The sequence below is a fragment of the Sceloporus occidentalis genome, unplaced genomic scaffold (assembly GCF_023333645.1).
Source record: "Sceloporus occidentalis isolate IW3139 unplaced genomic scaffold, rSceOcc1.0.p SCAF_40, whole genome shotgun sequence".
Taxonomy (NCBI): Eukaryota; Metazoa; Chordata; class Lepidosauria; order Squamata; family Phrynosomatidae; genus Sceloporus; species Sceloporus occidentalis.
Genome location: NW_028317020.1, coordinates 948,112 through 1,015,000, shown reverse-complemented (window position 1 = coordinate 1,015,000; position 66,889 = coordinate 948,112). Strand labels below are relative to the sequence as shown.

The window sequence follows — 66,889 nt, the reverse complement described above, 5'->3', positions numbered from 1 at the left end:
CATAATGTCTGAAGACAAAGCATTGCAGGGAAGATGCAATGGGAAGCGGCTCAAAAGAAGACAATATCATAGCATGCAGGCAGTGTAGTGAGAAACTTGCGTGCTTATCGAGGAATAACACAGCTGCAAATCTGTGTGGTGACACGTATAGGTGCTGCAGGGTTAGAACAGTTGTGTCGGATGGCTGTGTGGCTAATTACAGGAATGGCACCTCTAGGTTTTGGGGTAGCAATGGCAGTATAGGCAGGTGGTGCACAGCGTACAGGTAGATGCAGAGATGGGGCGAGTAAGCTGTAATGATTGTCGGAAAGTAGGAATAGCATAGTAACATTACGAACATTATGACGCAATCCTGGTACAGCAGGATGATGTTGTAGCCATAGCAGTATTAAGTTATGTGCAATAATAGACAGGAGAGTTAGCGTAGGGTATTGTTAAAAAATTAAACAACAGGATTTTGGGTCTGCAACAATTTTTGAAGTGTGGCTGAAGCAACATGGAAGCTTTGGATTACATGTGTTGTGAGGCGAGGAGAAAAGGTTTTCAGTTTTGAATTTTGAGCATAGTGTATTAAACAACATGGTTATATGAAGAATAGCACATCTGTCAGAGCAGCCATCAGAAATGTTTGGGTCTGGCGACAATTTAGGCCTATGCCTCCCCATCACTTTATAAAAAAAAAAAAAAAAAAAAAGCACACCCAAAGCAGCCTGAATGTTTTGTTTTTTTTAAAAAAACAAAAAAAACAACAACAAAAACGTTCGCCTCTTACAAGCTGGCTGCTGCCTAAAAATAGAAAAGAAATAAAAATGCTACTGATACATTTACCCATGGAGACCAGGACCATGTTCAGGAAGTAAAGCTCTCCTAACCCAATATCAATTAAAATCCCCTACCTTGAATAACAAAACAGAGCTGTTGTGAGCCCCCAGATGAAGGCAAGCGCTCATGTGCGTTTATGTTGACATGTATTACCGAGTGCTGGAGCTGGCGACTGCCAGCAGGCCTATATATCATTATTCAAGGTAGCGGTGGAGGGAGTGGATATACCAGTATGGGACCATGTAACAAAGCAGCAATAGCGGTAACAAGAGCTAGAATAACACAGTTAATTAATGCAGTAGTTATGGGGGGTGTATCTAAGTACAGGTATTTACATGCAAGGTGCTCTTGGTATAGCAAACTACAAAACAGTGTCCATATGCAACTATGTCTTGGTGCAAGGAAAGCACTGAGATCACACAGCTGTTTCTGGGTCAGGAAGTGGCTAGGTTCCCTTTGTCACAGGTGGACTATGCAAAAATGGTAGAATATACTGCATCCCAGGAGGACATCACCTTTTGCCTGATTGCAGATGAGTTTGGAAAGAGTAAAGGGTCTCTTGAATGAGTCTTGCTCCAACCACCTCCCCAACCCAAGGGAGGGCTGCACACTGACAGGAGGCCAAAACCATTTAACATCTCATCAAGCAGCATGGCGGTCCGGCTGTCACCGTAGCAACGCAGAGGCTCAATTTCACAAATGTCACATTGCGTTAACATCTTCACACTGCCCCCAGCCCAGGGATTAACCCTTAGCAGCTACTTGTATGAGTAACCCATGTAGTTAGTCTGTGTTTTCCGATACCCAGAACTTCTCACACTGAAAAAAATTTCTCCTCTTAAAGGAAGTGCTCCATAGGACTGGGATCCCCCTCTCACCACGATATATTTCTTCAACACTGTATGTAGCTATCTCACTTGCAGCTCTCTGACCAGACAGAAACTAGATATTTTCTAAACACAACATTTTGTACCATATCTTTGTTTACAACCTATGACGTCTCCTTATCCAGTAAAATAATAAATGCTTTTGGAAGGTTACAATTACATTTTACACATCTGTCCAAAATTCATGAGCTCCCTCTTCTACAGTTAGGTTTTGTTATTTTTTCAATGTCCCTCACTTTCTCTGAACACCCACGCAAACATCGTCTTCACCTGCCATTCTGTTTCTCCCAAGCATCTTTCTCATCTTCTTGCAGTAAATATCCTAATTTTATTTGTTTCTTCCCTTTTCACCCCCATCCCCTAGTTCTACAGTCTGACCTCACTTTAATTTCCCCAAATTCCATGTTTTATTATTTTCTTATTTTTACTCACTGTTCTACTTTCAAAAAGTTTCACCCCATCAAACTTATTAAAAGATCTCCATCTCCACAGCCTTCCTCTTCCACCTCTTTTAACCAAGGTGCTCTCAATAAGATAGTTATCTCTCCTTCACTGATAACGTAAACTTTATGATTCTCAAACATTTTTTGTCACGACAGTGGTAGGAGTAGGACTCTGTAGCTGAGATACAAAACAACGGGAACAATTGGAACAGGCAAAACGATGAAGCAAGCCATGTCTGGAACCGGGAACATCAAAGCTGAACAACAAGCTGGAGCTGAGTCACAAACAAGCCAGGTCAGAATCAGTACTTGAAGTCAACTGGAGTCAAATCACACAAAAAAAAAGGAACGAGGTAGCTGGATAAGCTGGGTCAGAAATAAAACCAAGCGTGTCTAAGCCAAATCAGGAATCACAAATTCCGAGTCAAATACATCAAACTGATTCAAAACTAAATTCTTAGGAGCAACACAGAAGATACACCAACCAAGGGCAGTCCCAGGCTGCCAACTAAAAGGTATACACACATTACATCCATTTTCATCCGAGGTCAAGAACAATGGAGGAAGCGGTTCATCATGGGACAAGAATACTATATGAGCAAAATCCAAACATGGTTTTACTTTCTCATCAACCTAACAGCATTATCTTTTCTTCCTTCATCTACTTTTTTACCCACATATTCTTCAACCAAGGATTTTTTTTTTCTTTTCCCTTGATATAATTTTTCTGTCTACACCACAAAATCTCCCCCCCTCCACCAGTACCTAACATCCCCACCTGCTGTTCAACATACCACCACTTCTATCATCTCTTTGATATGATGTTATCCTCTCATATTATCTCCTCTGATTTGAGAATATTTTTACTCCTGTATTCTGCTTTCTCACTCCCCCTATACACACCTATCTTGCTCAAGCTTCACTTCTACCAGCCAAGAGCTTGAATCTCCCAAGTTCCTCTGACAGAGCTCTCCTTCTCATTAATCCATCCTTGTAAAAAAGTCATCTGTGTTTTGCTCACTTCCAGTACTTCCCTTGTTCCATTCCATTTCAACACTAGTTGTTCATCTCACTTTTAAAAGACAATGTAAAGTCCATCATTTTTTATGACTCTGGCACATTCAACCCGTTGGTCAGTATGATTTTAGCTTACCAACATTTGCAGATACCTTTTCCTACACCCCGCAGATCCTGCCTTCTCTTTTGTGATGGTAGTGTCTTCCTCTCACCAACCATTTAGTGCTACTAAGCTTGCTTATTCTTTTCCTTGTCTTTTATGTTACACTAGCCATTTTATTCCCACCACAGGCCCTTTATAGTAACAGAAACAGGGACCATAAATATGGACAACAGGACTTTTAATTAAACAATCAGAGGTTCAACAGCTCTCTTGGGGGGGGAGGTATACTCCTTGGTTTAAATATGATTAATAGTCTTGTCTCACTGCGCATCAGGATGCTCTTGTACCTCCAGAGATTGCTGGACCGGAATGGCCTGGGAATGCAATGACTCGCCTTGGTTTAAAAGTCAGTCAACATTTATTGCCTTTTCTGACAGCATACGTCAAGCTTCCTTTGGTTCTGTGCTGTTAATAATTTTTATATGCAACATTGTGATGTTCTTAACACAATACCCAATGAAATTGTAGATGTAACACTTTGAATACTAGCTGAACAGCCTTGTTGCAATGGATGGGCCTTCAAGCGTTGAGTAGGGAAGCACAAGGTTTGATCCTTAAGTTTGTCCAGTGGTCTCAATTAGGTCTTCAGTTTCAAAAACTCTTCACAAACCACATGGTTACTCCATGAAACCATGCTATATACAATGTGTGAGGTTTGGGAAAACCTGATTGATAAAAAAATAAATAAGGCAAACTTAGTTACGGCTGGAAATAATCTACAAGGATACATGGCTACAGGTTGTTCATAACCTGCTGAGAAATACAGAACATGGATTTATAAATGCAATAGCGGCTAAAAAAAATATATAGCAAAACCACATTAAAGGAGACACAAAGTACATATATTTACACAAATAAGAAACTGATGCTTACAAGAGATTTATACAGCGAGGAAAATGAAAGGGGATTTAGGTAGCAGCAGTAACAAGAGAAAGCAATGGGGGGCATATAACCTTAAAGGGGGTAATAAAAGCATCTATTAGCAGGGTACAGAGAACAAATAAAAGAAATAATCAAGGAGCGGGAAGATATAGGGTTAATGTGAAACAAGAGCATTAATCTAGAAAAGTGTGTTTATCTAGAACAAAGGATGTGTGATTCAAAAGAAAAAGTCTTTAGAAGGGACTTGAGATTCTATGGATAGAGGAGATACAGAAGGAGAATCGTGGTATCCAGAGGAGGGAGGCAGCACATGGAGTCAAGGGGGAGAGGAGCCCATCTGGCCACAGTGTTACACAGAGATTGCTGGTATTAAAGGTTCTCTCGGCTGAGTGGAATCAGGGGACGGCTGGTAATGAGATGACAAAACGCTGGCAGTCTGGGAGGAGCGGCTCGGTCACAGTGCTGCACACTCAGCTGGGTCATTTGTAAGTGTCAATCATACTGTGCCCATGGGGGGAGGAAGGGAGAAATCATCCTACCTCATCTGTCCCAGCCAACAGCCATGCCTGGACCAGAGTTTTCAACTACAGGCGTCATGTACAACCTGTCAGCATGTATGTGCGCACATGGACACAGGGAAAACAAACACAGAAACACAAGTGGGGTACAAACATGGTGCCTCTGTTTACATAACAAAAATGAGTTTGTACAGAAATAATAGCACTCATGTCCATTTGTAGTAATGTCTTTTGAAGAATGTTACTCAAAGAGCTAATTCTATCAACTGGCTAACCCCTTACGGACCAAAGCATTTTGAGCACTTTAGCTATGCGTTTGCTCAAGCATGATCTCCCCTTTCCACATCAATGTTGTTTTCTTTTCTTCAGAACAGTAGGGGCCTTTATTCAAAACCATATTCATACATATAAATAATATTTTGATATTGACTGACATTATTAATGTACAAAACAGGTGGATGAAAACCGAAAGATAATAACCCACATATTTCTTCATTTTGATTAGGATTCGTTCCACAGGCACCTCTGCTAAGCAAACACCCAATTTACACAGCAGTATCTCACACGCATTTGTTTTCACGTTTTGGAGGGCCAAAACACACAACACTGTCGTTATTTGTCCAAAACTGTTTTTGGGTTGCAAATATTGTGAGACTTATTTTTATTAGTTTTTTTTTTTCCCACTTTTAAATATAAATTCTTAAAACTTTTTAAAAAGGAAGCTTTGTTTCTCTCTCTTTCTGCGGTGTACTAATAACTGATCACTGATCACAGTGATCAGGAAGTTGTGTTCTGCAGCTCTGCTTTCCTGACTCTACCTTGTATCAGTGGTAGGGCACATGACCATCAGAGGCCTCAGTGGGATCTGTACAGACTCTGCAGGGTTTCTGTAACATTGTCTGATGTTCCACGCAGTGCTATCTGTGACACCCCAAGAAATAAATGCATGTTACACAGTTATTGTCAGATCAGAGCTGGTAATGCTGGTTCTTGCTGATAGAGGGGAGACCAATGCTTTCAGACAATTCCTCTGGAACAGATTCACCATAGGATAGGTGAGTATAAGATTGGAGGACATTCTATGCTGTGCTCATGGCCACAAAGCACCGTTCTGCATAGAATGTCCTTTGTCATGAAGGGATTAATACCCTGGTGGTACTTATACAAATGATTATGGTGATTTTTTAGTCCATGCTACGTTTAAGAAATGTTCAGTTACTTTAGGGAGCCTTAACTTGCGGGTGCTGAAAGTGGCTGAAAGTTTTTTTAATGGTTAATTGAATGTGGCATGAACTGTATACAGATAAGGGAGTAATACACTAGCAGACAGAGTAGCCCCTCTATGCAGTATGACTCTCGCAAGTCACACCTTTACAAATATAAACTGGTGAGAGGTATAGTACGTCTGGCCTACGCTTTGCCGTCTGTCGATAACCACATAGAGTAGAGGGTACGGAGCAGTATGTCAGTCACTGTTGTCTCAAGCTTATCAGATCTCCTTGTGAGGGAGGATCTCTTACCATGTTATTCGTCTGGGTCATCTGGCTCCAGACTCTCCATAAAATCTTCCATCACCTCTGCCGCTTTCCTCTTCTTCTTGGGAGATCCTGTTGAATGAAGATGGATACATATGAGCACGGCAGGAGATAGATGCAGAACCCCTCTGCCTTACTAGAATTTACATTCACCAATGTTACGTATGAGTTAATTGGGTACAGGCAAAACATTTATTGTTTTTACAGCAATAAAACATTTTTTTAGAATGTATTTTTCTGAGCTAGCACTATATGTATATGCATCTACAGCGAAACAAACCCATCACCGTGTTATCCGGGATAAAGGACTAGTGAAACCAACCTGATCAAGACTACGTGTGTTTTAGATTGAAGGGTGATTTGTTCAGTGAACGCCACACCAATATTCCCCAAATCCCTGGGATTATTTCTCATTGTTGCCCTGCCGCCTTCTCCTGGGAAGTTCCTTCCTTTGAGGATGAAGTGGGAGGCCCCAACTGACTGACATGTTTACAGAATGCAGAAATCTAGTCAATACTAATTAACCTGCTAGGAGACACAGTTGCTGACAGAGTAAGAAAGGGAGGAGGGAGAAAATAGAGCGGGAGGAGAAAAAAGCGCTGTATGAGTAGCAAAGAAAAGAAAATGAGAAAAAAAACAAACAAAAAACAAAGCGAATGGAGTAGCAAGGGCTACAGGAAAAAATGCAAGTAAACAATGAGAATTTGCCCAGGGACAAATAAAATAAGGAAGGGGAGAAGTGAATCACAACAAGAGTGGAATGGAGGGTACTGAAAAAAAATAAGGAGAAAGAAAGGAGATCGAGATTGTAAAAAAAAAAAAAAAAGTGAGGAGCAGTAACATGAAGAAAGGGAGAGGGTGAGATAGAACATTTTGTCTGTACGTCATAGCGGGCCAACCATAACGTTATGGAAAGTCAGTCTAGTTCACCTGCAACTCTTGGTTTAGTGGAAAAAAAAGATTACAAGGATGACATGAGAATAAGACAGGGAAATGTTAGGGAAAGGATAAAGAGTGTGGAATTGGGATCAAGAATGAGGAGGAGAAGACAAAAAAGTATAAAGGAATTAAAGCAAAAAAAAAACTGGGATGATGCAGGTATGTGTATATGAATTACAAAAATACAAAATTGACTCCAAAAGCTAATACTTGGATAATACTCTTATATTTATAACAGAGGTGTAGGCTATTATTAAAAAAAAATTAAGATTGTAAGACAAACGGCAAACAATGAAAAAGAGAAGAACTCCATAAATGTTTTTTATAAACAATAGGAATCAATTTTCCCTTCAAACGGCATGACATTTTAAGAATTCATAATAAAACACACACAAATTCTGTGGGGGGGGGCTTCTTGTGTGCGCTCACCATGATATTGTTCTGCTGTCTTCCTCCTCAGCGTTTCTACGCTTTCCTCTGCTTCTGCCCACTCCAGAACAAGCCTGCGTCCGTACAGATGGGTACTGTGACACAAAGCGCTGAATGCTCTCTGTTGGGACAAAGGATATTAGAGATATCTCATGATAGAGATCCAGCTGAAAACGTTAAAAAAAAAAAAAAAAAGACAACGAAGGCACTATAAAGAAAACAGATCACTCCTTTTTGGATATAATAGTAGTTATGTATCTACCAAGAACTGCTTTGTGTGCTAACTTTCACCTCCAAATACAGTGCAACCTCATCTGCATACTTTTATGTTAATGTATTTAATTACTGTGGAGATTTCTTTGTACGCCACTGAATTCAATGTTAGCATTAAATGGATGGATGTAGTTGTCCCAAGTGTGGCCATCCTATTTTGTACATATGGACAATAGAAATGGTTATTATAATCTTGATCTGGAGAAATCTGAAATTCAACCTTGGAGAATTTTCATATAACTAATAATTTCACTCATTGACCCGCAATGTTTAATCTATATGAGGTTCAGTGTGACCTGTAAATGCTGGGCAATTTTAATCAGCACCAAAAACTATATCAGCAAAAGTGGGTCATTTTACATGGCTGGATGTTCAGCGCCACTTGACATATCTTACTTATTCTAAACCAAGGAGCTTTCAAATGCATTCATGGAATTATTCTCTAGTACATTAGATAGACCCTATCACAGCCTAGCTTTGAAGGAAGAAAACTATGAAAACCTACCACACAGACCCTAATTATGTGATCCCGGCTTCAGCTAGGGTTTTAACAGGTTTGTCACCTTTCCTAGCACTGTCCTGGTATGGGTGAAATTGACTATGGTACAATAAGCACATTTGTGACAGTGAAATAATACATGTCAGTTCCTTTGTATTGTGAGAGAAACATGTTTATCTAAAATATCTATGACCTATTAATGGGATCTTCCCATTTCACTAGATTTGATGCTTTAAGATCAAGGTCCTTAGACTTACAGCATAAGGTCAGAAAGCCCCTAAAAAATACATCTGTACTCTGCAAAGTACAGACCATCCGCATGCAAATTACTCTTTGGTTGGCATGTATTGGCAAGAATGGTAAATTCATGAGTACGTTTCCAAGCAAAGCAGAATTTGGCCAATGCCGTAAGTACAGGAGTAGCTCAGTCTACATCATAAAGAAAAGGTGTAGGTCTATGGTTAAGGAGAGGTGTCATTTGCAAAAGCCACACAGCCATGGATTTGCTGCCCATGACACAATGGATTAAAAAGAGAACAATTATAAGGTTAAACGACTATTAGTATAGATTTATCAAAAAATCCACAATTTGGTGAGAATGCCGTTTTTATTACAGTTTAACTTTCATGGTTGTTGCCATACCAACCTTTCTTGTTTTTGATACATCAGCCATGTTGTATTTTTGTACCGATACTATAAAAAATGCATTTACCTCAAGGAAAATGTATTGAAATGGAAAAAAGGGTCAGCTTTTCCCATCACATGTCTCTCTCTCTTTTTGTACACCATGACTTACAAGCAGAGTTTTCTATTTTACTTGGGCCACGCGGGGTTGACTAAGCTTGCTAGAGGTGGGATAACGGTTAGAGATGAGAGAAGAGGCTGAGAGACAGTCTGAGCCAAATATTACGAGACGTGAGAAAGTAAGAGGCTGTAATTGGAAAATCTAGTGCAACATAAATAGCATCTAAACATCACCCCCCGCGCCTGTTTATTTACACAGATGCATCACTTGTTAATTGAGAAACAGGCAGTGTGAAAACAGCTATTTAAAAAAGGGGGAGGATGCAAACACGATACCCATGTCTAGAAGACAACTAAAGAGGGGAAGGAAAGAAGCACTTGGCTGAAGGTGAAATGCAGCGTATGCACTTACGCGGTGATATTAAAATTGGAAATAACATCGTGAAACAGGGAAAGGGTGAGGTTTGTGAAAGACTAAAGTACAAGGGCACTGGGGAGGGAGATACAAGTATTGGGGGGGGGAAGACACTGGATTGGTATAGGGTACATAAAAGAGGCTAAAGAGAGAATGAGATTCCTTCGACTGTGTGTTTTCAGCATATGGAATTTGTTAAGATGTCCTAACCAGTAATCAAAGCTATCAAAACTCCGGTTTGCAGAAAATATTGGACAACGATGTGAGACGGAAGATGTCCTATGAACATACCATTTTCCGGCACTGAAGCAAAACTATTACTTATCAAAATGTGAAGGAGATACATAGAGATTGATCACATTTGGACACGGTGGTTGTTGGGTCACAGATTTCTGCTCTCACCTTGGCATCTTGTTTGGTTACAAAATCCACAAAGCCAAAACCGCGATGATTGCCAGTGCCAGCCATTTTCCTGGGTAGGCGAACGGTCTTCAGCTCACCAAACGTGCTGTGGACAGTCGAAGAGTCAGTTCGGAAACTCATTTTTACTTCCCTTAGGGCAACTAGATTATATAGACTGGGAAAGGTGCGTGTGGCAATGAAACAGAGTAAAAGCTTTCTGGCACAATATCGACCCCATATTTTAAACTCCCTATCCCCCACCGCATCCGCATGGTTCTTACTGCAGGCTGTAATCCTGTTACACGAAAATAACAGAACAAATGCAATAAATCCTCACTGGAATGTTTTTCTTACTAGAAAAGTCATCTGTCCCCAAGATATTAAATCTTCTGGATCCCGGTGCCCATGTTCCCCTCCTAGTCTCCCCTGGCTTTCCATAACCTCTCCCCACGATACTGTCAAAAAAAGTGTTGAGTGTGTGCAATATGTCTTCACTGCACACCAAGGACACACAGAACAACAAAGAGAGTCAAGCGTGAAATGCTCTCTGTGTTGGCAAACACAGTGACATTAGCAAAGGCACAAGGTCACGCAATACCTTATTGGAAGGGATAAGTTTACACACGGCATAACAAACACATATATTCACACTTAGACATACACAACAGAAGTCACAATAGCCTGGTGTGGGTAACGTTGCACACAGCTTGATGCAACAGCTTGAATTCATCACATGCTACCTTAAAGCAAAAATCTCGCAATACACATCATGCGATGCCATAAACGTAATGAGCTTTATGCCAGTGCAACAGCTCCCCCTGTTGATCACATACAGTTACAGCAATTGACTACAGAAAGACGATACCTTTATTGGCTAGCTGAAGCATAATGGATTGCAAGCTTTTGAGGCTATCTAGGTCTCTTTTTCAGGCATATTTCAGGTGTAACGGGTCCTCTATTTCTACGGCTAACACGGTACAACTTTATAGCAATTCACTATAACAGCAGTATTGAAGTTTACAAGCTGTAACGCTGCTCACCTGAACAGCTCTCGGATCTCACGCACAGAGGCCTGGAAAGGCACATTGCGCACCAGAATCTTAGAACTTTGTTGCTTCTTGGAAATCTGCTTCTTACGCTCTGTAGTCGTCCCAGGTCTGTGGAAGCGGAAGTAAAGCACTTGAAAATGTGTCCTGTCTTCTCTCCAGCATTCATTTTTTTTTTTTTTTAATATTCTATATGCACCTTTGCTCCAATAAAGATTCTCGGATTTAATAAGCAGATCATGTTTTAATCAATATAGTTATGAGAATATATGAATCCTCCCAAGTAAGCTGCATTTTGTTGCTGGTTTGGACCGCAATACTGACCTCTGCTATTCCACAGTTGGAGTAGCAGAGGACTATCCTGTAGAACTCACTGAAAATCCACACCTCAGTGTAACACTACAGAAATCTAATATTCCAGATCTCCCACTGCACTTAATAGTAGACTAGACACTATATTAAATATCATCAATATATATAAGAATAGATGAGACATAAGAGATATAATACAATCTCTCTGTGTATTAATACCTTTAAAAATGTATGTGAATAAGCCAATACAAAAAAAAAAACAAGAATTGGAAAGAGAAAATAAAATAAACAAAATGAGAAATATCTCAAATTAAACATCAATATTAACAATGCACTACTAGTCCAGCATAATTCACATATATTAAATATTAAAATGTTATTTAAATCCATTTAAATGAAGATTCTTCATCCTTTAAAGAAAGAAAAACACAGTGTGTACTGTATAAAAGTGTCACACTAATCCGCACACTAATATTCAAACTCACATAAATACACAAACCTTTTAAATATGTTGTTTCTGTAGGTCTAATTGTTATGTACTAATTGCCATAATGTTTTTCCATTGTACAGAATTTTAAGGGATTTTCATATGAACCAACTCAAAATGACAATTCCAACACTAGGTTCAACAGATTTGTTTATATTCCTTCTGAAGCGTCTCAGAAAGGTAGATCCACACTCACCTAGTTGCTCTTTCAGATAGTTTGACCTCCAGTTGGTGTCCGTCCAAGGTCAGGTGCTAAGTGGAGAAAATAAACGTGAAACACCAGTCCCATGTCAGTAATAGAAATTTGAATTGTTATTTTACTGGATGCAAATATTTCATAATTTCCCTTACTTCTAGGATACGGAAGAAAATATACGGGCATGTCCCAAAAACATTCACTGAGAAGCACCGACAAATACACAACTTGGCCTGTCCTGTCTATACCATACCTTCTTAAAATGTTCACACTATGACCGACTCTTAAATGTTGTTAACAATAAAAACAGAAATATGTTCTCGGTAAAGGACAAACACATTTAGAATGTTTTAGAATATACAGAAAACATAGTACATATTTAACACTGGGGAGAAAACGGAGGAGGAGATATGAGAACTGCATTTCAACTATATTCAAGTATTGGGGCTTCATACAATGAAACAATGGCATTATACTAAAAAGACATACAGTGCTCTTTAAGACACCAAAGTGCTAGGATACGACTTCATATCTGGATGAGCCGTGTCTTAAAGGCATGCAAAGCCATTTAATGTAGTCCAGGGAGGCTGTGCCTCAATAGTGTAAAAAGGTTGGTTGGGGAGATAAAAGATCTCCCTTGAAATCCAGACCATTGTGCAGAGGGGACACTGGGGGGGGGGGTTGATTGCCCAAGAGGTCCCTCTCCGTTTTGTAGCAAGGTGACTGCTGCCCCTTTGAACCTGCCAGCCTAGTCAGCCTAGGCCAGGATACATTACTGTCTCTTATCTTACAGAAGGTGAAAAAGAAGCATTTTGCTTGTAAATGAAACATTATATAATAAATATTTACATGGAATTCATGTTGGATTTCTATAGTGCTTTGTTAGTGAACACATACCTGCAGTTGTCGCAGGGCTTTCTGAGCTTGCTCGGGCTTTCTGTACTCAACGAATCCAAAACCCATAGACAGAAGGGACCCTGAGAAGAGCAGAAAGACACATACCATGATTTAGCATACAGATAATTTGCACAATGTGTAACATACAGTTAGCAAAAAGTCTTTAAGCACAGCCAGAAAATGTGAAGATATCTTACCTGATTTGTCCTTCTTTCTAGATATGCTGCAGCTTTTCACAGTCCCGACTTTGGAGAAGGCCTGTTGGCAGATACCCAAAGTGTTAACGAAAAAATGTTGATAAACAAAGGATTTATTTTTTATTGAAATATGCACAATATATAGTAAGTCACGTTTGTCACGCTACTGACTAAAATATCTCATCATGGAATAGATACTATAGTTACTTTCAGTCTTCATTTTTCCCCAAAGATCTTTAGATCATGATTTCCACTCAAGTGACTACTTAGTTTTTTTAGTTTTAAAGCTGTATTGTTGTTGAAGATAAAACAACCTGATTGCGAACAACGTTTTCTTTATGTTTATTCAACATATTTTCCACTTACAATTCCATTGATACTTTTTTTAAATTGTGACGTTTCATAAGTATAAGTATGCAATTCTTGTTCTATGCAACTGCAATCACATCGTGTCTCCAGGAGTGCTTGGAATTTAAATTAAATACAATGCGTGCTCCGCTGGCACCAAGGTTACTCTCGCTCTACGGCACATTACCTGTCTAAAGCCCTGCAGAATCTAACAAGTCAGCATCACAGACAAAGACATTGTAAAGTCAATGCATCACCGTTTAATTTGTTTTGTGCACTAGAGTAATGTGCAACCCCCACTTCAAATCACCAAATTCTCTACCTGTTGTAGGGCTTCCTCGTTGGTACTGAAGTTCAGGTTTTTGATGAATAACGTACAACCAGGAAGCGTCTCTTCCTCCTCCTCTTCGTCATCCTCCTCTTCATCTTCCTTTGACTTCTGGTTTTCCTGTGGCTGGCTTTCTACGGCCTCTACAAAACAAAATAAAACAAAAATGTGCAATTTTTGGAATTAAGCTAGTTTTTAGAAACTGCAAGTCAACGGATGCTTTGTAGCATTAACAGAGAACTATTCACCGTAGGTTAATAATTTACTAAAGTAAGGCAATTTATTTTTTGGGATCTCCGCAATCCCAAGCATAGAAGGGGACAGAAAGTTTGCGTGTAAGTGCAGAGGCCCTCATGGATAAAAAGCCCTCACCTGTCTCTGTCTTCTCTGGTTCTGCCTCTTCTACCGCTTCAACTCTTTTCTGGGCAGGGGGGCTGCTGAAAACATTCATGGGAGCCCACTCTAGATAAAGCGGCACATGCTGGAACTGGAAATAAGAGCAAGAACTACAGTCTTAGGCATAAAGATGTACACAACCACAAAAAAACACACACGCCTTAAGAGGAGATGAAGAAGACAAGGGACAGTACTACTACTACAAACGATGGGTAAAATGGGAATATTTCAAAACTCTTTAGAGCAACATGTAACCTGCATTGGTTAGCTGCATTAAATTGCTTAAAATTACTAATTAAATACATGTGTAATTGTTTTAGATGTATTTCGTTTTTACACTGCCTGGTGTAGAAGGATCCAGGAAGTTACTTTTTTATTTTTTATTTTCGGTGTTAGATTAATTAGCAACCAGTAGACCGGACAAGAAAGGTGGAAAAATAGCACAACCACAAAAAAAAAAAAAAAAGAATTAGGACGCACGTAATGCAGCTTGTCCAGTGCAGCACATAACCATGGCCATGGCAATGGAAGTGTTTTAAAAGTGCTAGTGTAACCTTAGCAGATCTGTCATTTGCACCTTACCTTTAAAGGTTTCATTATGTAAAAACAACACAGAAACTGTTTTCATTTTCTGTGGTAAACACCTATTAATGCCTGGTTTGGATGCATAATTTCCAGCAAAATGTATAAAAGGCTAAATATTACATAGTTCAATAATTATTTCTGGGAATGGTTTGGGCAATCAAACAACTCTGTCTTCCTACAGGTTTGATCATGATGTAATCTAAGCATTGATAAAATTGTCATCAAACAAGATCTTTTTGCATACCAGATATTGTATGTTTATTATTGTACGGAACTTTGAATTGTCCTATGCAATGAAACTGTAAAACCAAGTCAAAGAGGTCTAAGCTCACCTTGCTGTATGCTAGTTTGGTGAATGCTCGTTTGGCTTCTGTTGGCTCAAGGAACTCCACAATGGCAGTGATCCCACCTTCTGGAAGCAGTACCCGGCCCAGGTCCCCAAACCGTCCAAAAACCTCCTGTAGTTCTGCAACCTGGGTTGAAGCCGGGAGATTCTTAACAAGGATCGCTGTCTTGCTGCGCGTCCCTGCTGCCTGAGGAGGCAAAGAAAGCGTTGTAAGTCAGATGTGACAAATATAGTTTCAAGTCCTTGTTTAGATTTTGCCCTGGGAAAATGCCCTTAGAGCATTCATTGTTCTTTACCTGACTGAAAGAATCCAGACTGACTCCATTTTCAATTAGAAATTTGCGCATGTCCTGAACCAGCTGGGTCTCTCCTAACGCAACTCTGACAGCCATGCTGCCTTTCCCTTCCTATAAAGACAGACACAAGAAGACAATACATGCATGAAAAATTATGGCAACTGGACATTACACATTATACACATTTGGCACCACACAGGACCAGCGTCCTAGTGCCTTCAGAAAGCATTTTTCAGTAGTCATAAACATGGACAGGCATGGGCACTCACATGATCCAACACTTGACTTTTGCTTGTGTTGTACTTTTGGGCGATCACATCAGCTACTGCGCTTGTACCCATGAAGAGGGTATTCCAGTTGTGAGAGCTAAGAGAGTGATTTAGGAGAGAGTGAGTCTTAAAGATTAAGGCTTTCCATTTGAAAAGTTTTTGACTAATCGCCTGTGTGAGGCTATAATGCTCAGAAACCATCAGATTATATGAAGCACAGCTTTTCTGTATGATGATGGCAAATGTACCTCAACTAAAACATTCTGGAACATCTGGTCAGCCTAAAAAAAATATGATCTTAGACGGGAAATATAGCCTCATTTTAATACTTAAATACTTATTACAATATGATTTCAAGAAATGTATAATAATAAAAAAAATAAAAGTATTTTTTTTTATTTAAATGACACTGTACAGCTTATATATGTTCCATGACATGGCTTAGTTAAGATGCACATGGGCCTGAAGATGCTTTATACACTATGCAAACAAATTTACATCATCAATTTCAGGCAACCATAACTAACACTGGAGTAAAATACTTTCTGCAACATCAGCCAATACAATTGTAGGCAAGCATGTTTAACGGTTCATTAATATAGGATATTAATGGTGTAAAAACTAATGTTTTATTTTTCTGTTGCTGTAGGTAAAGGAACTCTGCCAGGCATTAATGCATGGACTCGCACTGCTCGCTGTGCCAATTTGCTGCCGGTACCTTGCACTGTTGGCCTTGTCCTTTAGGGCTTTCTGTTTCTTGTATGCAGAGGGGTCTGCTCCTGCTTCACCTTCATCCTCTTTTTTCGCAGTTGAAGGTAAGACATGCAGCATCCTGCCCTGGGGGGTGATATTAAGCACTGATCAACATGTAAATCCATGTAATTCATTTTTGGTTACCTGCAGCCTCATTCTGTGGACTGTTATATTCTAGAAAAATATATACAGTCAGAATAATGGGTTAAGGAAATACATTTACCGCCTAGCCTGAAACTAAACCCAAAAAACAAATCCACTGCAAATGCACATCCTAGGGCTTATATTTTAATATTTGTGAATTTTTAAATAAGGGATATCATCCAGCTCTGGAAAACTTTTTAATATAAATATAGTATATTATATATTTATTAGCGACTGTTTTTACAATAGCTAATATAGGTTAACTATATATTTACATTACAGGTACCCACATCTCATAATCATCAGTAAACTTATCCCAAAACTATTAATGGAGGTTGTCATTTCTTTACTGGAAGTACAAACAATATTGCTTAATTCAGCAATATCAAAGTATGTAACACTTTCAGCAGCATCTGAGTCAGCCACCAAAATAAGAGAGTACTTCCAAGCTAAAATAATGCAAACAATGTAACATTAGTGACATAATAACAGCAATGCATGCTAAATGTATTAGTGGTACTATTATATGCAGGGGTAATTCAAGCCTCTAAGCGTAGTATCATATTTATCCAGCAGATGGCACTATAGAGTTTAAGTCCTCTATACATTGTAGAGTAATACAGACGGGTAAAACATACATCGGTTCTGTAAATATGATGTGGGTTATTAATTTATGTACGATAGAGGCAAATCAAAAGTGACATGTATAAGGAAATGGACATATAAGTTTGTTGGGTACAATTGTAATGACACATTTATAACCGATACATGTTATTATGCAATATTAAGTTATTTTTTTGCCTGCATCAGCAGTGTATTCTGACCTACCTGGAAGATTTGTCCATCTACCTCAGCGTAAGCCTTTACGGCATGTTCTGTGATAAGGAAAGTGACAAAAGCAAATCCCTTTGGCTTCTTGGTTAAGCGGTCGATGGGGAAATGGATCTCAGAAATAGGTCCTAGCAGGTAAATACAATGGAACAAAAAAAATTAAGTGAGAAAAAAAGCATTTCCCAGCTGTAACAAATTGAATTTAAGGGAAATCTTGGACATTTCCTGCAATATTGCAGACACAAAGGTTTTGTTTCTTGTAATGCTATACATCTTTATAGTATCCACTGTTACAGAGAGCTGTATTAGCATGGCACAGCCGGTTTTTAATGATGTAAAGAGGGCACAGTGGAAGCACCAGACCAATCGTTGTATAATTTCCAAACTGGCTTTTAAAAGAATAAAAAAAAATGATTTATATTCCGTAAAGTGGAACTTTTCAGATTCTTATGACAGGTGCACTTGGAATGCTAACAGACCAAAGCACTATTAAATTACAGCGTATTCCTTGCTAAAAACTACCGTATTTTGAGAACAGCTTCTCCAGGTCATCTTCAGTGCAGCTATATGGAAGGTTTCTGACAAAGAGCCTCCCTGACTCGGACACATCCTCCTGCTCCTCTGCATCCTTTGCTTTCTGCTCCCACGGTCTGTTCTGGACCTTAGCAGGAAGCTGCGGTCTTTCTGGACGTTCATCTCGGAAAACTTCAATGTATCGGCCACCTGAAAACAATTTAAGGTTTGAAGCAAGTGCTCGTTGTTGTAGTAATGTCTTTAAGGGATAGAGAACAAAACTTGAAGAATTATAACACAAAAAACGTAACCTACACTTATAGCATAAGACTTTTCTGAGATAAAAGCTGTATGGAATGAAGTTTCATATATTGTCATGCCAGTATCCACAAGGATTATTTCGACCATATTCAGAGTAAAAGCCAATTTCACAGAGTGAAGCAGGCTGGTGGCATACATTACTTGGATATTCATTCTCTCTGTTGTATATAATAACAGGCGAGACGGTCTTTAAATTAACCTTTAATTTGAGCTACCCGAGGAAGCTTTAATCATACAAATAGCCCTTAACAACTGTGATTGGCTATTTCCATTCTCACTGGCAGGTCCGCTGCCCCCTGCCTTATAACAGGTACAGCCGTGAAAAGGCGAGTCACTAAACTCCCAACCAGCCCATTAACCCTAAGGAGGACCATGCAGAGTTGGCATTGCCTCGGTAGTTCACATCAGCCCAAGGCCACACATCCTTCAAAGGTGGAACGCCATTATATGACATCTCAGCTAGGTGATTAGCAATAAGGACGGCAGCACAGAGAGGGTCGCCCTGGATGAGGCCTAGGGCAGTGTCGAAGGCAAATACACCACTTTGTAGAGATGCCTCCTTGTCCGATTCCCTACTGCATCCCAGCTCACCATCCTTACCCATGTAATCCTTGTTCTTTTTTAGAGCTTTCTGTACCTCCTCTTCACTAGAAAAATCCACAAAGACATATCCTGGAAGAGAGACATTGATAAACCGGAAACTCTCTAATTGTTTTTGTTTAAAACTAACAAAAAGTAAAAAAAAAATAAAGACAAAACAGGTCATATAACATGAATACAATAAAACTTAAAAAAAATAAAAATCCATTATTTTTAAATTACAAACTGTGGCTTTAATTGTAACACTACACACAAACAATATGTTTTCTGCACTCACAATGGACATAAGATCAATGAAAAATATTAATCAAAAAATTGAGTAAAGGGTTTATTTCTGGGTAGCAAACAAACTAAATATGCAATAAATCCAAAATAACTATAAATCAGAAAGATCAATAAGTTCCTCAATGATATATTTTTATCTATAAAAATATATCACCTCATGGAAATTGATCCATGTAACAGAAATAATATTATCAAATCAAATTTCCTGCACTGAAGTTCTCTCTTCACTCGCCCTTACAAAATGCAGCCTGAACAACAATTATAATCTTAACGACGTGGGGAGACATAATCATGATAGATATCATTCCCCAGAGTGCACATAGTAAATTTATATATTTCATGGCGATTGCGCTACTTTTACCATATTGTGCTGAATTCATTCCAAAAATAACTCCTATAACCTTCCCAAGGTTTCAGGACAACAGCATCTCAGTGTTTAGCAATCCTCATTATCAGATTAGTGAGCAAAATCCTATGACAAGATTACAGCCCTGCAGTGCTATGATGAACATACCTAGTGTGAGGATTCAGACAAAGCAGTTCATTGAAATAGTGTTTCTGTGAACATCTTTATTAAACAACGGACTCCTTGTGACCTGGATTTACACACGGGTTTGTCCTCCCCAGCTTAGACGTGAACATACCTGTTTTATTTCCATGAGTATTTCGTACAATGCGAATGGCTGCTGGCTTCAGCGGCGCAAGGAACTCTTTGACGTTTTGCTGGGAAGATAATTTAGTCACTTGAACAGTAAGAAATAGAAACTTATAAAGGAGATAGATCTTAATATTTACGACAGGTTTATTCCCATTCAGAAGCTCTTCTAGTTTAAAGTGCAGGAAGTGACTTTGGTCTTAACAAAAACTACAGAGACAAGATTTTTTGTCGAAAGGGATCGATATGAAGACTTTGTCATTGACTCATACATTATTAGAATATAGAGTACCCCAGACAATTAATGCCAACAGTACAAGTTCCTGTAATCAGGGAAACCCCCATCATGTAAGCAGACAAGGCAGCTAACTAAGGCAGATGCCAGAGATCAGGCCCGGACTGGGACAAAAAATAGGCCCGGGCATTTAAGCCCGAGCAGCCCATATTTATTTATTTATTTATTGTTAAAGCCCACCCTTTATGTACCATCTTTGCATTTACTCATTCACACAAATCATTAACACATTCATTAATGCAGTCTCACAAATCATTCAAGCAATTCATCCACACATGAATTCATTAATTGTCATACGCATTCATACAATTCAGCCACACATTTATTCATTCATTCATTCTCATACGCATTCACACTACCCACTCTCCCCATCTTATCTGCCCCTTCTCACTATGTTACCCCTTTTCACTATGTACCCCCTCTCACTATCTATCCCCTCTCCCCATTTCTCACTATCTAACCCCCCTCTGTCCCTTCTCACTGCACCCCCCTCCCTCACCCTACTTACCTTGTTGCCGGAGCAAGCAGCAACTGCGTCCGGGCCCGTGGCAGGACCGGACTAACTGGGCCTATGCGGCCTCTACGGCCGCATTAACGCAGGGCATAAGGGGCACCTGCCCCTTAAGCCCGCCGCAACTGCGACCGGGTCCGCCACTCTAAGGGGCCGGGAAGCCCCCACCAGGGCCGGCCTTAGGGGTCTGCGGCCGCACAGGGCTTACATTAAAACATCGGGGGGGGGGGGTTAACTTTATTTAACATCCTCCATGTTAAATAAAGTTAACAAAAACTTTATTTAACATGGAGGATGTTAAATAAAGTAAAAAAAAAAAAACCCCAGATGTTTTAATTTAAACCCTGTGCGGCCGCACACCCGTAAGGTCGGCCCTGGTGGGGGCTTCCCGACCCCTTAGAGTGGCGGACCCGGTCGCAGTTGCGGCGGGCTTAAGGGGCAGGTGCCCCTTATGCCCTGCGTTAATGCGGCCGTAGAGGCCGCATAGGCCCACTCAGTTCGGTCCTGACTGGGCCTATTTTAAGGTAGGGGCCTGGAGCTGCAGCTCCATCAGCCCCTAAGTCGATCCAGCCTGGCCCACCGGGCCTGCCAGAGATATAGTTTGCCAAGGAAACCACAAAATGCCAGAAATCCTAGGGCTGACCCTGCCTCTGATTGCCGAGAACGAGATGCCAAAGTTATTTATGTAGCTCTCTGGGCTGAGTAATAACCGCCTTGGGATATTACAAGATTCTTCTTGTTAATCATTTTTTCTACTCAGCAACACTCACTTCTACGACGTTGAATGGTGCTCCTCTCAGTTTGACAGTGTAAGGAGTTGTTGGTTCATTCTCCACAGCCGGCTTCTGAAAAAGCAACATGTACCCAGTTTATATATCTCCAATATATCATCCTATTTTGGTGTTAAAATGCTCCCTAATAACTAGTGACTAAGAGTAGAATTACTGTATGAAATTTTACAATGTGTTTGCTTTGAAAATACATTTTTCTATACAAACCTATGCTAAACCATAGTGATGCATTTAAAATGTACCTCTTTTTTTGCTGGTCTGCTTTTCTCTTTGACCTTTCCAACAGACATCTCCTGTTCTGCAGCTTCCTCTGGTCCTTTTGGTACTGTCTCTTCTTCTTCACCCTCCTCGTCCTCTCCAGATGAAGCCACATTAGATTCCTTCACTACCTTGGACTTAAGGTAGTCCATGTCGGAAATCTCTGACTGCAGAGCAAGCTTTTCCACGGTGTCTTCTTACACCCAACAAACAAAATATATTTGCATTATTATTAAGAGAATATTCAAATGATATTTTGCCTTTTCAGAGCCAGAGGAGCCTGCAACATGGCACATTGAACACATCATTGGATTTAAGATGTCACACTGCTGGTAATCCCTTATCATAAGAAAACACAAAATAATGTTATCCTTTTCACTTAATACAGAAATGACTTCTGTTATATTATGTTGTGCGTGAGAGAAGTTCATTGTGTTCTGAATTGCTGCCTTACCTAGGATTTTTTCTAATAACCGCTTTCAGGTTTAACTGAACTGTAGTAAACTACCTTTACTACACTACGCTAAACCTATGCAGGCAGAATCCAGGGAGACTGTTACAAACTCCTACTTTTTCCAAGCAATCTTCACTGCAGGAATGTTGGAAATTAACTATAACATGTGATAGATATTTTTAGGGCTAAATTCAATTGAGGTTTTATTTCAGGTAAAGATTAAATAATACTGTCAAAGGAAGGCATCACAATATATATATATATATATATATATATATATACACACACACACATATATATATATACACACACACATATATATATATACACATATATATATATATATATATTGTGGCAAGGTAACGCAGTCTGTGTATATCAGTAGCAGGTTGGAACGCTCATTATTCCCGGCATGAGGGGGTTAACTACTGGGAGGTCAGCAGGTGAAACCAATTAACCTGCACTCAGGTGTTTAAAGGGCGGCCGTTAGAGGCATTAGGTGTCTGGAAACAGGCAGAGAGGCAGTCAAGCCAGAGGCCCTCAGACTTTATAAAAAGGTACGGGCCAAAAACACTGTGTTGTGCTGCTATTACTTTTATGGCTGGGACTGGATTAGCTGGCTGGTTAGTTAGTGAGGTAAGAACCTTGTAGTCTCCAAGATGGAGTAGGATTTGTTTTTTGTTTTGGTTTATTTATACTGTAAGTGCAACACTGTGGACCATACAAAGCTGCAATAAAGCACATTTTGCTTTTATTCTGCTGGTGTTTGGAGTTTCATGTTTTGATCAGGCCATCCTGCCACAATATATATATACACACACACACACACACACACACACACACATCGATATAAATAAAAAATCCTCACTTATACATATGAAAGCTCACAAAATGTCTTCATATGAGCAGCTTATGCACAACAGACATTAAGATTATACTTTGTAAAAAAAATTGTGTGTGTTTTTATATATATATATATAAACACACACTGTAAAATGGTAAACACATATTGAATGTATACTTGTGGATTCTGGGGCACTTTCTTCACTTCCATCCTCATCCTCAGTCAGGTCCTGCTCAGACTCAGAGTCGAAGTTCAGGTAATCATCCTTTGACCTGCTTTTCGCAGTATTAATGTTAATGTCCTGGGAATCGTTGGTCCAGGTGGCTGTTTTGTTTCTGCTCTGGTGCACAGATAGAAACTCTTTGAAGCCGCTGTCTTTCTCAAGCTGCCAAGACATAATAATGTATAGGGCACAAGTTGATGGTTAGGGAGCAATATGAAAACCAGGAGCTCAAACAAAGGCTTTTCTGCGTTCATCAATTTGTGCAAAAGATCTTAAGCTATCAAAGTTGTTACTCAGTTTATTAGTATTAACATGCAAGTGTGTACTCACTTGAGTATCTTGTGATACTCCATAGAGTATTAACATTTCACACAAAATACATTAGTTTCAATGATATCTAAAATAAAATATCTTATGTATATGTCCAGTCTATTCTACTGAAAAGAGACATTTAAAGCATAAAAAATACCACATACATGGCTAAACGACTGTAAATTTAACAATCTTTGGTGCAAAAAATGGAAACAGATTAAAGTATAGATGGGTCCCCCAAGAACAATAATGAGGTTAAAATCTGTTATTAGTGAAACAGTAAAAAATCTGTAACAATGGCATCATAATGGAAAGGATAGGAGGCTAGAGCAGAGCACAGGGAATATACAAGAACGCCCCAGAGGTTTTTTTTTTATGTTCCATTGATTAATATTTTTTGGGGGGTTTTGCTGGGGACACCTCAACTTTGTGAGAAAATTCCCAGGTTCAAAAATATTATATTCTATGAACTAATGGTTAAAAAGTGTCACATGTTTCACAAAAAAACCATTCAATCAGTCCTAACATAAAAGAGCAGTTCAAAATTTAGCCAGTATAGTCTCTTCTATAAAACAGAAGTATTGTTTTTTTCCTATAATAAAGAGATAAAATTATAAAAATTCAGTCACTTCTACTTACTTCTTCCAGTTCTGAATTCTTCTTTTTGGGCTGGAGAAATAACCACGTTTTGTTAATTGTAAAGATTATCGTAACATCAGCATAATTTATGAAACAAAATGGGTCTATAATAAGGGATTAACAGAAATAATGGATGAGCATAAAATAAAGATACTACTTTTAAAGATAGTAGTATAGAGGACACCAATATGCAAGGGTTACAAAGGAGCAATAAGGTGTATAAGTACAAAACCAGACAGAAGGTAGACCAACTAAAGATCTGTTCAGTATAGGTTTGCATAAATCTAGATAGAAAAATTAACCAGTGCAGCAGGTGCCCAACATTAAAAGGCTTACAAAAGCTATAACAGAAAAAAAAAAGTATTAGGGAGGTTATGTATTAAAGAACGATTGTTGTATAAAGTGGTATAATGAGAGCACTCAGCAGCAATGTTTTATCAGTTGCTATAGTTATTACTCTAAAAAAAGACACAGAAGTTTACCTTTGCTGCCCATTTACTGTAAATCACTGCCCTGTTAAGACAATGAGGATTCCGACAGATGGACATAGCAAGTAAATGTAATATTAGTAAGGTGTGATAAAATGGTGTAATGCCCCTCAAAAAGGCTTTTGAAAAATAACCAAGGAGTGGGGAGCTAGAGTTGTTATAATGAACTTTGACTTACTGCCTTGGTATCAGTAGATTTGGTATTTTTAGATTCTTGGCCTTTTGTATCTTTCACTTCTTTCTGGGAGTACTTGCTCCAGGCTTTGGGCTTGGCAGGATCACCGAATGATTTACACAATTCCACCTTAGGAGGACAAGACAGAAACAATTAGAAAGGACTGTGGACACTCAACTATGAGTATGGCAGCATAAAAGACTATTCTCACTCACTGTGACTCGGGACGTGTCAATATAGCTCTTTTGGAAATGGCTAAGAGCTGCTGTGGCCTCATCTTCTGATCCAAAGCCAACAAAACCAAATTTCCGGAATTTGCCATCTTTGGTGTATTTCAGGCTACAGTCTGTAAGAGTTCCAAATGCAGAAAAAAGTTCTCGAAATCGATCTTCTTTTATCTAAAAGGAAAGGTAACCATTAGGACACTGTGGGCATACAGAACATATGTGAAATTTTCATCTACCCACCCTCATTTTTAAGTCCAACAACTGTGAGAGCAATTGAATTTGCTCAGCTGGAACACTCTGAACTCAACTCCCTACCATGTAGGAAAACTTGGCAGCGTCATGGGTCATTCAGCTAGTAGGGCGTACCGTCATTAAGGTCTATCCAATGTTAGCTAGCAAAGTACATGCCGCAGATGGTGTATAAGACATAGTATGTGTAGGACATTAGAAACCCTTGGGCCAACCATGTCTCCATTAATAATTTCAGGCACTGCTTCTTTTTTGTTCCTTCTACTAAAAAAACATAACTGTAAAATACATAGCCAATACTCATAATACATTACTTTTCTAATATACATAAAAATTCAAATATTATTGAGTCATGTATCTGGAAAGAATAGATAAAATATAAATAAATTAATTACCGTATTTGCTTGATTATAAGACAAGGTTTTTTTCAGAGCACATAGCCCACGAGGGGTCTTATAATCAAGGTTGTCTTCTAATCAGACCTCAAATAGAGGTCTGACTATGAGACTAAGATCCAAATCCCCCACAGCGCTGCAGGGGACCTGTATCCTCCCGTCTGGTAACCTTAGCTGCTGCCAGCACTTCCACCGGGTCTTCTATCACTGAGCGCCGGTAGAAGTGCAGGGCAGCAGCGGAGGTTGTCTATGCGCAACCCGCATTCCTTCCCCGGATGCCAGAGAGGAGAATTCCCTGCAGCGCTGCCAGCCGGCAAACGTCCGCTCGATGGACGCAGACAACCCCCAGTACTGCTGGCACTACCCCACCAGACACCAGGGAGTCAGAAGCACTGGTAAGTCGGGGGGGGGGGGGGGTATATGGAGGGCATAAGGCTTTTCTGGAGGCAGAGTGCCCCATGAAAAAAGTTTAACTAGTAAATATTAATTCATGTAAACTATTTTTTCATATTTAAAAAAAAGCTATGATTGAGAAAAATGTTTTTTTGTTTTTATTTGCCAACCTTCCACCAGTTATGCACATCTGCCCCCAGGCTTGCCACTCTGCTTCCAGAAATGCTTTTAAACCCCCCTATATGCCACTCTGGCTCTAGAAATGCCTTTTAACCCCTATATGCCACTCTGCCTCCAGAAATGCCTTTTAACCCCCTATATGCCCCTGGCATATAGGTATAAGGCATTTCTGGAGGCAGAGTGGCATATGGGGGTTAAAAGGCATATCATGGGGCAGAGTGGCATATAGGGGGGTATACGGCATTTCTGGGGGCAGAGTGGCAAGCCTGGGGGCAGATGTGCATAACTGGGGGAAGGTTGGCAAATCAAAGCAAATAAAAACAAAAAAACATTTTTCTCAATCATAGCTTTTATTAAATATGAAAAAATAGTTTACATGAATTAATATTTACTAGTTAAACTTTTTTCCTATAGGGTCGTCTTATGTTCAGGTTTTTTTTACGTGGCCTGGAAATATCTATAACAGAATAAATCAGCAGCATTTATGGGTAGATGGAGGCATGGTGCCTGAGCTGCACACTGCTTGTGGCTGCAGGTATGACGTTTTACATGTTTTATTGAGAAAGTTGCTCTTTAGGCCTTATTACCAATGAGTGTGTTTTTATAATGCCCCCTAACATGCATAGAAGCAGAGCAACCACACACAGTTGTTCATAAGGAGGTGAAAATAGGACGTTCGTCTGTAAAAAGCTTTGAGTTTGGATGATGCGTGCAGCCCTATCGCACAAACATTTGCAGTACACAAGGAACATATTACATTTAGCGTGCCAGAAAGGCACGTGATATCTTGTTATTTAACAGTATTTTGTTTAGGATGGATGTATCTATGTACTTCCTCGTTAATAGTTCTGTCATAGAAACATAGATCTCTGCAGCAGATAAGACCCATGTGGCCCATCTAGTGTGCTCATTTCTCCTGGTGTCTTATTCGGTACTTGGTCTTTAGATTCAGCATAGCTTTCTGCTCCATGTATGTTGTATGTTCAATGGGCATAAATCTATCTTGATTTGTCATGTCAAAGCATGTAACAATTAGGCAGTAATTGATGATGCATATGTTCATACATAAACACGTGAAAACAGTCATACTAAGGACTGTTTTTTTTACACAATTATTTAAACTCACATCCTACCAATCATGCACCCCTATTTTTCAGTATACAATAGAAAAATAAAACACACAAGCGTACCAAGCACTCTCAAGACAGATCTTACAAAACTATTGACAATGGGGCATTTTATTTTATTTAATAACAATGTAGACACCACTAAATAAGAGTATCTAAACACATGCGGAGTGGCGAATAACACGTGTTCGGTCGTTTAACTTGAACCGTTGCGGACCATCTAGAAACCCGTTTATAAAACACGGAGTAGGATTATCAGATGCGTTACAGGTGATAAACCCCAACTCTTTTTTTTTTTGGGTGGGGGGAATCAGTTACGAAAAAACTCATGCTTCGAGAAGCAATATTGCAAAGAGCAGGAGGTGTTGGCCACAAGGTCAAAATAGGCGGTACAAACTAATCGATAAGGTAATTACCCCGTTTGGTAGATTCTTGACAATTAAGCGAGACATGATTCCCAGCTTCTTTTATTATTTGTTCCAAATGAAGATTCACGTTTTGCTTGTGGGCGCCGCCATCTTGATTCCAGTCACGTGACGTATACGTAGCGCTAGTGCGCACGCGCCGGTAGCGAAGGGAGGAGATAGGTTTGCAGACGGAGGGTATCTTCCTACGATGACGTACGCCTGTTACGCATGTCCAGTTTCTGGAAGTAACGGGCGGGATGAATGCATAGCGCGGGATGCTTGGTGGGTCTGAGCGTGTTAACGGTGTTCCACAACACCACGAGTCATAATAATGCATATGAAAAGTGACAAGTGTGTTTACAAATTAAATATTGCAAATACCTCGCACAGTTACATGCTGTAATAGGTCATAAAATCACCTAAATGATCTTCGAAAACCTCATTTACCTGACAAAGCCAATAACCCACAAAGAAAAATCTCCTTCTGTTTATTGTTGGGAGCATGTGAATAAGTACGTTTTTTTTAATGTACTTTGCACGTGTAAAGTTTAATTTTTAATCACCAAAAATGACCCTGGCGGAACCGGTTCCCAGAAGATTAAGGTTTTTTTTGTGAGGGAGATGTGAAGAAGCGAGGAAGGAAAAGGGTCGCATATCCCTTCAGGAAGTGCGGACCCTGAGGGCGAAGACCTGGTTGATTTGGTGGCTGCCATGGCGCCATTTCTCACTGTTTGATTTTACAAGGAAACACTGAACCTCAGGGGAAAAAATTAAAAAGTAGGCCACCGGACACGGGCATGTTCTATGTAGTTTGTGTTTTTAGCTATGTATGCACTTTAATACATGATGTAGCCGAGAGGTCTTTTTACATTTGTGTTTTGTCTCTTATGAAAATGTATAAAAGATTCTACGGAATCCCCTATATGCCCATTTTCCCCGTCCTCCAGCAATTTTTGTGCAGGACAAATGCTTGCCTGTGATACTTATCCTATGTATACTTATCTTATGCCCATGCCATTGCTCCACCCATCATGTCTCCTTAAGCTCGTCCCATAAGCACAATTTATGAGAACAAGGGCGGCCCTAGGGTTAGTGGCATCTGGGTGCTTTATTTCTTTAACGCCCCCTGTTACTAACACACTAGCACGCAAACTTGCTTTTAACACCCACTCACTCACTCTACCACCATACACATATTTTTTTTCCCGCCCTTCCTCTCACCCCCGACAGTCCAACACACAACTAACATACAAACTCAGAAAAACATTATACATTGACATCTACTCTACACACACAAGCTAACGTAATTTTTTTTAAGGACAGAGAGCCTTATTTTAATACAATTTTTGTAGTATAAATAATACATTAAAATAATGAATCCTTTTGAAAAAAAAAAATCACTTTAAAAATGCTCTCCAAATCATTTCAGTTGACTGTATCTCATTTGGGCTCTTTAGCAGCCGACCAGCTTAAAATACCCCACAAAACTATGTATTTTTGGAGAGAAGAAAACCCTGGTTATTTCACTAGAAGCTTCTGGGCACTTATCATGCAACCAGTTGGTCACCAATCCCTTGCAAAAGGAGCCACAACATTAATTTTCACAGTGTCTGATTCCCCGCGTGACATCAGAGATCAGATGTTTTTTCACTTTTTTTTTACGTTTTATTATCTGAGGCTCCTGATTGGTCTCTGACATCTTTACCTAATTTGCTTTTCTTTCCACAGCTAACACTGTACTACTCGATAATTGTTTTTCAAATGATTATATACATCACATCACAGCAGGGGTCACTTTTATACTGGTAGAACTAGCATTCCCCTGACCACTATTACTGTTGAATCATGCTCAACACATGCCTTAGAGTTAAATCTATGTAATGAGAAAAAAACACAATCACAAGGGAAGATGCACATATTTAGAGAACTGTATAGAGTGCTCCAAACTTAGGACAAATTGATTTTTTCCTGGTTTCCTAAAGTGAAATTGTAAGCTGTTTTTCAACATTTTTCCATATATGATGCTTTGGGAACTTTACAAGCAATTATGGCCCAGGCAATAAAAAAAAAAATAGAAAATTGCTGGCTTGGATTAAAAAATGTGCAACCGTAACTAGCTAACTGGTGCATATTTTCCTGTGTGCTTAAATGGGCTTTCAATGTTTGGGTTTGCCAGTACTGCATTTTTAACCATCCTTTCTTTTTGGCACCCTGCAGATTTCTGAGGGCAATGTGTACTGGCCTGATAAGGACAAGGTGGGCTGTCTTAAGCTAGTGCCAGCGGCAGCTAACCCCCAGCTTTTCTAGCTGTTCCAAACAGAATACTCATGATACCCAATCATCATTCAGACATTATTTAATTTTATTTATTGAACAATAGATAATGTTGTATTCTGTGTTGGTGCTATTACAATAGTGATTGCAAAGTTACCAAACCAATAACAGAAAAGTGACAGTGTGCAAAATAAACATGGATACAGTATGAGGGTTCTCTTGAATCTTACAGTGTATTAATCTAGTTTAAAGTTATAATAGGGCCGGAAGCAATCAGCCTTTTATCAAAGACTTTAATGCATATCATAGCTGCATTTCAATTTCCATGTGGCATGTTTTGCAAATGCATGGGGATTTTACATTTGATGGTCCTATATATAGCATATTTAGATAAGTGAGTTTTTACGTTACCTCGCTGATTGAACTATACACTAAACTAGGCCACCTCAGACATTATTGCACAGAAACATGCCAAGAATTTCTTTTTAAAATACATACTGAAAACCACAATTTTTCTGCCCACTCTTGCTTTAGCGAATAACCCAAAAGCAATAAGTAGTCTGACAACTATTACAACTTCTGATCAAATTTTCAAAGAATACTACCAATTTTGTTACATTCTGTTACAGTTTCAGCCATATTAGCTATAAGAAAGCTAGCTTATGATATTGTTAGAATATATGTTTACAGGTCTATATTCTTTTTACACCACATGTATGGTAAATAGCAGTACAGTTTGCTAGGTTGCTATGTACCTGAATCACACAGGATTAATATCTGGATAAACCACGTATGCTCACACTTGATTTATATGGAAATTCTGTAGAATAACGGTATTAACAAGCAGTTATTAAAAAATGAATTTAATTGCATTACATCAGTTCAGTTTTTGTACTCAACCTCTAAAGCAAGAATATGGTGTGATTATGTGTGAAGAACTCTTTACTATTGGAGGAGGTACCAAATAAAGAGATTCATATGTCCCTGAGGCTCTTCACACTTGAATGGAAAACGTGGAGGAAAAATTGAAGACATATTGAAGGAAGGAAGATTCTATGTAAATGAGAGGGGGCTGTATACCCAGTTTATTGGAAGGCCCTTGTATTTTGTTTAATATCATGCCTTTTTTGTGTAGATGAGTATTTTGTCTAGTCTCTCTGGTACCTTGTCTTCAGTATTCAACCCATTGGCCTGTCCGGATTATGGTTCTGTTCTACTGCCCCTTGGCTGTTATATCCAGTGTTGCCATCCAGTCTTGACTATGTTTCACTGGGTTATCTCAGTGCTACTTCCTGTCTGGCCCAATGTCCTGCTGTATCCCGTTGCCATCCTTTTTTCTAGACTCTTGCCATGTTACCAGCTGAATTCCTGGTTTCCTGCTGTGTTCCAGCTGTTCACCTTCAGTGTCCTACCCCTGCCTTGTCTTACCGAGCCTGGTGTTCTTGCTTTCACTAGACCTAGGTGCAGTGACATATGTGGGGTATTTCTTTTTAAAATCTTTCATTTGGTCAAATATGTTTTGAAGTTGGATCATGATACATGGTAGCTACAGTATTTCATCATCAGTGAGACAAACCTACAGTCAAGCAGAATAGTCATAAATGTTCATTTACCTAAGACTGGATGGAGTGGGAACAGTTTCCTGTGATTAGTATATACTGTTATTATTTGGAGCAATCCAAGATTCCATAAAGTGACATGATCCAAGTGATTCCAATGCAACAGAGACAGCTTCCACCTGATTCTCAAAGCCTTGCATGCTCAAAGTTACATGCAAGTAACGTATCAATGTATTTGTGCAGGGGGTTCAATGTGTCTATCAAGTGTGAGCAAATAATAATTTAGAAATGTCCTTTATTTTGCAGCGTACAGAACAGCATGTTGAAAGGTAGGCAAGTAATCTCAGTGTTTACTGAAATAACACCCGTAAACGTATATGAGGTAAGAATTGTTTGTTGAGATACTAATGTACCCATGCACTATGCCCTTATTATTTGTTACAAAACAAAACTATTTATACTTTCGTCTGTCTTCGTTTCTCTAAACACAGTTTTGTTGATTAGTTGTCTTCACTGTTGTTGACTCACATTTGATAGCAAATAAGATGCTTTTCAGATCTCAGATCTCAGTTACCGTATTTGCTCGATTATAAGACGACCCTGATTATAAGACGACCCCCCAAAATCTGAATATTAACTTAGGAAAAAAAGAAAAAGCCTGAATATAAGACGACCCTAAAGGAAAAAAGTTTTACCAGTAAATGTTAATTCATGTAAACTATTTTTTTAAATAAAAGCTATGATTGAGAAAAATATTTTTTTTGTTTTTATTTCCTTGTATTTTCCAACATGTCCCCCAGTTACGCACATCTGCCCCCAGGCTTGCCACACCAATATGGCACTGTGGCCCATGATATGCCTTTTAACCCTCTATATGCCACTGTGCCCCATGGTATGCCTTTTGACCCCCTATGTGCCACTCTGCCTCCAGAAATGCCTTATACCCCTATATCCCATTCTGGCATTTAGGGGGTTAAAATGCATATTATGGGGCAGAGTGGCATATAGGGAGGTATAAGGCATTCCAGGAGGCAGTGGCATTAAGGGAGTTAAAAGGCATTGTATAGAGCACTCTATAAGGCATTTCAGGAGGCAGAGTGCTCTATTAAATGCCCCCTTAACGCCACTCTGCTTCCTGAAATGCCTTATAACTCCCTATATGCCACTCTGCCCCATAATATGCCTTTTAACCCCCTAAGTGCCAGAGTGGCATATAGGGGTATAAGGCATTCCAGAAATGCCCTATGTCCCCCATTTAACACACACACGCACACACACTTACCGGTGCTTCCAAATTCCTGCTGTATTGCCGGGGCAGCGGGTTGACGTCTCCTTCCGCTGCAGCCGGAAGGAGGTGGAGTTGGCAGCGGGGGGTTGTCTGCGTCCGTCGCGGATACCTTTCCCGGCTGTCAGAGATCAGAGTTCCGGCACCTGTGCGGGGAACTCTGATTTCTGACAGTCGGGGAAGGTATCCGCGACGGACGCAGACAACCCCCGCTGCTAGCCACACCTCCTTCCGGCTGCAGCGGACGTTGTCTACGCGGATCGCGTAGACGTCAACCCGCTGCCCCGGCAATACAGCAGGAAGCACCGGTAAGTAAGTGTGGGGGGGGGAGACAGGAGGATCCAGGTCCCCTGCAGCGGTGCGGGGGATCTGGATCTTAGTCTCATAATCAGACCTCTATTTGAGGTCTGATTAGAAGACGACCCCGATTAGAAGACGAGGGGTATTTTTCAGAGCATTTGCTCTGAAAAAAACCTCGTCTTATAATCGAGCAAATACGGTACTACTCAAGGTTTAATAAATAGCACCCCACAGACTTCACTTCACAAAAAAATCCAACAATATACACATCCAGTAGCTATCTAGTCCGACAAACTGTATATACACTATCCCTGAGGTTTGCAGATGAGTGGTACACTCTGTCTCCCTGAAATCACTATACATTATAAAGACACAGTCCCTAGGAGCTTCTGCAGCAAGAGGGGCTGAGTTGACCCTAAAGAATGCATAGTTTTTCAACCATGAAATGTTGGTTTCACCTCCTGTTGTAATAAATACACATCCCAGAAAGCTGTAACATTCTATTTTCTGTGAATGGATGAAAACAGTGTAACATATCAGCACATTGCAACAATACATCATATATATTAGGCTTGTACAGGGAACTGTTATTTTTTTATTTTATGGATAAGATTAAGGCAAAGCATATAGTCTTAAAGATACATTTTGACACCCTGTACAGATATGTGTGGATTGATCAGTCCATAATATATGAAACATCAAAGCAGCATTTTTAACCTTAAAATCGATCATATTGTTGTTGATGAAAAAAGTATCTGATGAAAAATTATATATTTATTAAGAAAGCCAAAAATAGCAGCTATCAAGATTCATGTTACTGTTTTTCAATGGAAAATACTTGTTACAGTGGAATGAAGACCAAGATGTACTATAATCGAAAAAGAGTTGCACTTTTATCATGACAATATATATACCGGTATGTATGTATGTATGTATATATATATATATATATATATATATATATATATATATATATATATATCACAGAGAGTGAAACATACAGCTCATACTCATCAGCTCCAACCGAATTAGCCTTCTGAGTTCCACAAGCTTCCATTTTGTCTCCCATGCTACTTGCAATTTACTTGCTACCACTGGGGGACATCATTAGGCGACATTGCTTAAGACACCATTGCTATGTAGCTGACACACAACTCTGCTTCTAATTTGCCCCAGATAATAAAGACCTGACATGTCTCATCAATAGTTGCTTAGCAGGCTTCATAGAGTGGATGAATGCTAGCTTGCTCAAAGTGAACCCGTACAAAACCCGTACTCTTCGTGAGAGGACCAACAAGAATATCTCATCATCACCCAGCTGGCCTGGAACTTGGAGGCTCTGAACTCATAAGTTCCATAGAGGTACAAATTCACAGTGCTGATTGCTTCTGGACTGTCATTTAAAAAGCACAAACGGAGTTTGACTAGAATGGCCGAAATGGTTTTTATCTGCCTTTCAATTGGAATTTATAGTGTTGTATCATAGAGTTATCAGTAAAATATTGGGGAAAGCAGCTGAGAGATATGGATGTTAGAGGACCTCAGACACAGGGAATGGGGTATGAGGAGAAAAAATGCCAAGGGGTTTAAAGGGTACATGGAAAGGAAGAGTTATGAAAATAGGATATTGGTGGAGAAATATGTTTAACCCCTTAACAACCAATGATTTGCTCGCCAGTCACGCAAAAACAGTCACTTTTTTTTTATAGTAAATGAGACGATATGATATCTTGTGTGGCGTTACTAAATGAGAGAGAAGAAAATTACAGCTAAACACTAGCAAAGCAAAAGTGTTAAAACAGCCCTGGTCACTAAGGGTACGAAAAATAAATAAAAACAGCCTTGGTCACTAAGGGTACGAAAAATAAACACAGCCTGGTCCTTAAGGTGTTAAATGGGGAGAGAGCAGATGAAAATGGTGACATGACAAAGGGGGATAGGAACACAAGGAAAATAATTATCCTTTAAAAAAAAAAGGATCATTTGCTCTTGTAATGCCTAACGCAGCTTAAAAGCCTGTGGTGTTTTCAGTGCAAATGTGTTTCCTACAAGCCAAGGAACTCAGGACAGGGAATTAGTCCAAATGCATAAGGGAAATTTTGATGAATCCCCCATACATTTTCAAAGAAATAGCTGTATATAAAAGTCAATATGATAGCTGGAGTGTCCTTATCCTTTTTTGTGTTTTAATATGGCCGGTTCTGTTTTGAATTACATGCCGCATTGTATGTGGGATGCTGGCAGAACTATACGTACTCTGTTTTTCGAACTATCCGACCAGACTGGTTTTAATGTATTAATTTGCAAGCAGAGAGACCCTCTGCGGCTTAAACTCTATTTTGCAAATAGTAATATGGCCCCCACCCCCTTCTATCAACGCTATCATAATTTATGCTGTTTTAAGCTATCTAATTCAGTTTAGACAGACTTATTGTTTATTGACAGGTACAAAAAGGTTAACGTAGAGCAACTGTGGACAGCTTGAACAATGGGGAAGGTGACCTCTCACCTAAGGGCAGAGGAGACCTCAAACCTTCATGTCATTTCCAGGAGCAGGACAAGCGTGGATAGAAGGGCTGGTATTCACAATGACAGTGCCTGTTCGCCTGTACAGAACCTGTCACTGTTGCTGTCCCAGCTGCCAGGAAAGCACATAAAGAGCCTGCAGGGCACAGAGTACCTGCTCTCGTCCGTAAGTCCTCTAAAGTGACGTGTCAAGTGCTGCCACCTTTTAGAGTCATCTGTGACCTTGATATTTTCCCTCTATTGTGGACCACTTAAAATTTTTTTTTATGATATGGAGTCAACTGATCAAACCTAAAGGTTTAATTAAGTTAACTTAAGCTTAGCATGTTCACCTTGATTTTATTATCGTGGATTAGAGATCCATCAGTTCCTTTTGTTCGCTTTGTATCACTTACTGCACATGGGCATTTTGGATTATGACAACATTTAATTAATTACATATTATTTAACTGATCTGTATTTATACTGTATTATCTTTTGGAGATTTTCAACTAAGTTTTTGTTGAATCATTTTGACATTATTTGCTTTGCACATTTAGTGCTCAGTACTTTAATGGATATTCTTTTTGTTTTTTTTCTACTTTCATTATACAATTGATCCAGTAACATGAATTACAAAATGCTTTTTTGGGTAAACTCCTGAAAAGCACAATGCTTAGCATTCAAGCTCATAATTTCTTATTTGATTAAATAAGAAATTAGTTCACCTTACGCAAGTTAATATTAAAAACAAGAGTTAAGGCAAAGATAAGCCAAATTGGCAGAACTATTAGATCCTGAAGTCCTTCCATTCACCCTTATTAAGGCTACCAGAATCAATCAGCTGCCACATAAGGAAGCACTAGCTTAGCAAGATGTGAGAAATAACATAATGGAGAGGAAAAAATCATGCAACTCATGGGGTCGGTAAGTAAAGGTGGCATTTACCAATGGTATTATATATACAGTAGCATATTCTGGTCTAGGCCTAGGGTAGCACGTCCCTGACTTCACTATACAATTTGAGGGACAAACCCCTGTGACACTCTGCTTCAAGAACAGCTGAGCTGCTATAATGGATACTTTAGTTGGTGAGGAAATATCCCATGCTAAATTTGCAGAGCCAACTCAAACCTTCTTGTGGGAGAATCTCACTAGGGTCTGCCTTTGATAATGGATATTGATATCAGAGAGTGGACGTTTTCAGCTCTCCTTCAGACCCTGTTTTTGGTGAATAGATCCCAAAGTCATAATTCCCTATGCATTTATACACACAAAACTCATATTGACTGTAATATGTGACATATTACTGAATAGGCCTTATTTTAAATTCTGCAGTGCAAGAGTTAAATAAAGTTTGGATCTTTTAAAACCGTGAGAAGTAAGAAAAGTCCAATTACCTACATCCTCTCAAGCACAAATTGGACAAAAAAATGGTCACTACCTAAACACTCCTCCCATTACACAGCTGCCTGAATACACCATTGCTCCTTGGCCCTTCCCTTACGGGTCATGAAGCTTTAACCAGAAAAGCATCTCTCTATCTCCACTTCTTGACCTGTTCCTTTTGTCTGTAGTTATTTCAGGAAATAAAAGCTTTTTAGTATTATATTTGTTTGCCCTTTTCATTTTTCAAAATGGATATTGCTGATCCATATACCCTTATGTCTATCCAGCCGAGTGAGTATTCCCTCATTTGAACAACCGAGAAGAATGTCTGTTTTCTTTATTTTGTTAACCCATTGCCTGCTGAGCATTTTGACATATAGTATACCTTTATATAATCCCAAAGTCCCATCATATCCTCAGATGTGTGTGTGTAAAAGGAAGAGAAGTTACTTGTGACCAAAAATTTTGCAAACGTTAATGTTAATTTTTACTTTGTTTTATATATGAAATGCCTTGTTTCATTTGTTTCTACTTCAAGATTGAGTACTTTAACATTCACATATGCCTTAATATGAGTATTATGAAAAATGCACATTTTTTATAGTGCATTTAAATGAAATGAATACCATTCTATATCTTATTCTTCTTGTAACCTGTCCCCGTAGATATGATTTTTTTATATATAACTTAACATTCCATCCAATTGTTCATTGTTGCGTATTACAATAGGCAGTTTTAGATAATCACAGTATTATAATAACATAATGGTATAATTATTGGTACAATTTGAAAATATAAGAAAACAAAATTAAAGAAATTAAAATATGCAGCAGAGAAAGAGCAGCAGTCTGGTGAGAATTTATTACCTTTCTCCATTCCATTATCTATTTAAAAATGATTTTAGCATACATGGTTAATAAAAAATAAAAAAACAATTATGGTACAGCCTTTCATACTGATACTATGATAGTCACCCAAAAATTTGACATTTTATAGTCTTAGATTATGGAAGTAACTATAGCTGATTTAAATTTAAAATTCTTACAATACATATTTATATTGAAATTTCCAAGTAGAAACAAATTTATAATAATAATACAGCATAAACATACTGTTATTTTAAAATGTAATATGCCTTGCAAAAGTATTCACTCTCCATTTTTCCTATTTTGTAGCATTACAACCTGGAATTAAAATGTTTTGGTTTTTTTTATTTGGATTTCATGTCATAGACAAAAACTAGTACAAATTGGTGAAGTTAATTGAAGAAAATAACTTAAAAGAAAAAAAAATAAAAAAATAAAAAAAAAATGGAAAAGTGATGCATGCATATGAAGCCCCTAAATAAGATTTGGTGCAACCAATTAGAGGACTGCATTGGGATGCGGGTCCCACGGGACTGGCAAGTGCGGGCGTTTTTTCGGGTGTTGCGGGCAGTCAGACAATGTACCTGCGGGTCCCGGTAACCCTGCGCACTCCCACAAGGCTGCCTTCGCGTTGCTCCCATACAGAGTCTCTTCTCTTGTTCTGCCCAGGAACCCAGTGGGTGAGTGGAATTGACCACATATGTTCCGGGAGCGGGCAGGAGTGGAACACACACATTGCGGGAGCGGGCGGTAATGGTCAGAAATTCAGCAGGAGCGGGCGGGAGCGGGATTAAAAAAAAACAGTCCCGCGTAGGGCTCTACAACCTATTCTCTTCAGAAGTCACATAATTAGTTTTAAAAAGTCCATGTGTGCATTCTAAATGTTACATGATCTATCACATGATCTCAGTATATATATATATATATATATATATATATATATATATATATATATATATATAATGCAAGCAGGCAGCACCATGAAGACCAAGGAGCTCTCCAAACAGGTCAGGGACAAAGTTGTAAAGAAGTACAGATAAGGGTTGGGTTATAAAAAAAAAAAATCTGAAAACTTTGAACATTCCATGGAGCACCATTAAATCCATTATTACGAAATGGAAAGAATATAACACCACAACAAACCTGCCAAGGGAAAGCAGCACACCAAAACTCATGACCAGGCAAGGAGGGCATTATTCAGAGAGGCAACAAAGAGACCAAAGATAATTCTGAATGAGCCGCAAAGCTCCCCAGTGGAGATTGGAAGACCTGCCCATAGGATCACTTTAAGCCACACACTCCACAGAAAAAAATAAGCAAACATGTTTACTGTTTAAGAAAAAATGTCGGTGCGCTAAGCTAGTCTCAGGCTCAAATAATACAAATGTATAATATGAGGCCTACCAAACAGTGTGAGCATGCTGCAAATACAGTGTGTTGGCTGTACAATGTATACAAAAAACAAAATACTGTCTGCGCTTCTCACCCTAATAAAGTTGGCAACAAATATATAAACATAATATAAATGAGAGGTTTTGGTTATATGAATTGGCCAAAGCATAATTAAGCTCACCAGTTTCCTGTTTACTGTTTGCCAAATGGCATGTGGCAAACTCTTCAAACATATAGAAGAAGGTACTCTGGTCAGATGAGACTAAAATTCAGCACGTTGACCATCATGGAAAATGCTATGTCTGGCGCAAACCCAACCCCTCTCCTCACTCCGAGAACACCATTTTTATCAGCAAGAATTGGGAAACTGGTCAGGATAAACATCATGAACGCTATTGTACTATTTTTGAGTCATACTTTAGCCACTATTTATGCTCTGTTGGTTAATATTTAAAGAGCTAGTCCACATACTTTGCTGATTGTAACACTTAAATAACTAAATGCCATTTTAGAAAAAAAATCCTTGCACAGATGAATGCCTACCTCTACCACATTTCTTGAAAAAAGTAGTTTTTCTAGGAATGCCTAATTGTCATGTGACACAAAAGCAGGCATTGATAGACTTGTAAATGAAAAGGCTTCTTACAAGTGTTTGTGTTAGCTTTGTGTAAAATAAGATTTCTGAGGAAATAATAAAATGACAGGTCCAAGATTTATTCACTTAATATTGTTAATCAGTGTTTTGTTTTAGCAGAAGAGTACCTTTAACTTGTTAGGGTTTTGTTCTCTTTTTGACACTTCTGCTTTAAGAGTTTATGTGTGTACACATACATACATATATAGCAGATAAGTGGTATGAGCTATCACCTGCTAAATATCCCTTTATTAATTTACAATGTGACCTTTACTCTCCAGTGGGTGGCGCCAAAAGTCTTAGGAGCAAACCAAAAAGTCAAAGAAAGAACAGTGTGATGGAACATTACAGTGTATAAACACTGGACTTTCTTTATTCCTTTCACAATCTTTTAGCTGACTGCTTAGTTAAAACACAAAATGATGATCAGTGAGAATTCATATGTCAACCCCTAAACAGTTATGTACTACAGAGTAATACAAAACAGTTAATGGTTGCTTTAACATAATCACATTGTTTAGATGTTTCACTAACTAATGCAAGGTGTAGGCTACATGGTCTGTATTTTAGTGTTGTGTTATTTTTGTATTGGAATGTTGTGAAAACCTATGTTAGGCACGTCATGTTTCACTGCCAGGTATGTACCTTAACCTCTCTTTATTATTATTATCTTTTATTTATATAGCGCCAACAGTTTACGCAGCGCTTAATACAATACGTATATTCAAGGGATATGACAAGACAAGAATTGACAGACTAAGACAAACCAATACATTAGGTAGAGAGAGCCCTGCTCGCAAGCTTACAATCTTGAGGGAATGAGGTGACAAACATAAGGCACAGAGAAGTACTAGTGTAGTGGTTGTATCAATGACAAGGAAGTTCTAGCAGCTAAGATGATGAGGCTCCTCTGAAGAAGTGAGTTTTGAGATGATTCTTGAATGTTGGGAGGGAGGGTGAATGCTGAAGGTTTGGTGGAACTAGATTCCAGAGATATGGGGCAGCCCGAGTGAAATCTTGTAGACGAAAAAAGGAAGTGGTATAAGAGAGGAGGAGAGCCTTAGACCATGGGAAGAACGTAAGGATAGAGTAGGAGAGTATTTGCTTATGAGGTCAGAAATGTATGGAGGAGCAGTGTTATGGAGGGCCTTATATGTTAGTACCTGGATTTTAACTTTAATTCTAAAGGTAATTGGGAGCCAGTGGAGGATTTCACAGAGTGGGGAAGCAGAAGAGGAGCAGCGTGCAAGGAAGATAAGCCTAGCAGCAGCATTTAGGACAGACTGTAGAGGAGAGAGTCAAGACAGTGGAATGCCAACCAGAAGAGCGTTGCAGTTGTCAAGATGGGAAATGATAAGATGTTTTTTAAGGGCAAGCAGCAGGATCTGACGAGGGACTGAATGTGAGGGATGAAGGAGAGGTTAGAGTCAAGGATGACCTGAAGGCATCGGGTCTGGTTGGTAGGAGAGAGAGTCGTTTTGTTAATAGTGATAGAGAATTCAGGTAGTGGAGATGGAAGGAAGATAATGAGTTCAGTTTTAGAAAGATTAAGTTTCAGGTAGTGTTGTGACATCCATGAAGAAATAGCAGACAAGCAATTGGTAATACGGGACAAGGGAGATGGAGAGAGATCAGGAGAAGTCAGGTAGATTTGGGTGTCAGCTGCGTATAGATGATACTGGAGGCCAAATGAGTTGATTAGTTTGCCAAGAGATGAAGTATAAAGAGAGAACAGCAGAGGGCCAAGGACTGAACCTTCTGGGACGCCAACCGAAAGTAGAAGGGGTGATGATGTCTTGCCAGAAGAGCTGAGGGAGATGGAACAGTTAGAGAGATATGAGGAGATCCAGGAGAGAGCTGTATCTCGAATGCCTGTAGAAGCAAGTGAGTCAAGAAGAAGGCAATGAACAACGGTATCAAAAGCAGCAGAGAGATCCAATAGTATTAGAACAGAGAAGTGATCTTTTGCTTTGGCAGAGAGTCATTGGAGACTTTTGTTAGAGCTGTTTCAGTAGAGTGAAGGGGTTTGAAACCAGACTGTTGAGGGTCAAGGAGGGAATTAGAGGAGAGGAAGTTAGTAAGGCAATTGTACACAATCCATTCAAGCAACTTAAAGGTAAAAGGAAGCCGAGAGATAGGGCGGTAGTTCTGTCTTCCATGTCTTTCCGTACCTCATGCTCCACTTTATGAACAATGGTCTCTGTAAATTGTTTTCGTAAAGTAAATGTGATTTGGAGCTCCCAATGCAAATTCTAATTTTAGACATGAAATGCGTGAAACACAGCATACAACTAGCAAGCATTTGAGAAGTAGGCCATCTAAAAGTGAAATTAGCGAGAAACGTAACATAAGAGAAACTTCTCCATCTAACACTGGTAGTAGCAAGAAAGTTTACAAAGAAGAAACTTCTCCACTAACATGTAGGAAACATTATATATGTTTCACAATATTAAACAATGTTTTCTGAACAGCACCAAAGCTCCCCATCTTATCACACTCCATTTCATTGTTTTCATGTGTGTTTTTTCCCTAAAAATGTGTTGAGAACATTACTGGAAAATGTGGTAGTTTGGACCTGTGCTTTATTGTGTTAGAGTTGGCACTCATTGCCCTTTTTAAACTGGATTCTTTGGAAATATATAACATTGCAAATGATTGTTTCCTCAGACAAAGATGAACTGCCTTAAAACTTCATAGGTTTAAACAAACAAGTTATTAACCTATATTGATGGGGTTTTTTTTATGAAGGGTGGACATTGATCCTCAGGCATGTGAAAGAGACAATAGTAATGATCTTTTTGCCTTTGGAAATAAATGGACTAGCCACAAGGACTAGAAGGGAAAATCCCACCATGCTTGGTGGCATAGTTAGTTTGTAAGTAGGTTATGCAGTAATAGGTCCAAAGTAGGTCGTTATTAATGAAGTAAAAGGGTATGAAAACTTTCATAAAGTCTTGCATGGGTGTCCTTAGTTATTTTTTACCTTAAGTTAATAACCTGCAGTAGATACAATATTCTCTGGACCACATTACTTTGAACAATACATGGCATGTGGTACAATAGTGTAATACAGTCTTCCGATCTCCAGGATACCAATTGGCAACAACAGCTTCACAAGTAACAGTGAATCATGGGCAGGTGGTGAATACACAAAGATAAGTGATAAATAAATTACTATTTATGTGGTGTAAGTTAAGTGTATATTACCTATAAAATTAAAGAGACACGCCAGCGTCACAGGAAGCCATCTAAACAACCATTGCATGTGCAGGGAGATTTGTTTGGGTGAATACACCTCCTGCATGAAAATAGCTAGGAGGTCAGGAAAGGGGGCAAATGCACATGGGATGATTCTGCAGAATGCCCCATGCATTTGCAAGGGGGGCAGTATGAATTTGAAGGAACCTCTCAGCCGTCATATGCATTAAAGTGTCTCTTATTTTAGTTAAATATAAAAAAATAAGTATTGCTAGGAAGCAACAGCAAGTTATAAACATGCATGTTTGAAGAATAAGTCCATCAGGGCGAGCCTTATCATATAAGCTGAGTAGGCAACTGCCTAAGGTCCTAAGCTTCCTTGGGCACTGCCACAAGGTTCTGCAAGGTTCTTTCCTATCTGATAACCAAGTCCATGCAATGGCTCCGGAGTCATAGCTGGGCTAGGGCACAAAGAACTCTTCTGTCAGTCCTGGAGTCCCTCACATGTGTTGGCTAAAAGCGGCAAGGTAAATATTCTTGAAGCCAGCTCCAGAAATTTTCAGTTTCAGATATTTATAAGGTACATTGCATTGTACAGCAGGGTACATTTGCACCTGCATACTAGAATACTGAATCTTATTATCATCAGTATAACTTGATGTTAATAATCTTTAGTATACAGAAAGTTTTCACTTGCCTATTTTAGCAGAGGTTGTGGCAGATCAAGATCATTTCTAGGAAAAGAGGGGAATAAGTATAGTCACAATGAACCCAATGAATCAATTCATTTAGCAAGAGTTAAAAGAACAAGGATTAAATTGTAACATCTTTTGAGTTAAATACACCAGTTCCCCCAGATGACCTCTAGACAGATTAATGTTTATGGTTGATTGTGTGTCAGTTGTGGCAAGGGACTGAATACATCAAAACATTGGCCTGAGATTAGATAAAATCAATTCATGTCTTGCAGCCAGGGTATCTGGTGGGAGCACGAGGGTTAAGTTGGACCGCCACAGACAGGATGCTTTTCCTCTATTTGCTAATACCCCCACCCAGGCCTGGAGCCGCTGCCTTCCCTCATTAGGAAAGCTCTCACCCTGTCAGCTCTGGACTGCTAACAGGAGCTGACTGGTTTACAATATGGATCCCAGCGGGTGGTATAGAGAGGGGCAGCTTAGTTTATAGTGTTTTGACTAAGGATTTATTCTCATTAGAGCCAACATGAAGGTGATATGACCTGCACTCCTTCTGTATCTTCATAACTCTTGTGTTGTCCTTATCCTTCCAAATCTTTTCGGTACTTTTTGTCTCCCTCTTTAAAATATGTTTTTTTTAATTATTATTCTGTTTAATTAATCTATTGTTCTTTTATCCTGTATGTCTTATTCTAGTTAGAACCACAGCTCTCTACATATGATCATGTATGTACTGTTTATTCAGTTTAGTACCGGCAGTCATTATGTAGAAATATTTTCTGGATTATTACATTAAAAACTGTTACATTTTAAAACCATTGGCATGTGACTACTGAAAGGTTTAGTGCATTAATGCATTGTAAGGTTTGAGACTGTTACATCTGGAAAAAAGACTTCTGAGGATCTTGATACCTATGTGACTCCTCAGCTTTGAATATGTTGGCCTAGTAAAAGGTATAGCAGACCATTAGAGGATTTCCCTCTAGTGTTGTAATCATGTAGGAGTACAAGAAAAGAGGTATATTCATATATTTCCATATAAAAAGTTAAATGCCAGTGGTTTGTCATGCTCAGAAACTGAAGAGTCCTATCCAAATGATTTAGCACAAATTGTGGATTACGTTGGCATAAGCACAAGGCATATTTCTGAGATATTTACACTAGTCTCTTTCCTCAAAGAACATTGCTGCTGAATGAAAACGGTACCTAGAATTTAAATCCTGAGAAGATGTAGTTCAGAAGGCTTCTCTCATAGGATAACATAGCATACTGGAAAATATATATTTCTGATTTTTGAAATGTAGGATTTAGTTCAATGACAGAACATGATATATATATGTACTGACTAATAATAACATTGCCCCATGCATTGCAGTCACAGTCATAGAGATCACTGAAAATCTTGCCAAACATGTTACTTCTAACATACCTTCTTTATACTGTAGAAACCCAAAATTTCTTACAGTAAATATATTTTCCCTTTAGTCCATACAGCAGCCAAACCATGGGTAAAAATCCTTGTGCTTTAATTAGGACAGGTGCCAGCAAAAAAAGACACTCCTCTCAACCTAAAAAAGAAGACGCTAGTCCCCAATACTTTGCAAATTAACGAGACTGACAAAAAATAGCTGCACAAATATATTTATCATAGGAAAGGGTTAAAATGGCAAGATGTTCCATGATGTCCTACGCGGCAGCCAAACCGTGGGATATAGTGAGCTCATCTGTAGAGTGGGTAGCCGATACTGCTGTATGCAGAATTCCATGGCTGAAAGGTTGTCTGCTGAGGCCAGAAGTTGTAATGTTTAGTTAAGCTGTGGACACTGGACCCTGCTGCTCTGCAAATCTGATCCACAGCTAAGTTTGCATTTTCTGTCACATGATGCCACCATTCTTGTAGAATATGCAGGAAAAAATTCTGGTGGTTTTGTCTGAGCTAATTGTATTGCCGACTTTACTACACTTGACAATGTGAGGGTAGAAGCTGTCTCACCTTTTTCATTCCTGAGGAAGTTGATGAACAAACGTTCTGACTTCCTAAATTCTTGGGTGCCATCCAGATAAATCTGTACGCACTTCCAGGCTGTGCCATTTTGCCTCAATGCCATTAGCAGTACAATTTTTGGGTGAAAACTGGAAAAGAATCAAAAGTGCTGAAATGTCTTTCAGGGCGGCCAGTTCGAGATACTTTGAAAACTCAACTCCAAAAATGTTTGGATACCAGATATGGTTAATAAAAGACGATGCAAGCCTCTGAGTTGTTCCTAGATTTGGTCAAAGATGTTAATCACCCCAGAATCCACCCCTTGCTTCTCTACTACTTTTTAGAAACTAGGCCATCAGCTGAATTCTCTTCTCATTCTGCAATATGTGATCCAGCCTGGGAGGTAGTGTCAAAGACTGTCTTTTGTATATCAGTGGGACTTACGTGAACCATGGAATGTAAAGGCCACATAGGGGTAATAAGAACAACCCAAGCTTGCTCCCGCTTTATTTTCCTCAGCACCTTGGGAAACATATAGGCTAGATCATAATCCCATGTTGTAGACATTGTGCACAGAATTTCCGGGTTGTCCCCTCTGTTTAGGAGCCCAGAATGGGCTAGCTTGGTATTTTCTCTTGTTGTCATAAGATCTATGGTTCCCATCCTCTGTTGGAACACATCTGGATTCAGTGTCTATTCTTTTTGCAGAGTGATCCGCCTGGATATTGTGTTTTCCTTTGATCTGTATGGCCAAAGTATTTTCTAATAAATATTTGGTGCATGTGAGTGGGACCCCAAGTGCCAAATGTCTCCTGCTGGCCCATATATGCCCCCTAGCCCAGAATGGACACATCTGTAGTGACCATTGTCCACTTTGGGGGCAGTAGACATTTCTCTTTTGAAGGATTGCCGGATACAGTCCACCATCTTCATGCTACATATACTACCTGAATAGATAACTTCTCTTTTCCAGTCTTGTCTGAGATCAGTTCCAGAGTTTTACAAATCTCTGCAGAGGTCTTGTGTGCAAATGTGCCCAGTGAAATTGCTGGAATCGTGGCAGTAAAATATCCTAGGATTCTTATAGCTTGCCTAATACTGCAACTTCCTGAGCTGCTTAGTTCCTGGACTTTGATCAGCTGTACCTTAGGACCTTTCCCGGGTGGCAGATAAGTTTTCATATTGGCGGAGCAGCTGACTCTGCCCAGGTACTGGATCACTCTGGTAGAGTAAAATTGTAATTTGGAATGATTTGTTATCCATCCGTAGCTTTTCAGGCAACATATAGTTCTGTCTATATGTTATTGTAGTACTCCTCTCATATTTTCCTTTAGGAACCAATCGTCCAAATAAGGAACAATGTGCATTCCTTCTTGCCTTAGAAGGAAAGCAAGGGATACCATGATCTCGGTAAAAACCTAAGGGGCTGATGAAAGCCTGGAAGGGAAGTGCTATAAACTGGAAATGCTGCAGACATCCTCTGTTCTGGATTGCCAGATGTAAAAACCTCCTGTCTGACTCCCTTACATACAGGTAAACATTTGAATAAGTGAAGAAATTGAATTGTTTCTAAAATATTCTTTCATAATGAACTGGTTAACAAAATGGAGACCCATAACTGGTTATCAGCTTCCATTTATTTTGGGCACTAGAAAGGGGAGTATGACCCTTGAAATTCTTCCCCTTCTGGTAGCCTCGTGTTATAAATGTGACCGACCTTTTGATATAAGAAATTTTGCAGGTGGGTCCTGTTATCTGTTAAATACTTTTCCCATTGATTGTAGAAAAAGGAAAGCCTGACTGGAGGGTTTGGACCTCTGGCATCAAAAAGGCTTTTTTGTCTTGAAAAAATGAAGAATTACCTCTTCTGCTACCAGGTTTATTTCTGCAAGGCTGTCCTGGCCTCCTGTTAAAGTAGGGATGAAATTGGTCTTTAGGCCTCTGCCCTGTACTTCTGCAGGATCGGAAAATTTTTTTGTTCCATCACCTGGTCTGTTCTTGTAGATTTTTTAATAGGGCAGCCAAATGTGAACTGAATACTTTTTCCTCAAATGGATTGGAAAATAGGCTATTCTTTGAAGCAGAATCTGTAGACAATGGCTTTTTATCTGCCAGAATGAATGCCTCCACCGTTGCATCACACATGAAATTTGATGCCATGCATACATTCGGTATCATCTGGGCAACTGGTCTCTAGGAGTTTCTTTCTTTATTGCCTCTTCTAACGTGTCAATCCATATTATGTTTGTCTTTTCTCCCAAAAGAGCCTTTGAGGACTGTGAAATTGGAGCCAAATGAGCCCTTCTCATACTGTCTTCTGCTTTCCCGTTGGGAAAAAGTGCAATGGCAATGTCTACCTTAGGGATCCTCACCTGTCAGGACCCGGGTAATCAGGTTGGGTAGGAGCCTCATTGCAGGGGATACCTGGGGTTCTATCTGCACACGGCGATGCATGGTAACCGAATGATAAGATAGACAGGCACAAAGGAATACACCACAGGCAAAATTCTAGGTAATGCTATGTATTGTATATTATGGCAGGACAAGCAAATACAGGTTAAACAGTCTCTTAGCAAGAAACCGGACGTATGGCAGCAAGCCCACTGGCAGGGCACACGGCATGAAGCCCTCTGGCAGGGCACATGGCATGAAGCCCTCTGGAGGGGCACACGGCATGAAGCCCTCTGGAGGGGCACACGGCATGAAGCCCTCTGGAGGGGCGCACGGCAGGAAGCCCTCTGGAGGGGCGCACGGCAGGAAGCCCACTGGAGGGCTGAAGGCAGGAAGGGCACAAGGTAGGAAGCCCACTTGGAAGGGCACAAGGCAGGAACTCTACAGTTACAGGTACAGGTGCAGGGCCAAAGCAAAATGTTCCACAAACTTCAATGCAAAGGCCCTGACTAAAGGGCAAAGCTGGATTAAAGAGGCAGGTTTCAATCCAGGAAACAAGGCTCAGCTGGATGTAATGATTAGGGCTGGGTGCTCCAGAGTGAGAAGGGTTACACCTAGGTAAGCAGAGGCAGCTGGTCGACTCGTTAGCCTACAGGGTACTGGCTGACAGGCTGGAATCCTGACATCACCTTTGCCATGTTCTGTTTTCTCAACAGGAAACAAAGCCAAAAACGTCTTAGACACAAAGAGCCTTGACTTTAAGAAGCACATTCTTCAAGCATTAAATTAAAGGATGGGCTTTTTAAAGTCAAACACAGAGTGTCAAACACATTAAGTTCTTTATTGCCTCAAAGGTACATCTTCTACAGGATAGTTCATCCTGTTCCATGTCTTCATCTGAAGAACCAATATCCCGACCCCTGGTCTAGGGAGGCATTTTCATAACTCTTTGATACGCTTTCCATTTTCCATTTTCATAACTCTTTGATACGCTTTCCATTTTCCATTTTCAAAACTCTTTGATAGTATTCCATTAAGTTCTTTATTGCCTCAAAGGTACATCTTCTACAGGATAGTTTATCCTGTTCCATGTCTTCATCTGAAGAACCAATATCCCGACCCCTGGTCTAGGGAGGCATTTTCATAACTCTTTGATACGCTAATGTTCCAGCTTGAAAAGCCACCGACCATGTCTCTAAAAGTGTCTTCTGCACGTTGTCTTTAGACTCACCTTCTGTGGCCTCTCTTATTTTCTGTTTATACTTATCTGGCATAAGCTGATCACATGCCTTGCAGATCAGAAGCTTGGACTTAGTAAATTTTGTTCTTTTTCATCTGCTTGGTGGAGCTGGGCCTGGAATATGATCTGGAGCAGGACCTGGAGCTTCAGACATTCAGAAAAATATTGCCAAGCAGGGGCATAACTAGAAACCACCAGGCCCTCATGCGAACCCCCCCCTCGGGTCCCCCAACTTCAACAGCAGCTATTCTGTGCCATCTTTGCCCCTTGACCCCCTCTCCTTCCAACATAAAACAAATGTAAAACACAAAATTACACACACTAACACACACTTTATCCCACCCCACATCCATGTTCACACACACATAATTACTCATCCATGCTCACACACACACACACACGCAAATCCATGCTCACACACAATTACACATCCATAATCACACATACACACAATTACACATCCATGCTCACACACACTAACACAAGTACACATACATGCTCACACACACAAGTACACATCCACGCTCATACACACACACAAGTACACATCCATGCACACACACACGTACAAGTCAAACAGCAAAATTGCTAGTATCTGAGTGAATAGAACAGTATGTTCAGACATAACACAAAACAGTTACACATGTGGCCAAAATCGCAGACACAGGGGTAGCAGGACCAACAACAAACCAACAACCAGGTGGAAAAAGTCACTACCAGCATCCTTTTAAAATGTATTCCTGCCATTAAGATGTAGAACTTTTGAACTTGCCACTTATCCAGCATCTTCTATTAAAATGTGGTTACTTCTGGTTCAGGTCCTGAACCGCCACTATTGCTTAATGCGGGAAGAGGAGCTAGGAGCACTATTCCTCTGATGGCCACAAACCAAGACTGCCATCCTAACACTTGGCCTCCGCAGGAGCATATAAAAGAACACAAGGTATGGGTTTTATTGTGTCTTTTTATAGGTTGGTAGAAGCGTCTTTTTTGCCAGCACCTGTCCAATTTAAATCACAAGGATGTTTGCCCATGGTTTGGCTACACCGTAGGATGCCAGAGAAGAGTAGGCTGCATCTTGCAACAAGCATAGTGTAAGCAGTATAAAGACCTTCGACAAACACTGCTCCTTCATTTCTTGCATTGTATTGATGTATATGTTTTAAAGAACATTAAAAGTATATTTTACATAATTCAGTAGACTCATCAGCTCCAACTCCAATACACTCTTGCCCAATGAGTAAGTAGAAATTGATACAAAATAAATTTTCTGCCCTCCAGTCATGAGAGTTGGATATAGCCGTCTTGGAAAGAATCTGCATATTAAATGTTATAGAATATGGTAAAGGAAAAAACATGTCACTGTCTTTTAAAGGGACACAAATACATATTTTTTAAATGCACATTAGTGTCCATTTTACACGCTCTCCAGTGCCGTAAAAAATCAACATTGATGCATACATTTGTTTTTATTTTGTTTATAGTTACAAAATGAGATTTCTGTCTTGTTTCCATTTCCTCTTCTTGCTTTTGCTGACCTAGTTAAATATACCTACACTATACGTAAATACATTACCTGTGCGTTTTGGCTTAACTCTCAATCATTTGGGCTCCCATTAAGTTCATGTATTCAAAATGAAGCGCAGCAACTCCACAGCAATGAATACTGCCTCCTGGGTACAGTGTCTCAAACCGTCATATTGCAAATAAATTGAAAGAAAAAAAAATCCCATGCAGGCATGAAAAAACATAACCTGATGTACCATCTGTAAGTATACAAAATAACTTTTATTGATAAATTAATTTAACAAATAGAAGATATATATCATCAGATGATACAGGACACAGCAAAAATCCCTCAGCAGGGTGAAAGTTACTTTCATCTTAAATGCTGGACTTAGTCCCATTAACTTCAGTCTTAATATAAAGCCCCAGTCTCAATATTTTGGTAACACAGAAGGAAATTTTTTTGTGACACTCCTAACCCCCCAGGTTCTGAGCCACAGACCAGCTCGAAATCTACCAAATGAACCAACCACACCAACCAAACAACCATAACCAACAGAAACATCCCAATTCTACCCCCCACCTAACCAATCCAGCCCCGCCGCTGTGACAAAGCGAAGCCAAAGAAAACCAAATACAGGTAGGGAGGGTGGGACAAAAGCAGGTAAGATGCTCAAATTAAATGTGACTGTTATCTAAAATGTCTGCCCATTTATAACCTTACAAAAACCTCACCTACTAAGGACTGTCACCAATCCCAACCCGATAACACATTAAAGCCCTCCTCCTAGCTCTGTCAAGGCCTGTTCCTCTAAGCTGCGCTGCTCTCCTGGCTACAATTTTGAATGAGTTGAGAAACAAAATAATGTCATAGGCAATAAATCAATTCTAAACAAAATGTGAACAAGTAAATGTGCTACAACACTTGACTAGTTGTCTCCTATCTGGCCCAAAAAAACAAGTTAACAATTGAATGCATTGTGATGTATGCTTAGAAGGCGCAGAAATTGAGTTTTGATATATGGGGGTTTTTTGATGCTTGCTTCCAACTGCAAAAAGTCACTTTAATATTTGGTTAAGTTTATCCATGCACAGTAGGATTCAGGCTATGGTGGGTTATGGCCATTCTGTAGCAGCAACATCATCTAAAGGTAGCAAGTTGAGATAATAAGCAAGGATTAACACCTGTGGACGGGGTTGTGGTGGTGGAAGATATTAATTAACATGAATTCGCAGTAAAGGTAAACTGGTTAACTTATTAACACCACTCTTCTTTATAAACAGCCAACCAGCACTGGACTTCTCCAGCAAGAAGGTCCTTGACAGTAATGCATATTGGATAATTCATAAGGGATTTATCACTGATTGGTTTAACAATATATTATGCAGAGTAAACCACACCCTTCTTTCAGGAGATATTATCTGGAGTTGTTGTCCTTCATAATGCATAGTGATATCACAGAGCTTAAAATTTAAACCAACACCTGAGCTATTAAATAGTCCCCTGACTGTCAACGTGTGTGCAGTTCTCTGGTACGAGTAAAGGTATAGATAAGCTTGGTGGTTTTCACAGTTACCCATCAGCCTTTGAATGAGAATGTTTGCTACTCTAGGAAGTAAAGTATATGCCTTGAGCACAGGATGGAAACCATATTTTAACTTTCTAGCTATGGGCAGAGAAAAATGTCTTACAAGTTTTCAGATGTAGCTAATAATATGCAGTGAAGTTGTAAACATGAGAAACAGCAGATGCATGAAGTCTTATTAGTGCTGTTATGGGCACCACCATACGGGCCTAGTTAAATGGCCCTTAACTACTGTAAATTGTTTGTAAAATGTTGCTATCTGGTGTATTCTTTTTTTAAATTGAAAACATTTCCTTACCTACTTTCCCTTTAAATTAATTTTAGGTTTTTTCTCTGAGCAAAAATGAAGTTATGTACAAAGAGCATTTCTTATTAAAAAATAAAATAAAACAACCCCCCCCACACAAAAACTGTAAAAATCGAGCAATAACGAGAATAATTTCATTGGCTATGATGATGATGGCGTAATTTATGCCACTTTCCACGAAAACTGCTATTTATACACATATTTATACACATTGTGTACGGCCAGTGGAAGAGCTCATTGGCACTTGTAGACCATGCTAACAACTAGAGCACTCAACACATTCTGTAACTTGTACTTGATATTGCCTGTGTACAAAACTGTAGTACTATCTACATAAATATAATAGTAATCAAAGCAAGGCTGGAGATTTAAAAGAAAATGTTTTTTGGGGGTGTTGTTTTTAGTGTAATTCACACAGCTTGTACTATAAACCTGGAGTGTTTTAAGCAGTGGTGACTCTAGACACAATATATAGGGGGGGCACATAAGATACCACAAAACTGAGGGGGCATTAATAATTTGCACCATTAAATCATAGCACAGAAACACACACACACACACACACACATATATATATATATATATACACACACCGGTATATACATATATATATATATATATATATATATATATATACACACCGGTATATACATATATATATATATATATATATATATATATTGCCAAACGTAACGTGCTAGGGAATGATACTTTTGTTACTGGACTAACATAATCATTCAACATGGGAAGCCTGAAGCCAATCCTTGAAATACATATTATAGAGTAAATAACACAATACCTTAACTTTTCCACTAAATCATTTCAGGGCCCTGAAGTCACTTTTTTGTCCCCTGAAATCACTACAAATTAAGGGGGATGTTTTATCTCTGGATAACTAAAAATGAAATAGTTCATACTGTAAGTTAAGTGCCAGGAACAAACACCAGGACAGTCTCTGCCACACCAACACCCAAACACACACACCAGGACAGGCTCTGCCACAAGGACACTCGAACACACAGACCAGGAATTCTCTGCCCCACTGATACCCAAACACACACCAGGACAGGCTCTGCCACACTGACACCCAGACACACACAGGACAGGCTCTGTCACACTGACACCCGAACACACACACCAGGACATGCTCTGCTACACCGACACCCAAACACACACACCACAGACTCTGCCACACTGACACCCAAACACACACAGGACAGGCTCCACCACACTGACACCCGAACACACACACTAGGACAGGATCTGCCACACTGACACCCAGACACACACACCAGGACAGGCTCTGCCACACGGACACCCAGACACACACACACACCAGGACAGGCTCTTCCACACCGACACCCAAACACACACACACACTAGGGCAGGCACTGCCACACCAACACCCATACACACACAGGCTCTGCTACACTAATAACCAAAAACACACAAACAGCAGGACACTATCTATGACACAAACATCTACATCAGGATGGATTTTCCACACTGCATTGTCATTTATACCCCCTTAGTGTTTTTGCCCCATGTGTATTGATGCCTCAGCCAGCACCCTTTTAGTATTGATTAATGTGGTGCCCCCACACCCTTGTATGATCGCCTCCAGCCACCGCTATTTGTATTAATCCCCCCAGCAAGCCCCTTTATTATTGATTTTTGTGATGACCCCATCACATATACGTGTTAGACGTGCATTTTTAACTACATAATAACAGCTGAACCGGCAGTTTCTTTAATATTAGATCCTGCTGCCGATATGTATTAATATTAGACCCTGCTGGACATATATATTAATATTAGACCCTGCTACCAATATATATATATATATATATATATATATATATATATATACTGCTGATAGATTAACACACAAACCCAGCATTGCATGTATAGATCAATTTAAATTAACTTGTGAACTCAGTACTGAAGTTATAGATCAAATAATCAGAAGCAGACATACAAATCCTGTATTTGCAGTAATGTATTGAAACATAGCAGGTATAGATCAACTGGAAAGCACATGTAAACTCAGCACAGAGGGTATAGATCAAATACATGGAAACAGCATTGCAGGTATTGATCAACTGAATAAGACATACAAACCCTGTATTTGCAGGTATACATAAATAATGTATGGAAACATAGCATAGCAGATATGGATCTACAGAATAACACAAAAACCCAGCTTTGCAGGTATAGATCAATTGGAATTCACATAAAAACATGACATTAAAGGTAAAAAAAAACCCTAAATTACAGGCATAGATCACAGGTTGCACACCCCAAAGCCAGCCCTGGCATCCACACTACTCTCATAGAACCTGACCAGCACCCAGATAACACACATAGGATTTGCCATCTTTGTCCCCAAACAGCCCAGCACAAGACAGAGCTTTCAATGAGGCTGCCCGGGATTTAAAGTCCCATTGCCGGACTGTCCAGGGCAATCCGGACATACAGAGTCCGTTGGGTGGTTCCAAATTCGGCAGGGGGGCAAGGAATAACCTGGGGGGGGCAATTGCGACGCCACTGGTTGTAAGGTTCCCCAAACTATGAAAAGCATACTCCAAAATTATCTAAAATAAAAGGTACTACTCGAAAATTGTAACAACTGGTAGTAATAATAAAATGTATTGCTCTGTGTTTATCACCATATATGTACATGATGTGTGTTTTAGAGGAGCCCTTAGATACATGTGTTGTCCCCTACAGAAGGTTTGCTTCTGCAGCTTTCCGCCATGAGAAAACTTCTTACAAGTCTAGCTGTGATTCACCCTTTAACCTTTTTCTGGGACCTGTTGCTTTTCACTTTCATAATAGTGACCCTTAGGTCAACTGTCCAGGAAAGTGAGGAGGAGATACCAACCCACAGATAAAACCAAGCCCTGGTCTCATCTAGTTGTGATAATAAAGAACAATACTAAGGAGCACTTAAGAGCCGTCTCGGCTTCTATTCCATTACCCTACCAAGGCAGGCTCCGCCAAAGCCACATTTACTTTTCTGGAGTTGATACGGAATTCATTATCTCTTTGAGACACTTCAATTCCTAACTTAATGGCAATGATATCTTCCCATTTACAACTGAATACTTTCTCGAAGAACAGATCTAAATGTGAATTCTATTACATATTTCTCATCTTCTGGCATTTATTATCCTACATTATTTATAAGATAAAATGTCAGAAGCGTGTGGAAAGCATTCAAATGGAGATCTTCTGCTACTAAAATTATCTCTGATTATACTCTAATCCTAATTATTATACCTATATACAATATGTAATGCATTTTTAAACATATTAACTGGTATTGTCTTTTGTGAGTTGGACACAAACACCATTTCTAGCCCCATCATGAACCACGCCCCAGTGTCCAGTTTGGACTGCCAGAAATGTTGAGAGGTATATTGCTGTGCCTTTGGGGGAGGCAGATGTGATGTTACAGTTGGAGACTATATCTGAATAGCAGAATAATGGATCATTAAAAATAACACCATTAGTTATATTTCATCATTAGTGAACATTTCTCCCTTTCTCTTGAAACACAACTTTTATTTTGGCGATATATTGTTTTCCATGCAAACATGGGTTAATTTTATAGAATGTATTCAGTCTTGGCAGAATAGGATTTATTTGTCATGCTGGGCAAGGCTTAAAGCAAATCTCCAGTGCACTTGTTGAAGATTAGATTCTGTCCCTCTAAGTGTTCTAGTCCCTAGCCACTGACCACAAACAGAGTGAGGTGTTGTTGGCTAGTGCCCTTTATGTGTCAAGGATAGCATGGTCAAAAGGTATTTGGGGGAGCTGCGTAAAGTATAGTCTACGGTGCCCATCATTGTAAGGTTATCAGGCGCATAGGAGGAGACTGCTATATAGAAAGAGAAGAATAATGAAAGTAAAACATTTGTTGATATGCCATTTTTGACAGGCACTAGTAACATATAACGGCTTTTGTACGTTGTTGGTTAAAAAAGTGAAACAAAAGGTATCTGCTTCCCTATCCTATATTGTTGTAAAATACTAGCTTTTCACTTAGTAACACTGCTGTTTACCACTGATGCCTACCAAGACTATACAACCACATGTCTATAATAGGACAGACTTGTGTCACTAACTGAATAACACAGTATATTGTTGCATTATTTTAGTGGGAGTTCAACTCCCACTACAGTTGTGCGTTTCAGTGCATGCATACATATGTACGGTATGTTTCCTGCTTTAGAAATAAAATTGCTTCAGTTGAGCACACTCTATAATTGTCCTTACAACTTACAACTTTTGTCTTATTACAAAAAAAAAATATATATATATATATATATATATAGACATATATATATTGTTTTCCCACTACTTTTCTCTGTTCACAGGGGCTTTACCCCTCTCTGTAACTTTTTAACTTATTTTGACAATTTCATCTAGTTACCCCGTAATGTATGTTTTTCATTGCGACATGATCATCCAGGTTTCTACCTGCGGGATATGCCGACATTCCTAGCCGCAGGCCCGCCACGTCTTCTAGGTGCCCTGTTCGGAGTTGCTGTCCTCTCCGCTGCTGCGGAGAGACACTGACCCTCTGTTTCCCCCTGCCTTTCTGCACCTTAAGTCCCAGAGGGTCTCCAGGCCCGTTTAGGCTCCGATCCGCGTGGTTAGGACTTGGCCTTTCCTCGGTGGGCTGTGCTTTGTTTCTACTCCCCCCCACCTACAAGTAACATCTACCCTCCCCTAGGTTTTTCCTTACTCCAGGTTACCCTAAAAATGCCGTAGGACATCATCCTTACCATAACAATAGAAACCACGTCTCACTTCCCAGATTCTTAAACCTACAAGTTCCAGGGCCACACTCATTTCTCCAGGGGCACCTTCCGAGGGTGAGTTTCTTCAGTGCAAGGCCAAGACCTACTATTCTTCCTCATTTTCCCATAGCGGGCAGACTGTCACATTTCCTTCCTCACTTTACAATCGGTGATTGGGTTATGCATAGAATGCACATCCTCTCCACATCAGGTTTGTTAACCTCACCCTGTTCACATGTTGCAGGACGCGGAATAACTAGTCCATGCAGAATTGGCCTCTTTTGCAGGAAAAAGCTACAGAAGGCATAGCTGGTGTGTGGACACTCTGATCCTTTTACGGCCCCTGTAGTCTCGGTTCTGAATTTTTTGGCGGACTTGTAATAACAAAGCAAATACTATTGCTCTATTAAAGTTGCATGCTCAGCTATTTTGGCAGCCCATGTACCTTTTCAGGATTCTGCCATTTGCAAGAATACATTCATCGTCCATCATTATACGTCCATCTGGGATGTGTCAACGGTCTTCCGTTTCTTAGAAGACTGGCCAAGACTGGAGTCTTGTGTCTTTCAGAAGGTCTTCGGACATCCAAGCTTTTGACGTGACATATTTTTCTTTCTCTCAGGACCAAGTCCAATTCCTCTATGGTATATTATCCTGTGTGACTCGTTGCGTCCAAATCTGTATGTCTATGTTTGCTCTGTTTCGGCCTGGGTCTGCTGATTCCCTTTCTTGGTTCCCACCCTTGCCCTTGGATTAGGTGGATTCTTGGCCACGCCGGGATCAATGGGACCTTCGGAGCCCATTTGGTCCGAGTGCGGCCTCCTTGTTATCACTGGACTTACTTTTAAAAATGTTTCAGAATGATTCAGAATTATTCTGCAGCTTATTCACTGGAGCAACTAAAATGGGAATTGACCAATAAATCCAAGTACAATGGATTAAAAGATGTTGTGGTGCCAACTCCAGAGATGCTGGACATTTTCATCTGTACAAAATCTAAATAAACTGAACCCTCAGACCCAATAAGAGTTTTTAGTTACATTTAAAAAAAAAATAAAAAAATAAAATATATATATATATATATATATATATATTACCAGCTAGAACACATTGAGATTTCTGTCACTCCCATTCAGAGCACTTACAAATACAACAATAGAGGTGCAAAGGTTTCAAGTGAATGAAAAGAGTACAACAATATAGCACACCATTTAAGGAAATAGGCAGATATCAGCAGGAATATTAAACTGACCAAAATAATAATGAATTTTTTGTAAGGTAATCTCCATAGATGAAGGTGTCTTGACCTGCTTCCTTCTTGTAATGCGGAGCCATAAGTAAGTTGCAGGAAGTGGACCTGCATTGGTATGAAAAGCTGGTTTGAGGATTCTGCTCAGATACGTGGGGAGCTCCCCATAGGCTTTGTAGAAAACTAGGCAAGAAAGGTTTCATTATATTACTGTAATGCTGAGTGATTGAGAACCTGCTATTACTTTCTCTGTTATTGTAAGACTCAGATTACAACATTACAGCTTTGGCATTCTGCATCCTGCCACCCTCATGAGTGCCAGGAGGCATAATGTGAGTTACAATTTAACAAATGTTTTCAGTGCTCCGTGTCAACCATACTTTATAGTTATGAGTGAGATAAAATAAAAATCTTTAAAATTACATTTTAGTGGTGGTTCTGTTAGATACCCAACAGATACACAATGCAGGGTTTAGAACATGAGCTTGGGCATTAAGTATGAGATTTGGAAATATCTATTTGAAATTGAGGGTGTTTTTTAGGTCTCAGAATCATCTGCATCATGTTTCTACTGTTTACATTAATGTCCATGAGGAATTAGAGGCAAGCTATAATAGCCACATTCTGTATATGTTTTACAGCAAGGGGGGGGGGTCTGTCTCCCCTGAGGCGCCCACCTCAAAGCTTCTCCCAGGAATCTTGTTTTGACATGCAAGCATTAAGGGCCTAAATGTGATAGCCCCAAAGCTGGGGTCTCTTTGATCAGCCATCACATAACTCTACAGATGGACAGACTGTATATATAAGCCACAAAATTAATTTTATTACCGCATAGGACCCCAACCCCCACTACTTCATATGACTGCTTGGAGACATAATCTATGCAATAGCTTGTCATACTGCGCTTAATTGTATGACTCTGTGAGAAAACAACTTCTAAATGGTGAATGACAGTAATAAAAAAAATCTCGGTTGGCATATAACCAGCAGAGATTCTCTTCCACTACAGTTTCATAATATGGCCTGTACATAGAAGATCTGGCATCTTTAAACATGATTCATTTCATGCCTTTTTATCAGGCTGAAGAAGTACTGTATATTCAATCAGATCAGCTCTGAAAAAGGACTAGATTGTATGAACAGCCTCATAGCAGAATTTGCTTAGTTAATCTGATAAAGTTGTTAATGTACTTTGTAATGCAAAATTAGGTTGCAGTTGACCTATCAGGACAAAGAGGTGTTGTGACCCAGTGCTTGGCTGTATAACTCAGTGTTTAAAAGGAAACTGTAGCCACCGTGTAGGTACTTTAATTCATAGCTGACTGTCTCCTTAAGATTAACATTTTTTTCCCTGCCATCCCAGGTGACACTACGGATAGACTCCTCCTCCGTACCTGAGATAGGGCAGGACTCCAAACATTTAAAAGCCCCTCCCCTCCTTATATCCTCAGTGTTTTTTCCTGCCCTACATCAGGTAGGGAGGACTCGTCTCCCGTTTGTTGTTTTTCTTCGGCTGTAGGTTACGCCGGTTCCCGAGGCTAAGCCCCCTTGGTGGGGGATGCCTTTACACCATACCCAGCGCATTCTTACCTCGTGAGGTGTCCTCTCGGCTCCTGCTCCTCCTCACCCGCGCGGCAGGAGTTCGGGACTGCTTGGACACCGCAGTTCGGCATTTCCGCTGCGTCCGTCAGCCGGTAGCATCACGTACTTTCGGTAGCCGTTAAAAAGTCTTTTGAGTCCTCTGCTTCTGTTTTCAAGCCAGGAATCACATCTGCCTAAGTGTCCAGAGCAGTTAAGATTTCACTTTCGCAGATTAAGGAGGATATTGCTGCCAAAACTTCTAGAGAGGTTATCCTCAAGAACGTCGCCGCTGTTAAATTGGCTGTGGACTTTCTCTGAGATGCTTCGATTGAGAACATCAGAATGACAGCCAGGGCTAGACGCGCCTTATGAATGAAAGCCTGGCCTGCGGATAATGCCTCAAAGAATAGACTGCCTAATGTCCCCTTTAAGGGTAAGAGTATGTTTGGTAAAGAGCTGGAGTCCCTTTTAGAGAAGACTAAAGGGGATAAGCATTGGCTGCAGTCCTTTCGGTCGTACTTCCCAGGCCAGTCCAGAGGCTATGGTTCGAGGTTCTCTCGCTCTTCACCGGATCAAGGCTTTTGGGGCAGACTGCCTCCTGAGAGGGGTAGAACTGACAAGTTCTCCTTTCCCAAAGCGCCCCAGGAACCCAAGAGCTCCATTCCAGTGGGAGGGACCCTCCGTTTTTTTCAGAGACAATTGGTTCTCCATCACTCGAGATCCCTGGGTAAGAACCATCGTATCTCAGGGTTATCGGCTTCAGTTTCTTATCAGGCCTGTGGAGCATTTTTTGGTTTCCCACCTTCCTCAAGACCAGGTGAAGCAGGCTTTCCTGTTGGCTACCATTCACCAGTTTACAGATCTACAGGCTCTGGTTCAGTCCTTCTGCTGGAGCAAGGTTGGGGGTTTTATTCTCCGGTCTTCCTGGTCCCCAAGATGTCAGGGGGATTCCGTCTGATTATAGACCTACACTTCCTAAACAGTCATCTCTAGTATGTCTCGTTCAAGATGAAAACCATAAGATCCGCTCTAGCCTGGGTAGAGCGTGACAACTGGGATTCGATCTCATCTCACTTCCAGTCGTCAGATGTTTTTCCAAAGCCATCGTCCGTATGCGTCCTCGCCCTGTCACCAAGACAGGGACTTTGGGACTTTAATCTCATCCTTCGAAGACTCATGTTGCCGCCTTTTGAGCCTCTTCAGTCTGTATTTCTACACTTGTCTCTAAAGACTGTCTTTTTGGTGCCTATTACCTTCGCTAGATGTATTGGCGAACTTCAGGCTCTGGCTAAGAAAGAATCGTTCCTGCGTTTCTTCCCAGATAAGGTTGTACTGTCACTGCCTCAGGAATTTACGCCCAAGGTACAGTCGGCCAGAGCCAGGAGATTGTGTTGCCTACCTTTTTTCCATCTCCCCGATCAGCTGAGGAAGAGTCTCTACATACTCTAGACCTTAAGAGATGCCTCACCATTTATCTGGAACGGACTCTGCGTAAGTCCTCTCACTTGGCCTCATCCCCCAACAGAGGTTTCAACATTTCCAAGTGCTCCATTGCTAAGTGGATTGTGTCGGCCATCAGCCTGGATACTCGACCATCAGCATACTCTGCAGCCAGCCAGTCTTCACCTACTGGGATCCGGGCTCACTCTACTCGAGCAGTCTTCACTTCCTGGGCTGAGCGATGTCTCATTTCTCCTGAACAGATCTGTAAGACGGCTACTTGGGGGACTCTCCATACCTTTGTCCAACATTACAGACTCGATAAGATGGCGCAGCAAGACTCACTTTTTGGCCATAAGGTCCTTGAGGCTGTTTTTTCCTCTTAATGTTTTTCCCCACCCTTCTTGGGTATATCTATACCCATCCCTGGGATAGCAGGGAAACAGTACTTACCGAGTGCTTCTTTTCACCTCCGTGGTGACACGTTTGTTCCCTCACCTCCTTTTCAAAAATTTTTTTGCATCAGATTTGTTTTCCTGTGTGGTCTTTATTATTCACTGAGGATATCAGGAGGGGAGGGGCTTTTAAATGTTTGGAGTCCTGCCCTATCTCAGGTATGGAGGAGGAGTCTATCCGTAGTTTCACCAGGGATCGGCAGGAAAAAGAAGTTCCCGGTAAGTAGAACTTACTGTTTCTCCTTGCAAATGCACGGAGGGATTTATCAGTGTCCCTATTATGCATTTGCACAATTTCCTTACCCTCCTTCACAGCTTCTTGGCTTGCAGTGTTCATCCTTATGAAGTACTTTAGTATGCCTTCTTCATTGGTGGTGCTACATGGAGCACTGGAGTGTCCTTTAGAGATGTAAACCACTGTGGCATCAATAGTGTTATGGAAAAGTGAGACACCTTCATTGGGGAGCATAGATAGAAGCAGGGTGGGGTGCTGTTAGAGCTGAGACACAACTATCCATCTAGCTTATTGGCCAGGGCATTGGGGCACCTCTGCAGTGCCTGGAAATTTGGGACTACCCTGCTTAAAATAGGAGATATGGGAGGTGTACTATAAGCCACCATAAATTGCTAACTTCAGAAAATTCTGGGTCATTAAAACACCTCTTTTGCCTTTTAAGGCCAAGCCCCCTCCCTTTCCATGCTCCCCTTTTCCTGCCTCTATCCCATTTGAGGCTTGGTTTAGGGTTTATTTTTTATTTTTTGGTGTCCTGTAGACTTTTGTCCCATTATTATTCTGCTTTATGCTTTTGCATTTAATAGCTTATAGTTATTGACACACTGTATTCAGGGTTTTCCTGTATTAATTTGGGCAGGAGTGACACCTGTTGTACCTTGTTTATCATAATCTTTATCTGTATTGTTTTCCTTGAAAGTGGAAGGCTATAGGAAAGCCATGTAGGTTGGATTTGCAGAAGGATCATCACCAGTTGTATAAATCCTTTGGTCCAGAGTTGAAACATCTCTCTTATTGGCCACACATTTTACTAGCTGTGTGAATTAATTTTTGGCTATTGGCGTTAGAAAATTAGACTTCTGTATCATGTTTCTCTTCCCACTGTCTGCCTCTGCTGAAAGCATGAAATGGATAGATCCCCCCCAGTAACTCATGCGGGGGGGACCGATAATGAAGAAATCCCCCCCAATAGAAACGCCGCAGGAGGAGAGAGAGGGGTGCCAAGCAGTCGTTTGCAACAACCGCTCAGCGTCCTTCTGTCTCCTCTGCTCCCTGCCGCCACCCTCCTCAACGCTGCCCCGACTGCAGTGTTGGGAGCATGAGGCGTCTGTCTTGGTGCCGGCGGTCAGCGTTATGTGACGTCATATGCCGGCGCTCAGCATTGAAGCCACGCGTATCGCGGCAGAGCTGTACAGGACTGTAGGGTAAGTGACCTACAAAGGGGGGTAGGGAGAGGGTAGCTATTGAGAAGGGGGTTAGGGAGAGGGTAGCTAGTGAGAAGGGGGTAGGGAAGAGGGTAGCTAGTGAGAAGGGGGGTAGGGAGAGGGTAGCTAGTGTGAGAAGGGGGAGAGGGGGTAGATAGTGTGAGAAGGGGGGTAGATAGTATGAGAAGGGGGAGAGGGGGTACATAGTGTGAGAAGGGGGGATAAAAGTAACAAAAGGGGGGTAGTAAGCATATTGAAATAAAGAGTGCGAATGAATGAATTAATAAGAAATTGGCTCACACTGGACTATAATTTGTTTGTGTAATCTGAGTGCTGGTCAGGTTCTATGTGGAATGTGGATGCCAGGGCTGGCCTTTGGGGTGTGCAACATGTGATCTATGCCTGTAATTTAGGGGGTTTCTATCTCTAATGCTGACTTTTTATGTGAATTCTAGTTGATTTATACCTGCAAAGCTGGGTTTATGTGTTATTCTGTTGATCCATATCTGCTATGCTATGTTTCCATACATTATTTATATATACCTGTAAATATAGGGTTTGTATGTCTTATTCAGTTAATCTATACATGCATGTGGGGATCAGATGGGGGGGAAATGCTGTCCCCTCCAGATTTTTAGGGGTTCCTACGCCCATGGGAGTGCGGTATTACATATGCAGGAAGCTTGCTTAATACATATCTTGGTTTTAGTAGAGCCAACCAGAGGAGGAGGAAAACAAGACCGAAAATGCATGCACTAATTTTATATGCACTAAAACCCATTGATAGCAATGCAAAAGGAGCACAGCTATTCATTTTGCATTTAAACAGGGCTGCAGTGTTTGTTTAGCTAGTAATGGAATTGTATTGTGCAGGGTCATTTCAATCCCTATGGAGGTACTGGTACATCCACAAAAAAGGTGACAGGATTTATGCCCCTTGTGATATAAATGTATGTCCAGTATAACAACATCCTGGACTTTACACTGTTGCTTTCCGTAGATGCCATCATCACTGCCTTACTGTCAATAAAACTGAAGTTTGTCAAAGAGCACCTTCACACTCCACAACGCTACTGGGAATATGTTTTTTTGACTGATGAATCCCAGGTTAAATTTTTCGGGAAGAACACACAGCAGTATGATTGGTGTAAAAAGGGCACCACATACTCCACATGAAAACTTTATCCAAAACTTTGCTGCCTCAGGGCTTGGACAGCTTGCAATCATTGAGGTGGCAATACATTCCAATGTTTATCAAGGTATCATGTCAGGGTGGCTGTATGCCAGTTGAAGCTCAGTAGAAGTCATGTAATGCAGCAGAAAAAGGACCCTAAACATCAAAACAAATTTTTTTACAAATTTTAAGTGGCTCCAAGAGATCTGTTCACACCAGACATCCAATGAAGGTGGGTGAGCTTAAGCAGTTCTGTAAGGACAAATGGTCCAACATTTCTCCTGGATGTTGTTCAGGTCTGATATGGAGCTACTGGAAGTACTTGTTTTTTTCTATACTTGTGACTTAGATGTAGATCAGATCACATTTTGTAAACAATGCAGAAGACCAGGTAATTTCTAAAGGGTTCACTTACTTTCTTGCCACTGTGTATTTCCCTATTAGTATAAACAGTAACTTAAATGAGGAATGTTATTAAGGACCTTACATGTTCTAAGATTTATATTCTGAAAGGATGGAAGGTTTTGCCCATATTGGATACTGCAACAGCATGTCAGTAAATAAAGGTGGAAGTGCAGTAAAACCACTTTATAGTCAACATATTGCTCGTAGTATAGATGGTGAGTATCTTTGTAGGTTTTATGAATGGACAAGGGATTTACAGTGGCTGCATTTGAATGATCTTTTTTTAGCTATGTTACTTTTGGTGTTAGAAAATGACTGTGTACTAATAAATTATTTAAATGTTTTGCTGTTATAGAAGCTTGTGATGGCAGAACTTTTTTAAGATGAGGATGTGTAAGTAATATAGTCAAATAGCATTGTAGAGTGGATTTAATCACATCCTGACCTTTATGGTATGTTGCTATAAATCTAATTTGCTTGTCAATATTATGTGTTTTTTAAATTATTTAAAAGATGGGTATCCCTACAACTATCTTCAAGCATTTTTTGGGGTACCTTTTCTCTCTGAAGCATCCCGTAATAGGTCTGCTTTTTTTCTTTTCTTCCCAGGTTGTGGTTACATGCCCCTCCTGAGAATTGCACGTCTTAAGATATTGATGTTTTTACACATTTTTGAGTGTTGCAGAAGGGCTCCTAGATGTTGACATATATTGCACAGTCAAGCAAGCAAAATGGACAAATACACATCTGTACTGTTCCTCCAAATAATTTACTTGTGTTCAGTTGATTTCACAATACTGAAGCCTCACATTGTCAAAAGCAGACATGCCAGAATAATTTTTAAAAAGCTATTTTTTTATGAGCTACTGCATTGTTGTCTAAACTGTTTTGCTTATAAAAAAAAGGAAAAATGCTGCATTAACCCAGGAGAAAATTTGAGTATTTAGTTGGCTGCCAGTGCTAACCTACTACTTTATGTAGCAGTATATTTTATGCTCAAGGATAAATGGGGAACATTCAGAAGGGAGGCCACAAAAATGTTAAGGGACTATGTAGCTGTCATATGCACCAGTGCCCTTTATAGTTATTGTGATATTACTGGAATACTCTGATACTGGCATTCTTTTTGAATATCAAAACAGCAAATGGTGGTGTAGGAAAAGGGTACCAGGGGTTAAGCTTCGATGTATGTTAACCAAAAATTTAAAGAATTGTGACTACAGGTCAGAAGGGCCCTTTCTAAACTACTTTGATCCAGCACAGGGAGACAGGAACGTATGGGGGTAACATTACGTCACGTGACCTTGCAGTGGTGTGAGCATGAATGTGTAATTTTGTGTGTGTGAGCATGAATGTGTAATTGTGTGTGTGAGAGAGCATGGATGTGTAATTGTGTATGTATGAGAGAGCATGTATGTGTAATTGTGTGTGTAAGTATGTATGTGTCAGTAGGGAGAGATGAGGTGTGTATTAGAATAAATGTTTCCT

The 66,889-nt window shown here is 39.9% G+C and overlaps 1 protein-coding gene across 1 annotated transcript; it reads right to left on the bottom strand.

Moving 5' to 3' along the window:
- Nucleotides 1-6,256: 6,256 nt before the first annotated feature.
- On the bottom strand, nucleotides 6,257-27,786 carry RBM19 (RNA binding motif protein 19). Its single transcript, XM_089489611.1, has 24 exons — nucleotides 27,751-27,786; nucleotides 24,979-25,161; nucleotides 24,767-24,892; nucleotides 24,101-24,130; nucleotides 23,122-23,311; nucleotides 21,613-21,824; nucleotides 21,350-21,421; nucleotides 19,763-19,841; nucleotides 18,834-18,905; nucleotides 17,922-18,122; nucleotides 17,397-17,527; nucleotides 16,390-16,508; nucleotides 15,672-15,768; nucleotides 15,403-15,513; nucleotides 15,093-15,293; nucleotides 14,152-14,266; nucleotides 13,774-13,922; nucleotides 13,104-13,164; nucleotides 12,907-12,986; nucleotides 12,010-12,065; nucleotides 11,009-11,125; nucleotides 9,969-10,074; nucleotides 7,636-7,756; nucleotides 6,257-6,339 (listed from the first exon to the last, which is right to left on the bottom strand). Exons 1-24 carry the CDS (start codon nucleotides 27,784-27,786, stop codon nucleotides 6,257-6,259), a joined length of 2,748 nt encoding a protein of 915 aa, XP_089345737.1.
- Nucleotides 27,787-66,889: the final 39,103 nt, after the last annotated feature.

What these genes read in the sequence shown, in the direction of transcription:
- RBM19 (XM_089489611.1), bottom strand. Translation starts at nt 27,786, where the DNA reads ATGTCTCGCTTAATTGTCAAGAATCTACCAAACGGG. An exon ending in TGAGGATGGAAGTGAAGAAA is followed by an intron (nt 21,825 to 23,121) that starts GTGCCCCAGAAT and finishes GTTGGGTGTAAG; the next exon opens with AAGACACCGTGGAAAAGCTT. An exon ending in ACCAGAGAAGACAGAGACAG is followed by an intron (nt 13,923 to 14,151) that starts GTGAGGGCTTTT and finishes TTTGTTTTGTAG; the next exon opens with AGGCCGTAGAAAGCCAGCCA.